The sequence below is a fragment of the Melozone crissalis genome, unplaced genomic scaffold (assembly GCF_028551555.1).
Source record: "Melozone crissalis strain CALT ecotype California unplaced genomic scaffold, PUWL_Pcris_2 ptg000023l_1, whole genome shotgun sequence".
NCBI lineage: Eukaryota > Metazoa > Chordata > Aves > Passeriformes > Passerellidae > Melozone > Melozone crissalis.
Genome location: NW_026535801.1, coordinates 25,612,205 through 25,673,152, shown reverse-complemented (window position 1 = coordinate 25,673,152; position 60,948 = coordinate 25,612,205). Strand labels below are relative to the sequence as shown.

Sequence of the window (60,948 nt, the reverse complement as noted above, 5' to 3'; positions counted from 1 at the left end):
GCTGAGGGAGGGACTGAGCAGCCAGGATTGCCTAACCTGCAGTGTGAATGTCACCCTGCCTTGGCCACTCCTCCCAGCAGGCTCTTGGCCATGGATGCACCACCATTGAGCAAACAGCCTCCCAAAAAGGCATCCCTGGCCAGAGACACCTCTGGAGCTGTGCAGGCTCTGGGGCACTGGCTTGAGCGAGGAGCAGGACGGCCCTTGGTGTGGCTTTGTCACTATGGTGGCACAGAGCTGTCTTTGTGGTGTGCTGTGGCAGTGCCAAGAGAGTGCCACATCCTGCCAGGTCTGCAGGGATCACGGAAGTTCCACTCAGAGCTCTGCCATCCTTGTATTGGGAAGGGACACCCCATCCTTGTTCCTGGGGCACTGAGCTAGGTCATCAGCCACTTCTAGGGCAAGAGGGATGTGTGCAGGGTCCCCAGGCAGGATAAAGTCTTTCTCTGGACTTGGCATCCCAGGCCCCTGTGTTTGGAAGTATTGGAATGCCCTTGCTCCATTGGCAAGATCAGCTTTTTCTCTGGACTTGGGGTCCTGGTTCTCTGTGTCTGGAGATGTTGTGGTGTCCTGGCTCCATCTGCCCCTCTCTGGTGGGCACAGAGCCCCTTTTCTCCCTGGTGCACTGCCAGGCTGAAGATCTCTGTGGGCCAGCACTGGCTCTCCCCAGGGTGTCTCAGGTCCCTGCTGGTGGCCTGGGGGGGCTCCATGCTGCCTGTCTCTGCACTCAACCTGGGGAGCTCCTCCTGCACCAGCTCAGCAGTCCCCCTCGCTCACACAAGCCCGATTTAGCTTCTCTAATCTCTTGCCCTGAATCTGTCGCTCCACCCCACCAATGATTTCTCCTGCTCTTCTCCCAGGTTCCCTGAGTGCGTCAGTGCTCACTGAGGGGAGTGGGGAGAGCGTGTGTGGGGCTGGCCAGGCTGGTGCAGGTGCTGCCAGGGGCACACATCCCCACTGTCCCACGCTGTCCCCCCCATGCCCCACTGCACTGTCCCTGTCCTGCTGCAGGCCTTCCCTAGTGCCACAGCCCCATAGGTGCAGGCAAAGTGCATTGACCCTTCTCACACCAGCACCAGGCCGCTCCAGGGGCTTCCCAGGTTCACCCAGGGAGCCTCCAGATCCTTCCAGACAGCCCTGGCCCCTGCCACAGCTCCATTGCTCCTGGACTTGCTAAAGCCTTTATCACCTCTCAGCTGCATCTCCTGAATTTTTTCCCTGCAAACTGGATTAAATCACCTCTAAAGAACCCGAGCTAATCTCCTTTTAGAGCCCAGCCCTCGTTCACTGTGCCAGCACTGTCTGATCCTCCCCACCCAGGCTGCCTCTCATTTCAAGGTTGGCTGTGTCCATCTTGGGTTCCCAGTGCAGCGCCTTGCTCCATTCGCCTCCACCTGCACTCAGCAATCAAACTGTCTTGGAGCCTTCCCTCTGTCCAGGAAACAGCCTGAACCTGCCTGGATTTGGGGCAGGAAAGGGGGCAGAGACTTCCTGTGTGTGGTGGCCCTGCACAAACCCTTGCTGTGTGAGAAGTTACAGTGGGGGGATGTTGGCATAATTTTTCAGCTGATAGTGCATGGCAGCGGCAATGGAGCCCACTGGGGATGGCTGTGCTGACAGTGTCCCTGGTGGCTCAGCATCTCTGGCCATTTATCTCAGTGCCTAATTTTAGTCCCACAGCTTGCAGCACTGTGCCTGTGTTTAATGCCAGCTGCCCCAGAGCGGCTCCCACCTCTGCCCCCATCCACCTGGGCAGGGGTCTGGTGTGGTGCCCACGCGTGCCAGACTGCCATGCAGGGTCTGTCAGAGCGGTGTCTGCCCCCGGTGGCGAGCGGGGTGCTGGGTGCAGCTGTCCAGTCAGTCACCTCCACCCCTGCCCTCTCGCCTGCTGCTGGAGGGTTATTTTTGCTGAGGAATGTGCCATCCCCTCGGATTCTGGCAGCCTGCAGGGCTTGTGTTACAGGCAAGAGGCCGAAACCCAGGCCTGCAGCTGGGTAAATATAGCACCAATATTTGGGACTGCAGAAGGGGACAACAGCCTCTTCCTCCTTCCAGGGCTGCCATCATTCCCATTGCCCTTCCTGCCTCCTGACACCAGGTTGCTGGAAGGGGCTGGTTGCCTCCACTGTGCTGCCTGCACTCTTGCCTGCTTTCCCCCGCAGCATGCAGCCCCTCTCCCAGCTGTGGGGTATGGCAGAGGCTGGCAGGCCAGGGATGGAATGCCTTGTGCCATCCCGCTCCATGCCCAGACACCCAAGGTCACATTGCTGCTTTGCATCCCTGCGCTCTCTGCCTGCAGTGAGCACCATGTGCTCAGGCATCCTTCTTGTGGCAGCAAAGGGAGGCAAAGCTGGAGAGAGCACTGGGGTGTCCCAGCCCCTGGGAGAGGGGGACAGCACTGCACTGCCCCTCCACAGGCTCACAGGGATTCTGTGGCGCTGCCCTGCCGGGTGACAAGGGACATCCCTCTGCTGTATTTATCTTCCCTGGGGACAGAGCTAGGGAAGGTGCCACCTACCCAGGCTCCCAGCACATCCCCAGCTCCCGCCGACCATCCCCAGCACTCCAGGAGGTGCAAACGCATGAAAGATTCATGGCCAGACCTCCTCCTACTCGCGACGCCGCATGCACACACCGCCATCAATTATTCAAGCACCGAGACAAGGGGCTGCTGCCTGGGACCAGGGCAGGGGGCTGGTGCCAGGCCAGAGCTGTGCCACTGGTCAGGACCTGTGCAGGGCAGTCGAGAGGCCAGCAAGGTGTGGAGGGCTGTGGTTCTTGGAAAGGTGGGATCAGTGCTGCAGTTCGAGCGACTGTTTGCTGTCTGCTTTGCTTGGGGCTGATGTGTGTCTAGCAAGCAGAGCTGGAGCTGGGTGGCAGTGGGGCCACCTGCTCCAGGTCTGCTTCTTGTCCATGCCACACTGCACTGGCTGCCATTCTCTGTCCTGGGTCCCTGACCTGCAGAGGAGCTGGGGCAGGGCAGAAGGGCAGCCCTAGCTGCAGGTGACCATCACCTCCCGTAGGACACCTTCTGCAGTGACTTTTGGTGCCTGCAATAGGCACAGCCTCTTGGAGGTGACCCAGCTATTCCCAGAGGTTCAGCATCTCTGGGACAGCCCAGAGTCGCTCGTGAAGCTTTTGCTGAGGGATGGCTACAGAGTCCCAGTCGCTGGGAAGAGCTGTGTGCCCAGCCAGTCAGCAGCTGTGACCAATGGGCAGCAGATGTAGGATAGGTGGAGGACGTACAAGTGATTGTGTTTTGGCTGGACAAAGGGGGTCCTCCCTGGGGCCAGACCTGAGGCTGTCCTTGTGGGTGCCTTGGTGACAGCACCCTTGCCCTGGTGCCACTGTGTGAAACGTCCGAGCCTTGGTGCTTCTTCCCAGCATCCCTGATGAATGTTTTAATCCCACTTGAGTGTGAAAAGAATGCACAGGCTGTGTGTCTGCAGCAGGACACAGATAGGGTGAGAGTACCTGTCAGGGAAGCCTTGGGTGCAGGTACCCTGGCACACACAAGCCCCACAGTTCAGCTCTTTACCTAGCTCTGGCTCAAGGGTACCCATTTCTGTCCCCACCCCGGGCTGGTGGGGGGCAGCAGAGACCTTTGTCTCTGCCAGGAGATTCCCTTAATGCCAGCTGTAGCGTTTGTAGGACTTGTCTGACGTGCAGGGTCTCCACGGAAACCCCGCAGCATCACTCGGATTGTGGGACTGACAGAACTGTTGTATAAACAGCTCCTTTTGTGCTGGGTAATTTGCAACTTATTATGGAGCCATGAAAAGCCTCACGTTTGGAGTCATGAGCTGGGAGGGGAAGCAGAGAAAAGCTACCAGAGCTGCCAGGCACCATGGGGAGCGTGATGCCTGTGAGCAGCTCCTTGTGGAGCAGCTGGCTCCCCAGGGGACAGGTGAGCAGCGTGGGGACAAGCGCCGGGTGGGGAGGCCTCCAGCAGTGTCCCAAGGATGCTCTGCAGTGGGAAGGGGCAGCTCAAACAGAGGTGAGGCCAGGAGCTTGGCAGCCTGTCCAAGGGCCTGGGAAGGGGGCTGGTGAATGCTGCAGGGCTTGGTGAGTCGGTGAGGGAAGGTATCAAGCTATGGGGCACCAAGAGCTGTGAGGGGCATGGCATGCAAGACAGGATCTGCTGGGGCTGTGAGGCTGGGACTGCCCCTCTGCCTTATTTGTAGCACCATCCAGAAAACTGGGACAGGCAGCAGGGCTCAGGATGGTCAGCTGGGGAAGGTGTGCCAGGGTTGTGCCAGCCCCAGGAGCACTTATAGGTCCTAATGTCCCTGGCCAGCCTCAGTGGGGACTGCCACCCACAGCTTCTGCCCACATCCCAGGAGCCCCATCACAGCTGGGGCCTGGCACAGAGTCCTGCTCTGGGCTGTGCTGTGGGTCCTCACCCCTGCAGGAAGGGAGGTCTCATGTGTGTCATGCCACAGGGACATGGACAGCAGCCTACCTTCCCAGCTCCAGCTTGTCTCAGCCACAAAGCAGTGATGCTGTGACAGGGCTGAGCAGCCCAGCCCTGCACACCCATGTGGGTCCTGAGGCACCCGGGGTGCAGGGTACAAGGTTTCTTTTGGCAGCAGCACTGGCACTGGAGGCTGTGTGGCTTGCCAACAGGGGAATTGATGTGAAGCACTGTGCCCATATTAGCTCCTGTCCATGTACATTTGGGCTGTGACCCACACCTGTGTCTTGGCAAGGGGATCCTTCTGCATTCCCGATGCCTGGGGGATGTGGGGCACTGAGCAGAGGCTGGCAGAGTGATGGTGAGCCTGTATCCTGGCTGGGCAGTGCCATGGCACACTGCAAACCTGCGCTGGGTGCTGGCTTGTGCCTGCTGTGGCACTGGGTCTGCCCTGTTTGAGAGCACTTTGGGGACAGCACTCAGGGTGCTGCTGTGCTGTGTTGATTCCATCCCAGCTGGTGTGCAGTGGGGGCTGTAGTGGGGGGGCTGTGTCCTGAGAGAGGAGTGCAACCCCTGTCCTGGGCAGTGGGGCACGATGGACAGGTGACAGGGGACAGTGGTACAGCTGCACCGCCTGGCAGGGGGCTCGGACCCCTGCCTGCCGTGCAGACAAAGCCAGAGGTGGAGAAACCACGTACCCGCCTCAGACACGCCCCATCCCTCCCTCCCCTCTACGACGGTGGCCCTCGCCCCCCACCACCTGTGCCCTGCCTGTCCCCCACCGCTGTCACTGTGTGCCAGGGCTGGCGGGGAGGCGGAGGCGGAGGCAGGCGGGGGAAGGATGGAGGGAGGAGCACGCCAGTGATGCTTCATGCTCACAGCTCCAGCCCTCCCGAGAGCCCAACCTGGCGAGCCCCTTCCTCTCCCTCCGCCGCTCCCGGCTGCCGGCGGTGAAGGATGCTCGGAGCATCGCTGGCTGCCGCGGCGTGCTGACAGCGGGGACCCCGCCGGGAGCGGGCTGCCGTCCTGCCGGGCCTGAGTCCGTGTCACCGGCCCGGCAGGGCTCTGCGGAAGCATGAAGAAGATCTGGGTGAAGAAGCGATTCCAGGTAAGGGCTCCAGGCTGCCGTGCCGGCGGGTGCCGGGAGAAGGGGGCAGCGCCGAGAGCGGCTGGGGATGGGAATGGATGCTGATGGAGACGGGAATTGGGATGCGAATAAGGATGGGGATGGGAGTGTCCCTCCAGCCCTTCCGCTGCCCCCCGGGGCTCCCCAGGGCTTTGCACAGCGCCAGCTTCAGCCCCGCTTGCAGAGCCGCCGGCTGCTCGCCTGGCCTCGCCGGCCCGGGCAGGAGGGGCAGAGGGCAGGGGCTCGGCGCCTCCCGTGCCAACACCGGGCCGGGACCCCCTCGGGGCTCTCCGCACCGCCCTCCGTTCCCTGTGTGCCCTCTGGAGCAAATGGAGGCTGCTGCATGGCTCCCAGCCCCGGCGGCGGTGGTCACGGAGCCCGAGAGGAGGCTTTGCATGCGTCATCCCCTCCGCGTCAGGAGCATGCCTGGCACAGGCACGGCTCCTTCCTTCGCGGGCCCGCCGAGCTCCGCTGCCGAGCGAGCAACAAGGACGTCACTTGGCCTCCGCGGGGCGGCGAGGATGGGGAGCCCACTTCCAGGAACCTCCCGCCCCCCATCCCCCGGGCACACCGGCCCGATGCGGACGCACAGCATCCCCGCTGTCACTGTGCCTGGTGGCCCAGAGGGGACCGGGAAGGGGCCGACACGCACAGCACCTTCCCGGGGTGGGAGATGCACGATAGGACACAGGTCCCCAGGGAGAGCAGGTGCTGAGGGTCCCTGTGGGGCAGGCTGGTTCGCACAGCCTGGCTGCCCCATCTGCATTTGGGGGCAGCAAGGCCAGGGGCTTGCCCGTGTGGCAGGGCAGGGTCCTGCAGCGCTGGCTGAGCACGGGAGGGGTATCACATCAGCCACAGCGCTGTCCCTCTGCACCAGGCAAGTTACTCACTCCCTGCCCACCTCATTCCATCCCTGCTCCCTGTCTGCCTGTCTCACACAATAGGCAGCAGTGCCATGTGGGCTCCACGTGCTAGGTGGTGACAAGCTCCACGGTCCCAGGAGATCCTTCTCTCCCTGCAGGCCCCATGGCCATGGTGAGGGATGCCCCATGCCTGGGCCAGCACAGGACCCCAGCCTGGCCAGGTGTATCCATGCTTGGCACAGGGGAAGGAAACACCTCCAGGTCTCACCCAGCTGCCTTGTAGTGCAGGGCCGAAGCTGGGTGTGGATCCCAGCCAGCTCCTCTCTCTGCTCCAGGCTGGGTGGCACAGAGTGTGCTCCTGGGGCTCCTCCACCCCTTTTCCCAACATGCAAATGAAATCCCACACAGGAGGATTACCCCCACCCTCTGTCTGTCCCCTTTGTGCAGACTCTGATCCCACACCAAGCCCTGAGCTGTTTCTGCCCCCTTTCCATCTCCTGGCCTGGGGCTGGCCCTGCATCACCCAGCACTTACTTGCTCCCTACTGGGCTGCAGGTGGGTGCTGTGCTTGAGGTGGGTCCAGTCTGTGGGGTGCCCTGATCCTGCAGGGTGCCCTGATCCCTCAGGGTGCCCTGATCCTGCAGGGACCTGTTGAGAGGTGAATGGGAAGGGGCTCAGCCCCTCTGCAGCTCTGGGCAATGCAGCCCAGCTCTCTGGGTACACTCACCATATCTGATGGGGAGCCGATGGCGCCTGTCCCTGGGGAAGCCACGAGAGTACCCGATAATGGCACTCAATTGCATTTTCATTTTTTAATGGGGGAATTATCCGCCGATGGTGCAGTTAATCACTCATCTTTCCCTGGCCTGGAAGATGGGCTGCCAGCCAGAACCAGCAGAGTCAGCCGAGAAGGGGAGGTGAAGCCTGGCTCAGCCTGAATACAAATGTGTCTCGTGCAGCCGCTGCCCTCTGGCCAGTACTGCACGCAGGCAGTGGGGTTGGTGAGAACCTGAGTGCTGCCCATGTGCAGGGGCTGCCACAGCAGTGGCAGCAGCTTTGGGCATTGTGAAATGAGCCTGTTGCCCTTCAAGGGCAACTAGCTGCTTGCCATGCTTGGCTGTCCATCCCTGGTGGGTGGCTGTCCCTGGGGTCTGGCTGTCTGTGACCTGCTTTGGAGCTGGAGGGATGGTGGGGCAGGAGGGGCTGGTGGAGCAAAGTGCTTTGAGACAGCGGAGTGTCCAACCCTGGGCTCCCCACTGCCAAGGAAACAGGGCATGGGCCATCAGTGTCCTGGGGAGACCCTGTCACCCAGACTGGCTGGGAAGGATGCTCAGTCCTGGCAGCCCAACTCTGCCTGTCTGCACTCCACATTCCCACTCCTGCCTGCCTTGGAGATCACCCCGTCCCTCTGCTTTCCTGGGATATGGCGTCAGTGCACACTGAGTCTGGCAGACAGGCTGCCCTCAGCTGGTCTCTTCCCAGGCACGCAGGTGCCCAGGCCTGGGCTGCAGCACAGAGGGCAGCCAAGTTGGCATGGAGCTCCTGGTGCTTCCAGCCCGCGCTCGGTTCCCACCTGCCTGTGCAGACGGTATGGGTGAGCACAGCCCCTGTGCCTCCAGCCCTGCACCGACAGGCCGGTGCCCTGCTGCCAGGCAGCCTCTCTCAATTGGCATGGCCTCGGCAGGGGAAGAAGGATGCTGTCCCCGTGCTGGGACAGTGGCCATGGTGGAGTCTGGGCCAGTGCCTGGAAGACATTTTGCTGGCCAAATCCCCATGCTGCCTGGGTGGCTTTGAAGGGGCTGCAGAGCGCTTGGGCAGCAGCCCAGGCAAAGACTTCTCTGCAGGCTATGCCAGCTGCAGGCAGCAGTTCTGGGGCATCTGGGGTGCCCCACTCTCACTCTCGGGCTTGGGCTGGAGCACAGGGCTGGGGGGCACAGTGCCATCACCGAGGGGACGCCGTGCACGCGCGTGCGCTCAGGTGTGTGAGCGTGCGTGGCTGGGCATGCGCCGCACGTGCCCACCTACAGCCATCCATCTCTGCGTGTGCGTGGGGGCGTGTGCCGGTGGGGCCCGTGGGTGTGCAGCGGGGGTGCATGTCAGCGCTGCCAGGTGTGCCCTGCCTGTGGGAGGGCGTGAGTGGGGCGACATTTGTCGTGCCAGAGTGCGTGTGAGAGGTTGTGGGTGTGAGCGGAGCTGCGTGTGCTGGGATGGGGGGGGTGTGTGTGTGTGTGTGTGTGGTGTGGCAGCAGTGTGAGTGCAGGACAGGTATCTATCACCGTGCCACGGGTAATGCTCTGTTCTCTTTTCCTTTGCAGAAGACCGGCCACTCGCGGCGCTTCGGGCGCTTCACGCATGGTGCGTTGAGTTACCAGGACCCGACTCCCCCCGCTGCCCCGGTGTGCCGGGATGGGGCCCACCACCATGCAGCAAGCAGAGGCTGGGCAGGGCTGGATTGCATCTTGCCAGCCACAAAATAGGGTCCCAGTCAGCCAGGAGCTCACAGTGTCCCCCATGCAGCTGGTCTGCTCCTGGGCCTGCAGCTCTCCTTGCTCAGGGGCTGCCAGACTGTTGTGGCTAGGATTGGGAATCTGATGCACTAGCAGGGCATGAAGCAGTTGGTCGTGTGCTGGGCTGCAGAGGGGTGGCTTGGAGTGGGGGGAAGCAGTGTGGCTCCCCACACACCTTGAGAGTGCAATGGAGAGGAGCAGTGGTGGGGCTGGGAATGTGTTTCTCACTGCAGGGGTTGTTGCTGCAGCTTGTGAGGGCTTGGGCAGTGGCAAGGAGGAAAGTCAGTCCTTCCCTGGAAGCATGGCACTATTTTTCCTGGGATGGCACATTAGGTTGATACTGAAATGGCCTTGCCACATCCTGCCTGGTGGGGGGCAGCTCTTAGTGATGCCCTGCCCTGAGAATTTTGGCTTTATCAACCGCTGTTGTGCTGTGGAGCACAGCTGTGTTGTACAGCACTTGCACTGGTGGGGCAGAGGATGGACTTGTACATGCCAGGGGAGGCCGTGTGCACATGGACACGTGTCCGTGTGCTCCAGCACCCCCAGGAGTGCCCAGCTGGGCACAGACTGGGAGGGTCAGCCCCAGGCTGAGATGCCCTGCAGGCACAGAGGGATGTATGGATGCTGCAGCAGTGAGGGCACAGCTCCAGGGATAGGGGTGGCTGTCCTGCTGGGCGGGATGTGGCTGCGGCACAGGGAGGGAAGGGTGCTGTGCACTCACAGGTGGGACAGTGTGTGCAAGGAGAGGGTCTGTGTGCAGAGCTGGAGTGGTGTGCAGTGACTGTGGTGCAGAGTGGAGACGTGGTGGGGAAGGGCTGGGGACAAGGCCCCCCCGGCTGCCCCCGCGTCTCCGCAGGCCGGGCCGATAACCGGGTGTTGATGTCTCTCTCTCTCTTGCTGCCCCTATGGAAGCGAAGTTTTCCGCTCCTGCAGGAAACAAAGCTACGGTAGGAAGACGCCTTCCCAATGCCATCACTGTCCCTATAGTGGACCCTGTGCCCCAGCCTGCCATCCTGCTCTGTCACTTCCACTGTCCCCTTGCTCTGCTTTTTTGTCCCCGTGCCACCTCTGCCAGCTGTGTTCCCACTGCTGGCACTGCTTCCCTTCCTCCCGTCATCTAACACTGTTCCTGCCTGCCCTTGCCCTGCTGGACTTTCCCACTCCTAGTCCTGCCTTTCCCTCCTGGCAGCTTGTCCCTGCAGGTCACAGGCATTCCTCCTGCCCTGGAGCTGCCTGGGCACTGCTGTCGTGCTCCTGGAGCCAATGGGTCTGCAACAGGCAGTACCAGTGTGGTCTGCTGACTGTCTGTCTGTACCCTCACTCCCTACTCTCCCTTCCCACCCCAGACTCGGAGACAGGTGAGGATGAATCCGGCGACCCCCAGGTGACACAGCGCAGTGATCTCCAGGATGAGACAGCCTTCAGCACCCCCACGGGTGAGCTGGGACACCTGGCTGGCACTGAGCCCTGACACTGGCTGCTGGCCATGACTCCCCACAAGGCCTCTGCTGGCCAGAGGGAGAGGGAGCTGTGATCCACCCATACAAAGCAGGGAGGGCTTGAGGCAGGAGGGTGCTGCTCAGGACATGCTGGGACACCTCACAGTGGTTCAGCCCTCTCTGAGGAGGATGCTGAGCTCGTCCCACAGGCACCCAGTCTCGGCTCATCCCTCTTCTCTCAGGTGGGTCTGACACCCTCGTGGACGCCTCCATGAACACAACGCCAACCTCGGTGCTGGCCCTGTCACAGGCAGAGGAGCGCTCCAGCTGGTCAGGCAGCCAGCAGACCGTGGTGGAGAAGGAGACGGATGCCAGCCTCTCTGCACGGGGACCCTACCTCCGTCCCGCTGCCTGGCCGCAGCCGCAGGGAACCCCAAGGCAAGCAAACACGCCGGCCCCGCGTGGCGCCGAGGTGCGGCACCTGGGCGTGGAGCCGCTGGTGCGGGCATCACGGGCTAATCTGGTGGGCACGAGCTGGGGGTCAGAGGATAGCCTGTCGGTGGCCAGCGACCCGTACGGCAGCGCCTTCAGCCTGTACCGAGGACGGGCGCTCTCGCTCCACGTGTAAGTAGCCAGCGGGAGCGCACGGAGGGGACATCGCGCTGGGGCCATCTCCTTCCAACCCCTGCAGCCATCTCCTTCCCTCCACCCGGCCTTTCTTTGCCTTCACCTTCCTTGATGAGGAGTGGGGACTCTGAGCAGTAGGCAGCCTGTTCTCGGTGAGAAGGTGGGAGCAATGCGGCCTGGGGGTGATGTAGAGTGGGGTCCCTTTCTGCTGTGGCCAGGTTGAGGCTGGGTGTATCCCCTGTGCCACTGCTTGAGGTGCAGTACCCCACCTGCAGACTACATCATAGGCATTTTCCTCTTCAACCCCACCATGGTGGGGTGCAGCCCACAGTGTGGGGAACTGGAGGTGCACAGTAGCCTGGGACACACATAGGCGTCTGCTCATGGTGCAGGGGTGCTGCGTCCCCAGATCCTGCTGATGTGCTCAGAGCCCCCGTCCCTCCCTGCTGCCTTTGGTTCCCATACCTGCAGGCCTGCTCCTTTGACCTCCATCTTGCTCTTTTTTTTGTTTAAGGCTGCTTCTTCCACCAGAACCTCATCTCCACCTTATGATTTCCACTCTGCGTTTGCTGAGCCCCTATGGGGGCAGTGGGATAGGAAGATGTGCCCACAGCAGCATGTGCACAGGCAGAGCTTGCAGCCTTGGGGACCCCTTCTGGCCAGGCTGCACTGCCTCAGCACACCAGGACATCCCAGCAAACTGGGGCACCCCCCAGCCCCTGGTCCTGTCTGCATGGTGGCCCTGGGGAGGGATTCACTGGGTAACCCAGCATCACCCTGCTGCTCCACATGAGTACCCGGGCAAGGGGTCCCAGCAACCCAGGACTCTCACCTAACCCAGCCAGCTCCCAGTGGTCTGAGGGTGACCAGACGCCGTTGCTGGGACCCCTTGGGTCTCCCCAGGCTGCCCTGACTGTTTGACCCCTTTGCCATGCCCCATTGGGCACTGTGGTGCAGGCTGGAAGCTGGGATGCAGCCAAGCAGGTACAAGGGTGGTCTCTAAGCCATGCTCCTCTGTCTCTGCCCTTGCAGCAGCATCCCCCAGGGAGGCTACCGGAGAGATGACCTCCACAGAGGCCCTGTCTCTCCAAAGCCTGGTGCAGAGGCCCCAAGGTCCCCCGCTGCTCTGCCACTGACTGCCAAGCCACCCATCGTCCGCTCGCCATCTCCTCGCGCTGGCACAGGTCTGCAGCCGCCCGCTGGCGCCGCATCCCAGCCCGCTGCCCGTGGCCCTGGCGTCCCCTCCTTCACACCCGTGACCCCCCGCAAGAAGTCCTCGGTGCCGGTAGAGTACCAGGACGTCGTTCCTGAGGAGTACGAGGAGAAGATCAAGAAGCCCAAGTCCTCTGGGTACTCACAGGGAAGCACACAGGACTCCCGCCCGCAGACACCCATGAGCGACACCTCCGGCCGCATCTCCGTGCGGGCATCGCCCAAGCTGGTGCGTGCCGGCTCCAGGATCTTCGAGCGGCTGCAGTACTTCGAGGAGCGGCAGAGGAGCCTGGAGCAGGACAGTCCCTTTCCCGCTCGGCCCCGCCTGCCGCTGCGCAAGACGCGCTCCCTGGAGCAGCCCGGCAGCGGGCCCCGCCGCGCCAGCACTCCGGGCGGCTCGCGGGAGGAGCTGCGGGACGGCGGCCGCTGGGAGCCGGGCAGCACGGCAGCGTGCCGGCGCCTGGCCTTCCGGCAGAAAGCCGCCTCCTTCGACGAGCGGGGCAAGTTCGCCAACCGCGTCTACGCCATCGAGCACAAGTTTGCGGAGGAGCTGAGCCGCATCAAGCGGACGGTCTCCAAGCAGCAGCTGCGGCGCTCCCAGGAGCTCTGCAAAGCCGGGTCGCCCCCGGCACCCTCACCCCCAGCGGCCAGCGAGCCCCCCGCACCCCGCGCCCCCCGCACCCCCCGCGCCCCCTCCTCTCAGGGCGCCGGCGGACGCAAGGCACTGCCCCCCAAGAGCTGCCCGCCGGCAGAGAGCACACACGTCATCCAGCACCTGGCGCTTTCCAGCGTGGCCTTGGTGGGACCCGACGGGGAGCCGCTGCCGGGGGGGCAGCGCGGGAAGAGAGCCCCGGTGGGGGTGGGTGGGGCAGCTGGACAGCCCAGCTCAACGGAGGATGCCAGGAAGGGCCTGCGCCAAGAAGGCGTTGGGGAAGTGAAGAAGAAGGAGCAGTGGCCATTGAAACAAGCCAGCCCGCAGGGAAGGGTGGCCCTCTCGCAGGCGGGGCCCGCCGAAGGCAGTCTGTACCCCGATGGAGGCCCCGCCCGTGGCCCCGGGGCACTGAACGAGGCTCTGGCTGCCCGGCTGGCCGTGCCCCACGGACTGTACCGGCGGCCTGAGACGCCCACAGAAGTGCGGTTCCTGCCCTGGGCAAAGCCAGGCATGGAGCAGGAAGCTCGTCTGGAACGAAGCTGGGCAGGACAGCACGGTGTGGGCAGGGAGGTGGAGAGAAGGCAGATGAAAGTGTCAGAGAAGAAAGAGAGTGGTCGGATGGCTCAAGAAAGCAGGAGCACACGGAGCAAGGGGAAGGGACGCCGAGCCAGGCCCACCTCTCCAGAGCTAGGTATGGGCATGGCCTTCTGCCCTCCTGCAGGCACAGAGCTGGCCTGGCCAGCCCCTGGGTGGGTTGGGGAACCTTCATCCTGCCCCTGGGAGGTGTGGTGAGCCCAGGGGTGGAGGGACAAGACTCTGGGGTAGTTGGCACCAAGCAGTGCCATAAGACAGACCAGCCTGGCTGCCAGTTTGCTGGGCCTTGAGGTTACAACACTTGCTATCTTCTCCATACCTCTTGTCTGGCACAGGAAAGATACAGCACACTGAATTGTGGTCTGGGACACAGAGGACCCACTGCAACTTGTCCTGTCTGGGCCATGCTCGGTGGTCCAGGCAGGGCATGCAGCCCAAGCTTTCCCAGGAGAAGGTGGCTTGGCTGGGCAAGAGGTGTCCTGCCCATCCCAGCATGCAGCAGTTAGACCAGACTATACCTGGGTTGGCAGCTTTTAGGCTCTGCTCTAGCCAGAGAAGTGTCAGGCCCACGTGTCTGAGGCTCCTGGCACAGCCCCAGGACTTTTGTCCGTGCGCTGGGGCCATGAGAGGGGAGGGAGCTGGGAGGTGCTTGCTGATGTATTGGGGTGCAGCAGGCACCATCCCATGAGGGACCGGGGGAAGTTCAGGGTGGGGGATGCAGCAAGCTATATGACACTCCTTCTTCCACACCCCACTGTCACCTCATTTCTTATGCCGTATGGGGATGTACAACGAGCTGTATGCTTCCTGCCCCTTCCTGCTCCCCTGTCTTGTCCCCAGTGCCTGCTCTGAGCCATGGTGGATCCTGATGTGTCCATTCCATCCACTGCATGGCCCGAGTACCTGCTCACGCCCCAGAGAGGGTTGAGCAGTGGGTTGGGAGACCCGTGCTCTGCCTGCATGCAGCCCTGCATGGCACAGCACCCACCCAGTTCACCCTGCTGACAGCCACGGGGCCCCTCTCTCCCTGCGCAGAGTCCTCAGATGACTCCTATGTCTCAGCGGGTGAAGACCCCCTGGAAGCCCCCATCTTTGAGATCCCCATCCAGGACATGGCCGTTGTCGTGGGGGCAGAGGTGCTGCTCAAGTGCATTGTCACGGCCAACCCCCAGCCAGAAGGTGAGCTGCCCTGGAGCGGGGTGTCAAGGTCACGGTGTGGCAGAGGCACTCCCTGCATGTCCATGTCCCACCTGCACGGTGTGAGTGGGACACCCAGGCTGAGCTGGGTGTCTCAGGGGAGGTGATGTGCCCGCCCTGGGAGCACCCCTTCTCAGACAGGAGTGAAGTGCTTGAGCGCTGCCTGCCAGGACAGGGGGCAGAGGACAGGGTGCCTGCTGTCCCCCAGTGCTGGGCAGGGCTGTTGGGAAAGTGGGAGAAGGGCTACTGAGGGCTGCGCGGGCAGGGACGGTGATGCAACCTGATCTAGTGGGTGGCGTCCCTGCCCATGGTGGGGGTGGGGGGGTTCGTGTTGGAACCAGAAGATCATCAGGGTGTCTTCCAACCCTGATGGTTTCTTCGTCATGTCTTGAAGACACCAGGGTGTCTTCAAACCCTGTGGTTTCCCGGGGCCAGGAGCTTAGGGCTGATGGCCTCCGGGCACGCTGTATCCAGGAAGTGCGCGGGGGCAGCTGGGCATCCAGGACCGGTGCCAGTCGCCAAAGCCAGGCAGAAGCCAAGCCGCTCTAATTCCCTCTTCCAGTCTCCGCTGGAGGGCAGGAGGATGTCAGGAAGCAGATAGGGACCAGCCACGGTCTCTCCGTCGGAGGGCCGTGGGATCCCGGGGCTGCTCCCCATAGCAAATGGGTTCTCAGGCCAGGCAAAGGAGCGCCTGGCCTCCCCTGGCCCCTGCGCGGGCCCCGGGAAAGCTCGGGCTGTGCTGCCCACGCGTGACCCGCGCCTCTGCCGGCAGTGTCCTGGAGGAAGGACGGGGTCCCGCTGCGGAGCAGCACGACGCGCCCCATCAAGGCGGAGGGCGAGCGCCACACGCTGCTGGTGCGTAGCGCCCGGGTGGCGGACGCCGGGCTCTACACGGTCACCGCGGCCAACGAGGTGGGCGCCACCTGCTGCAGCGCCATCCTCAGCGTGCGGCCCGGTGAGTAGCGCGGCCGGAGGGACCCCGGGAGGCAAGGAGGGTGGCAAGGAGGGAGGAAAGGAGGGAGGCAGACAGGGAGGGAGCGAGGGCTGGCGCCGCGGCAGGCTGGCTGCCAGCTCTGCCGCTGCTGTCACTGTGAAGAAACCGGCTTCCTTACCCTACAAGGCTCGGTCTGAACCAAAGCAGCTGACGTGCTCCCGGCAGCCATGGCAGGATCCTGCCGTGGGGGGAGCGGGGTCAGGCTGTGAGCAACCCCTGGCGCCCAGCAAGCAGCCCGGTGACCGGCCCTCACACCTGCCCCGTGTCCCGCTACACATGGGGGTACCTCAGCCTGCTCAACAACCCGCAGACCATGTGGGTACCCCGGTCCCCAGCCTGCAAACCCTGTGGGTACTCCTGCCTCCAGCGCGTGCACCGTGGGGATATCCCAGCCGGCTCCCCGCCCCGCAAATTGTGGATATATCCCTGTGCTGCACTCCGCTAGCAGCGGGGAGACCCCCGCCCCACAAACCTGTGGGGACAGACACCCTGCCCGCCCACCGAGCTGCTAGCGGGGAGAACCCACCGGCGCTGGCCACGGGGATGCCAGCCCTCTGCGGCCCCAAAGCCCTCCCCATTCCAAGAGAGTGTTTCTGGGCGGCCGGCAGAGGCTCAGAGCCGCCCGACGGCTGGAAGGACCCAAAACTCTCCCGCTCCGTGGTTAGGCGGGACAGGGCACCCAGGGGCAGCCGCGGCCGGGCACGGCATAGCGGGGCACAGCGGTGGGGGCCGGGAGGGGCCCGCAGACCCCGGCCCGCCGCGGGCCCTCCCCCAGCTGCTGGCCCAGCCCCGGGGGCCGGCCGGCGCTGGGGCGGGGAGGGCTCAGCGGGCCGACGGCGCTGCGGGCGGGAGCGCCCAGCACCGGCAGCGCCGCGGGCACCGAGCGAGGGCGGTTCGGCGGCGTGGCGCGGCGGGGCCGCGTGGCCCCGGTGAGTGCGGGGTGCTTCGGGGGCGAGGGGAGGGTGCGGACAGGGGGAAGTCGGGCTCAGGCTCGCAGCCCTCCGCTGGAAGCTGCCCGCGGGTATCACGGAGGCGCGGGGACACAGCCCTTGCCCCGTACCGGGAAGGCCGCCCGCCACTCCCGGCGCAGGGCAGGGAGTTTGAGAGCGCTCCGGCGGGCGGCCGGACGGGGCCGGCACCCCCATGGTGCCGACTGGGCTCTGTCAGTCCCCTGTACCGGTCGCCGCTCCCCATCCCGTCCCCGCCGGCCCCCGTGTCCCGCACCCCGCGAGTCCCCCAGTGCGGCCCCCGATGGCGGGCGGGCTGCAGGGGGGAGCGCAGCTGCCAATGTCACCTTCAGCCGTGCCGGCCCGGGCAGGGACAGCCATCCCGGGAATCCGGGTGGCTTAAGGATGGGAGCGCGGGCTGCTGCGTAAGAGCCACTTGAGCCCTGCTGTCGCCTTGCGGAATATCGCGTCCCCTTATCATCCCGCGGCGTGCTTGCAGCTCACCCCCTCCCCCGGCGCGGCCACGCACCCCTTCGCTGCCGGCCCCTGCAGAACCGGGATGGGCCGCGGGGTGCGTGTCCACCCCTGTAATGCAGGGTAGGGGAAAGGGGTGCCCTAACCCGCCTGTCCGGCCCCGGTTTCTGCCAGCTCCTTATCCAGCCTCTCCTGTGCTAGCACCCGTTGTGGAGCGGCATGGGAGCTTGCCCCCAGCCGTCGGCCAGGTCAGCCCCATCACATCGGACGAGGAGTACCTGAGCCCACTGGAGGAGTTCCCAGAGTCCGGCACCCCCCAGCACCAACCGGCCATGAAGCTGCAGCCAAGAGCCGAGCATGGGGCTGCCCGCGGCTCCCCTGAGACCACCTTCAAGGCTTCACCCACCTTCGAGGTGAGATAGCAAATCCCCCAGGACTGGTAGAGGGGTGCAGTGCCCTGTGACTCCGGTACCATGGTTCTCGGTGCCTGGAGGCGCTGGGTCAGATCTTCCTAGCCCTTGGTCTGATGTGGGGTCCTGCCAGCACCTGGGCAGGCTCCACCCCACCAGCTTCCCTGGTACTCCTGTTGTGACAGGGGACAGACAGACAGCCCTGGGTGCAGTGGTGGGGTGCAAATGGTGCTTGCTGCTCTCTGACCCCTCTTTCCCCAGGTATCCTTGTCGGACCAGTCGGTGCTGGAGGGGCAGGATGTTAGCATGAGCGTCCGCGTCCGTGGGGAGCCCAAGCCCATCATTTACTGGTGAGTCCTGCTGCTCTCTGGGATCACAGCTGGACAGGAAAGGAGGGGACAGGCACAGTGACCTCTCCATTTGGGGATGGTTGCATGGAGCTCTGATCCTGAGCAGGGAGTGTTGTAGAAGGTTTTTCTGGGGACAGGCAGGCTGTGTGTGCAGGGCCAGGTGTGACCACGATGCTCTGCCTCTGTCTGGAGCAGGCTGAGAAACAGGCAGCCAGTGAAGTATGGGCGCCGGCACCACGCGGAGGAGGCGGAGGGCGTGCGGGGGCTCTTCACGCTGCACATCCTGGCGGCAGAGCACACCGACACCGGCTTCTACACCTGCAAGGCCGTCAACGAGTATGGCACCAAGCAGTGCGAGGCCAAGCTGGAGGTCAGAGGTAAAACTCCCTGAGTATGTCACCCAAGAACGTGAGAAGCCTGCTGGCTCTAGTGCCCTGCATGAGCTGTGGGGAAGGCACCACTGCAGGCCCCCCACTTGGTGGTGTGACATAAGAAGGGGACCAGCCAGCTCCCCCTGAGGTGGCACAGGTGGGGAACAGGAAAGTGGAGCTGCGTGCCAGGGGCTGTCCGCAGAGGCTGGCCCTGCAGCAGAAGGCAGTCTGCCTTGCTGTCTCCTCCAGATGTGCAGCCCTGGGTCCCACCTGTTGCCTGCTGTTCCAGAGCCCCACTGATCTGACCCAGACCCAACTGCTTCTCACAGCCCAGCTTCACCCCACACACACACTTATGGGGCGAAGTGCTGCCCCTGGCTCACCAGGGAGGGCTTTTGGCCTTGGGGGCTCTGTAGGAAACATGTCCTCATGCCCTGCAGCTCGCTCCCTCCTTGCCCCAGGCTACCTGCAAGCTCTGTGCCAGGCACAGGGCAATTGCAGGGGGTCCCTCCCTGCCCATTTCCAGCAATGTCCCATACTCACGGGACTTCACTGTCCACTCCCCTTTCCTCGCTATCGCTCCCCAGCCCTGCTGTGGTCCTCCTAGGACCCCAAAGTATGTGTGCAGTTTTGAGGGGGTGAGGGGGGTGTTGGGACTGATAGCCAGGCTCTGCCTGGTATCCCCAAGGCCAGGGAAGGGGCCTGTGGGGATGAGTGATGTTGCCTCCCTCCTCTTGCCCTTTGCTGTGTGTGCCCTGCTCCCCCAGCCCTCCCCGCTGATGGCTGCCTGAGCCCCCTGAGCTGTGCCGATCCCAGCCCGGCCTTGGCTGCGCTGCTTGCACGCTGCCTGCCGGGACAGCGCTCCCAGCCTACAGCAAAGCGCGGCGGCACGGGGGCGGGAGCGGAAGCCGTCCCAGTGTCCCACGACGGGCAGGAGCCGGGCTGCAGGGGCGATGCCGAACCCCGGCCCTTCTTGGGGGGCTCAGCAGATGGCTCCGTGCCTTGCTGCCCACTCGCACCCCTCGTGCTGGCGCTGGTATGTGTGTCCGTGCCGCTCCCGTCGCTGCTGCACTAACCCTTCCGCTTGCTGACTGCGGTTTTTGTCTGTACGCAGGGGGAGTACGATAAGGGGGTGCATCTCTCAGAGCCGCGGCTGCGGGGCTCTTAGTTGGACACCTCTTAGGCAGTGGACCTCACCTTGTGTTATTACCTCCTTCTCCATCCGCCGCCTCGTCCTGGACGCACCGCGGGGACGCGCGGGCCTCGACTGCGGGCCGGGGCTCGCCAGATGGCCGGGGCAGGCGGCACTGAGGCGGGCGGGGGGAGCAGCAGGGGAGCAGCAGGCGCCCCCTCAGCCGGGCCAGGGTGCCCATATGATGCTGTCTTGTCTCTTGCTCCATCCGTTTGTCCCTGTCTGTGTGTTCTGCTGCCTCTCTCTTGCTGCCCAGGGAAAGGGAGCAGGGAGCTGAGCCCGCGGTTGCCGCCGTGCCGGCCAGGGCTGTAGGGAAGGAGCTGCAGGGCGGTGGCAGCTCTGTGACAGTCACCTTGGAGCACGGGAGACAGGAGACCCCAGGGACCCCACAGGGGAACACCCTGCGTGAGGTGCAGGCGGGAGGGAGATCATTGGCCCCTTTGGCTCACGGTGGCCACTCAGGTGCCAGCTTGGCCGCCAAGACACGTCCGTTGTAGCCCCAGGGCTTGGGTCCCTCAGGAGCATCCCCTGGCTGTGGGTCTCTTCTTCCCAGGGAGGGGGCTTGATGGGGGGGGGCGGGCTGCGAGGCCGTGACCCTTTTTTTTTTGTAGCTCTAATAAAATCTGTTTGGTAAAGCGCTGTGTGGTGTGTTCCTGGCACGGACACCTCCCCTCACCCCCAGCCCCCTCCCTGCTCAGCTCTGCTTTCCACATCTCGCCTCCCATCCCACCCTTCCCTGCTGCACTCCCTGCCCGCTGCACCAGGCCCCCTCCCTGCATGAACCACTGCCCTGCATGTACTCCCACTCCATCCCTGCTACCCTCTCATGGTTGCTTTTCAGTTGCTGAGATGCATCTCTCTCTTTCTTTCTCTCTCTCCCCCCTCCCCGGGCAGCTCGCCCCGAGTGCCAGTCCCTGGCCATCGTGGTTCCCCTGCAGGACTTGGTGGTCGGGGCGGGGGAGCTGGCGGTCTTTGAGTGCATGGTGGCCGGCCCGCCAGACATGGACGTGGACTGGCTGTCCCGGGGCCGGCTGCTCCAGCCTGCACTGCTCAAATGCAAGATGCATTTTGATGGGCGCAAGTGCAAGCTGCTGCTCACCTCTGTGCATGAAGATGACAGCGGAATCTACACCTGCAAGCTCAGCACTGCCAAAGGTAAGCGGTGGGCATGCAGCTCCCCAGGGGTTTCTCACTCAGGGCTTGACCCTAGCAGGGGGAAAGACCCCCCTACCTTGGGCTCAGGGCGCTTGTTCCCAGGGATGTAGCTGTGAGTGCTGGAGATGGGGTACAAGGAGACAGGGGGATAGGGAGTGGGTGGTGCCCCAGGTGCTGGGAAGATTTCTCAGGGAAACCTGGTGTGTGTCAGTTCTTGGACTCCGGTACCCTGAGCCCTGCAGCTCTGTCCCACCCCACTCCACTCAGCTCCTCTGCCAGCATGCATGTGGCTCCCTGAGACATGGGAAGATGCATTTGTTCCATGGGTGCACCCAGTGGATGCAGACCTGGAGTCCAGCTGTCCCTGTCCCCTGGCTTCAGAGCTTGTGGGCATCCTGCTCCAGTACTGAAGTGTCTCTGCTGGCTTGGGAGGTGGTGGGGAAATGGGCAAGGAGTCAGAGCTTCCCAGCCTCTCCCACCAAACCATCACTGATGACAGCTCAGCAAGAGTTGCACAGGCCTCTGTCCCATGGCTCTGTCCCACTTGTGCCTGTGCATGCTGCCCACAGCTCTGACCCACACGGAATCCACTCTCCTGCCCATCTAGGCAGCAGGGCTGGGGGGACATTGCAGGGAGAAGCAGCATTCTCTGCACCCTGCGGTTGGTGCCTGTGCAATCCTCCATGAAGGTGGCTGTATTCTCATGGGGCTTTGAAGGCAGCAGCAGTTTGGGGCTCAGGCAGGTGAGGGTGTGCCTGAGAATGGTGTTGCCCATCCTTACCCAGGGTGGGTGACAACACCATCATGGCAAAGTGGTCCCTGCTGGAAATCCCCTCACCTGGAGCATTGAGCCTGCTCGTGTCCCCATGCTGCTCCTTGGATGCTGCATGTGCTGGCACTACCTGCTCAAGCATTGCTGCCCCATTCCCAAGGGGGTAGGCCAGCTGTGATCTCCTGCCCTGCAAGGAGGACAGGGCATCCTCCCACCCACCTTGCTCTGGCACCTGTACTGCTGTGCAGAAGGGAAAGAGCAGCCTGCTGCCATCAGAGCCCCAGCTCTGGGCATGGGGACCTTGCACACATTTGTGCCCCTCTGCCCTGCACAGGGACAGAGCCTGGAACCCCACACAGCCGGGCTCAGCCCACACCATGTGTGGGGTATGCTCACCCACAGCCACACTGGGTGCTGGGCTGCAGCCAGGGGTGTCACAGGCTGCTCCTGCCCTGCACAGGCATGTGCTGTGGGGCTCACAGGGCCTGCTCTCCTCGCAGATGAGCTGACCTGCAGTGCCCGGCTGACGGTGCAGCCCTCTGTGCAGCCGCTCTTCACCCGCAAGCTGGAGGATGTGGACGTGGTGGAAGGGCGGACAGCGCGCTTTGTCTGCATGATCAGTGGGACTCCCCCTCCGACGGTTACCTGGACTCACTTTGGTAACCCCCAAGCTCAGAGAGCTTGCCAAGGGCCCTGCAGGGAGACCTCATCTCCCTGGGGGCTGCACCCAAAGGCTGCAGCTGGCTGGGGCTGGAGGGGATGCTGCTGCTGATGGTGGTGTGTGTTTCTGCACAGGCCTGCCAGTGCAGGAGGGGGAGAACGTGCGGATTCAGCAGGACGGAGGGCTGCACTCACTGGTCATTGTGCACGTGGGCAGTGAAGATGAAGGGCAGTACAAGGCAACCGCCAGGAACATCCATGGCCATGTGGAGTGCACTGCTGAGCTCTATGTGGAGGAGCCACGGCCATCTGCAGCCTCCCAGATGTAAGAGCTGGATGGTCACTGGAACCTGCTTCCCCCTGCTCACTCCCCTCTGGGAGTTGGTATCCAACAGGCTTTTGCAAAGCCTAGGGCTGGGCTGAGCTGGGGGCACTGCACCCTGCTCCCATTCTGAGCATCTGTGGGCTCTTGCAGCTCTAAGCTGGAGAAGATGCCATCCATCCCAGAGGAGCCAGAGCAGGTGGAGACGGAGACAGAGTGCTTCACCATGCCTGATTTCCTGAAGCCACTGCACAACCTGGACGTGGTGGAGTCGAAGGAGGCCGTGCTGGAGTGCCAGGTGGCCGGGATGCCCTACCCCTCCATCACCTGGTACCACAATGGCTCCCGAATTGACAGCACTGATGACCGCAAGATGATGCAATGTAGGATTCCTCGTTGCCTTCCCCACCCCCTGGGGTCCCTCTACATGGGGTGGGAGAAAGGGGAACACCCTTGAAGGAGGCATCACCCCCCAGACCTTTTCACCCCATGAGGCAGGAAGGGGAGCTCTGTGCTGCTTATTAGCTGGTAGGGTCTTACCTGTGTCCCCCTGTTCTCCACCAGATAAAGACATCCATCGTCTGGTATTCACGGCTGTGAGCCACGCACATGCTGGTGTCTACAAAAGTGTCATTGCCAACAAAGTGGGGAAGGCCACGTGCTATGCACACCTCTATGTCACCGGTAAGCAGCAGCAGACACCACCTGGGATGTGTGGCCACTTGAAGCCACCCTGCCAGGCTGTGACCCAAGATCGTCATGAGGTCCTAGGGGAATAGGATCACAGGCCAGCTTAGGTTGGAGGGGACCTCAGGAGGTCTCTAATCCAACATAAAAGTGGGGCCAGCAGTGCAGTTCTCATCTTGTGTGGTCAGGAGCCATCCCTGGACCACTAGGTGCTGCATGAAGCTTGCTGGCAGTGCCAGTCCCACAGGGGCTGGCAGGCTGAGCCCCCACCAGGAAGCCATAAAGAATTACTGGTCTCATCCATCCCCGCAGCCAGTATCTCCCAGTGCAGGAGGCAGATGCCCTGATAAGCTGGGGCAGTGGCTATGCTTACATCCCTGCCCACCTCCCCCTGCAGATGTGGTGCCAACCCCCCCAGACGGGCCCCCCACTGTGGCCTCAGTGACTGGCAGAGCCATCACGCTGACCTGGAACAAGCCCAAGTGGCTGGACGCTGCCATAGGTAAGGGGGCAGGCTATGGGCAGGAAGCTGGCAGGGGGTGGGCAGTGCCATGATGGGGTGCATGAGGTAGCTCCATGCCAGGGAGCTCCATGCACTGACCCTCTCCCCTTTCAGACCCTAACTCGGTGACCTACGTGGTGCAAATGCAAGTGCTGGGCACGATGCAGTGGGTGGTGCTGGTGACCGGCGTGCAGGACACCACCTACACAGTGCACAGGCTGACCAAGGGTGCCCAGTACCTCTTCCGTGTCATCACTGCCACTCCCAAGAGCAACAGCAAGCCCTCCCCACCTGTGGGGCCTGTGCAGCTCCTGGACCGGGGTGAGAAGGGCAGTGGGGAGGGAGTGGGTAGCTGGGCTAGAGGTCTCTGTCCCTTGTTGGGTGACAAGCTGCCCAGAGCTGGGTGGCATGGAGTGGGCAGGGGTTGGTGAAAATGCATTTGGCAGGTCCCTACCTGGAGGAGGCCCCAGTCATCCTGGACAAACCAGATGTGGTGTATGTGGTAGAAGGCCAGCCAGCCTCCATCACCATCACCCTCAACCATGTGGAAGCCACTGTCACCTGGAAGAGGTAGGACATGGCACTGTGCCTTGTTGCCTGCCCTGTGCCTAGCATCGCCCCACAGGATGCATATAGAGGGATTTCCACCTCTCCATGCAGCCCACTGTGTGTGGGTGGGGGGCTCCTTCCCTGGGGCTGGTCTGGGTGTGCATACAAGGATGATGTCCAGGGCTCTGAGGAGTTGTGGGGGTGGGTTGTGGGGTGCTATCTGTAGGGTATTAAGGGGCAAGAGCCATTGAGGAGGCAGAGCTAGCAACAGAATGTGAGCCCTTGTGGAGGCTGTGGGGTGGGAACTGGGGCTGACTGTGGGTAAGGAGGTGGTCCTGGGCTGTGGGGTGGGATCTGTCAACGGGGCAGTGGTTCTGCCTGTGGAGCTGTGATGTGACAGCCGCTGTGCTTGCAGGGCTGGGCAGGTGCTGGGGGAACTGGAGGGCACGTGTGAGATGATGATGCCAGACGACGACCAGCACTGCCTGCGGCTGCTGCGCGTGGGCCGGGGGGCTGGGGGGCTGCTGGCCTGTGAGGTGAGCAACCGCCACGGCACTGCCCACTGCACCCTGCGCCTCCGCCTCGCAGGTACGTGACCCGGCACGGGGAGGGTGTCCCTCTGCTGGGGGGTGCCACTCTATGGTGCTCCAAGCCCATATGCTGGGGGGGCATTGCCCCATGGTGCCCCATGCCTGTATGCCATGGGGGCACTGCCCCATAGCGTGACACTGCTCCTCACTCCTTCGCATTCGTATCTCGTAGTCATGCTGATCTGTAGGGTGGCAATCATGGGGATGATAAACCATGAACCATGCATTGGCACTGCTGCCCGGTGTCCCATACCCATGTCTGACCTGGGCAGAGGTGTCCTGTAACTGTGTACATGGGGAGGCAGTGCCTCGTGGTGTCCCTTAGCCATGGATGCCATGGGTGGCACTGCTGCAGGGTGTCCCATTCCTGAGTGTAATTGGGAGGCACTGCTCCCAGCGACCTATAGGCAAGAACCATAAGGGACACCTCCACAGTGCCCCACAGTGCCCCACATCCATATGTAACGAGAGATGCATTACCACAGTGCCCCATGCCTGTGTGCTGAGAGTGGCACTGCCCCACAGTGCCCCACTCCAAAAGGGAACTGCCGAATGCTGCTGCAGACATATGCCATTAGTGTTTGCCCTCTCACTTCCACGTGCATTGGAGTGGCACCGCCCCATGTCACTCCATGCCCCTACCCTGCTTGCCGCACCTCACAGCTGTACGCTCTGTGCCACTGGCAGGGGACTGGCACTGCCCCATGGTGCCCCATGCCCCATCTCTTGGCAGAGGCACCGCGCTTTGAGTCCATCATGGAGGACATCGATGCCCAGGAAGGGGAGACACCACGATTCTCTGTGGTGGTGGAGGGGAAACCGCTGCCAGACATCATGTGGTACAAGGTGGGCTGGGAGCCCCCAACCCCTTCCTGAACCATATTCCCACACATTTCACAGCATCACTGGGGTTGCTGCACTGGTGATAAAGGATGTGTCCCATGCCCTACCCATGGGGAAAGGGTGGTGGGAGTTGGTCAGGGATGGGACAGGACGCCCCCAATACCCCTGCTTCCCCCAGGATGGGGAGCTGCTGGAGGAGAGCAGCCACCTGAGCTTCGTGTATGAGGACAATGAGTGCTCGCTGGTGGTGCTGGGTGCTGCCGAGCCTGACAGCGGCGTCTACACCTGCACAGCCAAGAATCTGGCTGGGGAGGTCTCCTGCAAAGCAGAGCTGGTGGTGCGGGCAGGTATGGCTGACTGGCTCCCCAGCCCCTGAGGGTAGAGCCTGGATGTCTGGCTTGCCCCTTGCCAGCGCCTTTCCTTCTCCCAGCCCAGCCGACTGCGGATGCCACCATGGAGGAGGATGCGCTGCACAAGGCACGACGCCTGACCGACTACTATGATGTGCACGAGGAGATCGGGAGGTAGGTGGGCCTGGCATGATGGGGCATCCTGGGCACTGCAGGGACGGGGGCACTGGAGCCAGGCTGCACCCTAGGGCGCCAACATAGGGCACTAAGCTCCCTTATATGCCCGATCCTTGTGTGCTGGGGCTCCTCTCAGCTGTCAGGGGATGCTCCTGTGCCAGCTTAGGCTGGGGACCTGGCATGGTCAGAGAAAAGCCAGGCTTGGGCTCTCTGTAACAGAGGCAGCTGAGGCTGCAAGCAGCTCCCTGCAGAGTGGGTGCCTGTGCCAGCTGCTCAGGGAAGGGGGAGGTCTCCTGCTCACGCACGTTCTTATCCTCCCTTACCCCTGCTGCTGAATTGCAGGGGGGCTTTCTCCTATCTGCGGAGGGTGACAGAGAAGAGCACCCGGCTGGACTTCGCGGCCAAGTTCATCCCTGGGAGGACCAAGGCCAAGCAGTCGGCGCGGCGGGAGCTGCACATTCTCTCTCAGCTGGACCACGAGCGCATCGTCTTCTTCCACGATGCCTTTGAGAAGAAGAATGCCGTCATCATGGTCATGGAGCTGTATCCTCTGGGCACTGCTCCATGGGTGCACAGCACAGGGGAGGAGGGGAGGCTCTTGCAGGGGACAGGTGGGCAGAGTGGGTGCAGAGGAGCTGGGTGTGGGGCATAACGGAGCATGGAATTTTTATGCTCCTTGACTGGGGCCCAGCTGCTCTGAAGAAGAGTTGCTGGACAGGATGGTGAGGAAGCCTTCAGTATGTGAGTCGGAGGTGAGTGAATACTGTGGGAGAAAAGTGATGTGGAAGAGAGGGATCCTGGGGACAGTAGTGTCTGTCCCAGCCTAGATATGTGTAGTGCTCATTGTATCAGGCCACTAAGGGGGCCACAGCCCACATTCTCCTCTGCACAGGGTCAGTGTGTGGCTGACTCCTGTTCAGGCTGCCCACTCTCCTCACCCCATCTCTTGCAGGTCCGCTCCTACATGCGGCAGGTCCTGGAAGGGATCTGCTACCTGCACCAGCACAGTGTCCTGCACCTGGACATCAAAGTGAGTGAGAGTCTTTACAGACTCCTCCTGCCCGGTGCCTCCAGTGAAGGGCTCCTGGTGCACTGGGTGGGAGTGATCCTCTGAGAGGGAACATTCATGCCCTGGGGAAAGCCCCTGCGTCCTGCCAAGCTCCCCTTTGCTCTGCACTGTCCTGTAGCCAGAAAACCTCCTGATGGCAGATTTGAGCAGCGAGCAGATCCGGATCTGTGACTTCGGCAATGCACAGGAGCTGACATCTGAGGAGCCACAGTACTGCAAGTATGGCACCCCTGAGTTCGTGGGCCCTGAGATTGTCAACCAGACCCCTGTCTCCAGCGTCACCGACATCTGGTAAGGGTGGCCCTTGGGTGGTCAGTGGGCTCCCTGCTATGCCAGGAGAGACTGGGCACCCTGGAGGGCTTGTGATGTGCAGTAACTGTGCTCTCCTCTCTGCAGGCCTGTGGGGGTTATCGCATACCTCTGGTAAGTGCCCTGGTGTATCTTCACAGAAGGGACACCCTTTCCACCCCTTCACCAGTTCCAGAGCGGAGGCTGTGACCATGCACATGACTCCTTACAGACTCAGCCTCCTTTCCAGCTGCTCCTACCTCTGCCCTCCCCATGGCACCAGGGCTGAGGTCTGAGGTCCTGTCCTCAGTCTCCCATACTTGCCATGCTGTTTCCCATGCTGTCCCCATGACCCCAGAGATGGGGTCTGGGGTCATGTCCTCAGTTCTCTGTATTTTCCATGCTGTTTTTCATGGCCACATGGCCCAGTGACAGTGTCTCCTCCATGGCAGCTTGACAGGGATCTCCCCCTTCGTGGGGGAGAATGACAAGACAACGCTGATGAACATCCGCAACTACAATGTGGCCTTTGAGGAGAGGATGTTCCAGGGGCTCACCCGGGAAGCCAAGGGCTTTGTCATCAAAGTGCTGGTCAATGACAAGCTGTGAGTACTGCAGGGTCCCCTTCCCCCTCCCCTGCCCCTTCAGCATGAGCTTTGTGCTCAAGGGAGGGTGGGGACCCCCATGCATCAGGGTACCCAAGGGCAAGGCTAGCTGCACAGCTCTGCTGGGATGCACCATGGGCAGCCAGACTCTCCTGCCCTTTTTCCCCTGGCCAAAGCCTGTGATCCTGGGTGTTCTCACCCAATGGTGTCGGTTCACAGGAGACCCAATGCAGAACAGACCCTGGAGCATCCCTGGTTTAAGGTGAGCCTGGGCTAGGAACTAAGAGGCCACGGGATTACCTGAGCCTGCTGCAGGCTCCAAGGGACACTGTTCTTCCCTCACCCCACAGACACTGGCGAAGGGAAAGGTCATCAGCACCGACCACCTCAAGCTCTTCATCTCCCGTCGGAAATGGCAGGTGAAGGCAGGGGCTGGGGAGGCAGGGAGGGGGCAGGTGGGACTGTGTCTTGGGCAGGATGGGGGGATGTGTAATGGCAGGATGATGCCATGCCACGCACCTGAGCCTGACCCAGCCCTCTCTGCTGGCTGCAGCGCTCACAGATCAGCTACAAGTGCAACATGGTGCTGCGGCCGATCCCAGAGCTGCTGGAGGACACGTCCAACCACCTCTCCATTGCCGTGCCCCGGCATCTCAAAGAGTCACCAGCGCTGTCATCCTCCTCAGACTCAGACGACCTGGATGAGCTGCCCTTCATCCCCATGCCACACCAGGTGGAGTTCTCTGGCTCCCGCATGTCCCTCAATGAGATCCCCACAGACGATGAGACCATTGGGACATCCGAGGGGCTGCTGCCGGAGGGGGATGCCTCTGCCATGGAGTGGCAGAGCCAGGGCACAGGGAAGCCTGGGGTGGCCCTAGGGAAGAGGCCAAGGAGTGCTGGGCCACGACGACCATGTGCAGAGGTGGAGGCGCCTGGTTCCTCTGATGAGGAAGCCCCCGAAGCCCAGAAGCGGCCGGAGTATCCTCGCAAAGCCATGAGGAAGGGTTCCAGCCTGGAGTCGCCAGGGAGTGCCCGTCGGGGAGAGCTGAAGAGGGGCAGCTCTGCTGACAGCGCCTTGCTGCTTCAGCAGCTCCCAGGGACTGAGGAGGGGGCTGTGGCAGCCCGGGACCCCCGTGGGGCCCTAGCCAAGGCAGCCTCCATGGAGTTGCCAAGGAGAAAGATGGTCTGGGGGGAGGATGATCATGCCCAGCGCCTGGAGCTGATGCGCCAGCGGCTGCTGCGGGGAAGCTCTGGGGACAGCAAGGTCAGTGGCCTGCGGGGTCCCCTCCTGGAGACCCTGGGGGTCAGCCCTGACAAGAAAGTCTCACGGTCAGCCCGCCTGGAGCCTCCAGCAGTGCCACGGCTGGTGCGGGCAGCCTCCAGCGAAGCCACCTCGCCGCGCCTCCTCCCGGCTGAGTGCCGGCTGCAGAAGAGCAGCTCCTTCAGCCACGGGGATGCCGAGCCTGTCGTCCGGCACCGACGCTCCGGTGCGCCCCTGGAGATCCCAGTGGCCTGCCTGGAGGCACAACGGCTCAAGGAGTCCCCCTCTCTCTCTGCCCTCTCTGATGCTCGGCCCACAGCGCCACCAGACACCCCAAGCACACCAACACCCCCTCCAGCAGAGATCGCTGTTCCCCAGGCCGGCCCTGCAAAGGCCGCCTCAGGGAGGAGGCGCATCCCTGAGGAACATGGCCCACCTGGGGCCAGCAAGGCTGCCACCACCACAGGGAAGAAGCCCACGGACAGGGGACAGGAGGACAAGACACCCACCAAGGCTGTTGGAGCCAGTGGGGAGGGGGCTGCCAGGACAGGAGCTCCCACCCCACCAAAGTCCACAACCCCTGTTCCCCAAACCCACATAAAGTCTTCCTATGCCAAGATGATGCAAGTCATGGGAGGTATTCAAGGCGGGGAGACAGCCACCGAGGAGCCCCCACCAACCACCAACGAGGCCCCACCAACCATCAAGGAGACCCCACCAGCCAGCCCTGCAAAGCCCCCTACACCAGCACCAGCAGCAAGGAGGGAGGTGAAACCCACCGGCTCCTCCAGCTCCTTGGTCATCCAGGACATCGATTCGGAGGAGGTCTTTGAGGCCAAGTTCAAGCGGAGCCGCGAATCATCCCTCACCCGGGGGCTGAAGCGCCTCACCCGCTCCCGCTCCGAGGACCGGCACCTGGCCGGCCCCCCAGCCTCTGACGAGGGCATCTACCGTCCTACACCGGCCGGCGTGCCCCTGGAGCTGCGCAGGGAGCGGCCCACCGGGCTGGCAGCCAAGTCCAAGTCGGTGCAGGACCTGCATGAGGTGGAGAAGGACGGGGGCTTCTTTCGGAGGATGTCCATACTCCTCAAGCGGACCCCGCCGGCTGAGAGGAAGAAGAGCATGGGGGAGGAGGGAGGCACCGAGACCCCCCCACCTGGTGGGCGCCGCTTCTCCTGGAGCATGGCTCTGGCCAGCTCCAGGGAGCGGAGGGACTCAGAGAGCCTCAAGTCAGAGCCGGGGGGTGGTGGGGAGAGCGAGTCACCGGCGGTGGCCGTGCGGAGGAAGATCAGTGCCACCATGGAGCGGGTCTCGGCGCGGCTCCGCAGCGTGTCGGATGAACGGCCGGAGGGCGAGGGCTCCCGGCAGCTCCGTCGCGCCAGCTCCGAGGGTGAGAGCTTGCGGCCGGGGCCTGCCCCTGCCCCCGCGCCTTCCTCCGAGTCCCTGCGCTCCGAGGCCAGCACCGGCTCCGCTGCCTCTGCCAAAGGTGAGCGATGAGGGCGATCCCGCTGGGCTCTCCTGCGGGCAGCCCACGGCCCAGCCGCTGTGGGTACGGCAGGTGTGGCCGCCCTGGCCTGGCCCCGCTCTCACCTGCCCTGGGTGCCCACAGGTGGGGGTGACAGTCAGAAGAGGTCCCGCTGGGAGCGCTGGGGGCTTTCCCGGGGCAAGAAGGAGAAGATGGCCTCACAGCCCAGCATCCCCTCCAGCCTTCTGCGGGAGGAGGGACTCGCCGCCGGCCGGCCACACACACCCAGTGAATCGGGTAGGTGCAGGCCCAGGACGTGATGGCGGGTGTGTATCCCCACCCCAGCCTAACCCCCCACCTCTGCTTTCCAGATTTCCCCCCTATTTTCCACATCAAGCTGAAGGACCAGGTGCTGCTGGAGGGCGAGGCGCTGACCCTCTGCTGCCTTCCTGCTGGCAGCCCAACCCCACGGATCCTCTGGATGAAAGGTGGGGCACTGCCCGCACTGCCTCGGTGGGTGGGCTCTGACAGACACCGTATCATCCCACTCTTCTCCCCCTACAGACAAGAGGTCCCTGCAGCCCGACAGTGGACTGAACGTCATCTCCTGCAAGGACGGACGTCAGATGCTCACCATTGCCAAGGTCTCCAGGAAGGATGCAGGGCTGTACGAGTGTGCAGCTGCCAACATCCTGGGCACAGCCATCAGCTCCTGCACGCTGGCTGTGGCACGTAAGGAGGCTGGGGGTCCTCGGGAGACAGGAAGGGCACAAGTCGGGCACACGGCTGGGGATCAGTTGGTGCAGGCCACTAGAGTACTGCTGTCTTGGGGCGTGCAAGAGACTGGGGCTTTTGAAAGAGGACAGGCTGGTTTTACATGAGTGTTTCCAACATCTCCGAACCCATGTGTTGTTATGCCCTCTCACTGCAGCAGCTCTGCTCTGCCCCTGGCTGGACAGCCAGCCCACCCTGTCTGTACCCTTGCAGGGCTCCCTGGGCGGCCAGGCACCCCGGAGATCCCCCAGAAGTACAAGAACACGGTGCTGGTGCTGTGGAAGCCTGCTGAGAGCAAAGCCCCCTGCACCTACACACTGGAGCGCAGACTGGAAGGTATGTGGGGCTGCCTCCCATCCCCTGGGAGCCACAGCCAGGAATATGGGCTCATGGAGGGAAGGGCACCTAGGACAAAAGTTCCCAATGTCCTCGCTGTCCCCTGTGGCTTGGCCAAATCAAGGGCAGGGGACAGTGGGCTGCCCCTGTCCCTGTTCTGCCCTCCCCTTACCTTAACTTCTGCTTTGGCAGGGGAGCACGAGTGGAAGATTGTCAGCACTGGTATCACTGACTGCTACTTCAATGTGACTGAGCTGCCTCCAGGGAGCACTGCCAAGTTTCGTGTGGCCTGTGTCAACAAGGCTGGGCAGGGACCCTACAGCAACCCCTCAGTAAAGGTGCATCTTGAGGCAGCAGGTGAGCAAGCCCTGTCCCATGGGCGTGGGGTGGCCATGGGGCCGCCTGTGGCCTCTGGGGTGCTTTGGGGATCCTTGAGTCCCATGGCACCTTCCCCCCAGGGCTTTGGGAAATGAGGTGCCACTTACAGCCCACTCCTAGCTTGCCCCCACCTGGCTCACACTTCCCTTTGCCCCCTGTAGATGCCGGAGCTGCCCCAGCCAAGGATGTTGCTGTCCCCATTCCTGAGAAGGTGGCTTCCAGCCGGTCAACCCAGACACCTGAGAAGCACGTGGAGCCTGTGGCTGCAGGGGCCCCTCCCACCACACCGCCACGCAAGCACAAGGGAGTGGTACAGAAGGCAGCCGCAGCAGAACAGGAGGGTGCCCCCACAGGGGTCCTTCCACCTCCTGCCCCCCATGAAGAGGGAGTGCCACCAGATCTTGAGCTTCCACCCAACATCACTGTCTATGTGCCTCCTGAGCTGATGTTCACCCCTCCTCGGATTGCTGCCTCTCCTCATACAGACACCCCCACTCCGGGCTCCCCTGCACCCCCCACGGACACTTCCCCCCCACCCCAGGCTCCGTCTCCTTCCAAGACCCCTGCTGTTTCCCCAGTGTCAACCACGCCCAGCTCAGCCCCCACACCATCTCCCACCCCCAACACCACGCCTTCACGGAAGATGCCTCCCTACATGGTAACCTCCTTCATCTCCATGCCCCCCACGTCACCCCCTGCGCAGGAGCCCACCACCACTCCCCCACCCTCCAAGGAGCCCCCAGCTGCTAGTGGGGTCCCAGGGGCAAAAGACAGCACATCACTGCGGCAGGGTGTCCCCCAGAAGCCATACACCTTCTTGGATGAGAAAGCAAGGTGAGTAGCGGTAGGACAAGATGCTCTGCCAGGGGTGTTCTTGCAGCACCCCACACCAGGGATGCTGAATCCTGCCCTATGCCGCAGAGGCCGTTTCGGGGTGATCCGGCTCTGCAAGGAGAATGCCACAGGGAAGCACTTCATAGCCAAGATTGTGCCCTACGAGGCGGAGCGGAAGCAGAGCGTGCTGCAGGAGTACGAGATCCTCAAGGCGCTGCACCATGAGCGCATCATGGCCCTGCACGAGGCGTACATCACCCCCCGCTACCTGGTGCTCATCTGCGAGAACTGTGCTGGCAAGGAGATCCTCTACAGCATCGTGGACAGGTACAGGGGGGCACAGGGCCACCGGGGACAGTGGCTGGTATGGGGCTACCTGCTGATGGCACCTGCCCCCAGGTTCCGCTACTCGGAGGATGACGTGGTGAGCTACGTACTGCAGCTGCTGCAGGGCCTCGAGTACCTGCACGGCCGCCGCATTGTGCACCTCGACATCAAGCCGGACAACATCATCGTCTCAGGCACAAACGCCCTCAAGATCATCGATTTTGGCAGTGCCCAGACCTACAACCCACTTGTGCTGCGGCAGCTGGGGCGGCGTGCTGGCACCCTGGAGTACATGTGTGAGTGGGTCACCACGGGTGTAGTGGCCTGGGGGACAGGGACAGAACTGGGGCATGCTTATTGCCAAAGGTGTGCATGTATGCCTATGCTCTGGGAGACTTGGGAATGGGGAGGAACCGTGTCCTTGGGGAAGGTGGGAGGCCTTTGGGGTGCTGGGTGTGTCTGTGAATTTCTTTAGCATCGCTGGGGTCAGTGGGAGAGTCTGGGTGCTGTGGGGTGGTTGGGGTATCCTTGGAGGCTGGCTGGGCTCTGTCAGGGTGCTGCAGTGTCGGGAGGGTGTTGGAGGGTGCAGTAGTGGAGTGCTGTGGCTGCTGGGGGTGCTTGGCTGCTATGGGTGTTGGGAATGATGTGGGTGTTGGGGATCCTGGGGATCTGGGACTTCTGTAAGTGCTGGGGATACTGTGGATGCTATGTGTGCTGGGATGCTTGGGCTGGTGTCTCTGCGTATATGACAGACCTGCTCCCCTGCCCACAGCGCCAGAGGTGGTGAAGGGAGACCCGGTGGGCTCTGCAGCAGATGTCTGGGGTGTTGGCGTCCTCACCTACATCATGTAAGACAAAGGGTCAGGGGGATGAGAACCTTGAAGTGTAGTCAGCCCCACCCAGGGCTCGGTGCCACAGAGGACACCAAGCTAACGGAGGGCTGAGAGATGCTGTAATCCAGCAGACCCTTCCCAGCGGGACATGGGGAGATGAAGACACCCTGGGTAGCTGTGGCTTTTCAAGCCAGGGATGGGGGGGAAGTGGGACAGCAAGTACCCTCCCATCGCTGTCCCCCCAGCCCATCACCCCCTCCATCACCACAGGCTCAGCGGACGGTCCCCATTCTTTGAACTGGACCCCATCGAGACGGAGAACCGCATCCTGGCAGGGCGCTTTGATGCCTTCAAGCTGTACCCCAACGTCTCGCAGACTGCTGCCCTCTTCATCCGCAAGGTCCTCACTGTCCACCCCTGGTGAGTCCCCAGCCCAGCCAGGGAGGACTCATGGCACAGGACTGTGCCTGTGACTGAGCCAGCTCCCTGCCACATGGGACTCCTCCAGATGTCCTCAGTGGGAGCCTGGAGTCCATCACTGCTCTTGGAGAGGGCTGGGACCCCCGGGTTTTGCACGGCAAGGGTGGTGGCTGGCTTTGGGGGGGAGCAGCAGAGGGCACCCCTGGCAGTCTCTGATGCAGAGCTGGCTCTGCCCCAGGAGCCGCCCCACGGTGAAGGACTGCTTCGCCAATGCCTGGCTCCAGGACGCCTACCTGATGAAGCTGCGCCGCCAGACCCTGACTTTCACCACCAACCGCCTCAAGGAATTCCTGGTGGATCACCAGAGGCGCCGCGGCGAGGCCGTCACAAAGCACAAGGTCTTACTGCGCTCCTACCAGGGCGGCCAGCCACCAGGGCCACAGTAACTGCTGCCTTGGCCGCGGCCACCAGGGGCCGGGGAGCCAGAGGAACATTCCATGGGCCGCAGTAAGGGGCGGCTGAGGAGGAGCCGGGACGCGCCAGGATGAGTCCATGGACCTCACGTGCTGCTGTCAGGGGTGATGGTGGCCAGCAGCGTCATTTTGGCAGTGCTGATGAAGAGGAGGCGCTGCCGCAGCCAGACCAGCAGTGGGGTCCGGCAGTGGGAGGGTGGTGGGAAGCCTTGCTGCAAGGAACAGAGAATGTGGCAGAGGGTCGGGGGAAGAATGGGATGCAGAGAGAGGGGCAAGGGAAGCCCCGGGTGGGAGGGGAAGAGCTGCCAGTTTGCTGGCCAGCCCTGGCCACATGGGTCCCATCAGCCGTGTGCCTTACACTGCAGCCCGCAGCTGCCCCTGGCCACGGTGTGCCAGTCCTCGTGCTCCCCCTGGTTTGCACACCAGCACCAGAAGACTGAGGTTGCTCCAGCGGTTCCTGCAGAGAGGGGCTTGCTTACAATCCCCTGCCAGCCAGCACAGCCCCAGTCCTTACAGCTGGGAGGGGGGGCTGCCAGCCCCCCACTTTCCGCTCCTCCCAGCCCTGGTCCTGGCAAGTGGGTTTGTGGCTCCAGGACCGATGCCGGTGCCTTCCCTGGGGCTGTCGGCTGCGCCCCATGCCAGGGTGGGGGACTGGCAGGCCCCCCCTCTTTGCAGGGGGGCACCCAGGTGCCATGCACATCACCTGTGTCTGCTCAGGCCCACGCTGCTCGTGCTCTGCCCACCCAGCTCCAGACCTTGCCCTGTACCCCAGTACCAGCCCGCCCGCCTGTCCCAGACCCCTCACCTGACCCCAAGGTGCTTTGCCCTGCCCTGTGCCCCCTCCTCAGCCCTCCCTGGCCGGTGGCATGATGTGGGGTGCCCTGAGCAGGGGCACAGGAACAGCGGCTGGGCACTCACCTTCCTCATGCTGCTGTAGTGATAGGGCTTTATTTATTGATTTTGGGGAGAAGGCGTCTGCTCATTCCAGTCCCCATTCCTGTCCCCTCCTCTCTGCCGGGCTCTGGAGTTGCCAATGTCCCCATGGTTTGGAGCAAGCAACATGCCAGAGCAGCAATAAAGACTCTGAGCAGCCCCTCCAGTTTCAGTGCCTTCCTGGGAGGGAATGAGTGTGAAGTGCAGGCCCTGGTATCTCGGGAGGGTCTGTGCCCCAAAACCTAAGGACCTGAGTCCAGAAAGGATTCCATTGAGGCTGGGCTTCCATGTTGGAAACCTGGTGAAAAAGAGAAGCTGTGAAGCACTGGGGCGAGCGCAACGGGGCTGATTCACATGGCCCTCACGTCATGGAGTGAAAATACGGAGTGCCAAAGGGCCCGATGGTGGCTGGGACAGCGGGACAGCAGGGCAGGGCTGCTGCTGCGAGCACGGCAGGTGCCGCTGAGGGACCTGATGCCTGGCTATAAATATCCGCTACCCATAAGAGGCCGTGCCGTGCCGTGCCGGCAGGGACCGCTCCGGTTACAGCCCGCTGCCCCCCCAGCCCCTCGGTGCCGTGCCGGCCGCGGCGGGCAGGGGCACACGCGTACCGCCCGGTGCCTGCGGGCAGTCACACGCTCCCGACTCACACACACGTGGCTGCAGACCTGTGTCTGCCGCACGCCTGTGTCCAAGGGCGTGTCAGAGCCCGTGGTGTCCCCGGAGGGCGGGCCGAAGCGCCGGGGCACACACAGAGCCACAGCACCTGCCCTGCACGCTCACGCTGCCCTGCACAGCCGCACACGGCCACAGCTGCTGCCCGCACACCCGAATGGACCATGGCCCCCCGGCACTGACCATGGCCCCCCACACTGACCATGGCACCCCCGCACTGACCATGGCCCCTCACACTGACCACCGCCCCCACACTGACCATGGCCCCGCACTGACCATGGCCCCCCACACTGACCATGGCACCCCCGCACTGACCATGGCCCCTCACACTGACCACCGCCCCCACACTGACCATGGCCCCCGCACTGACCATGGCCCCCCACACTGACCATGGCACCCCCGCACTGACCATGGCCGCCCCCGCTCGGCACAGCCGCCCCGCAGGCCCCGGTGCCTCACAGCGAGCGCGGCCGCCCCCTGGCGGCGGGCGGGCGGCGGCGCAGGGCCCGGCGCGGCGCTGACGTGTCCCAGCCACGTGCGCGGAAGTGGCGGCGGGGCCGAGCCGGGCCGGGTTGCGGGGCTCGGTGGCGGAGCTGGGGCTCGGTGCGGAACCGCCGGAGCGGAGCCGAGCTGCGATGCCGCTCAAGGCCGTCATCCTCATCGGGGGCCCGCAGAAGGGTAAGTGCGCCGGGCCCGCGGCGTGTCCCGCCGGCACAGTGCCCGGCCGACCCCGCTGTGCTCCGCAGGGACCCGGTTCCGGCCGCTGTCCTTCGAGGTGCCCAAGCCGCTGTTCCCCGTGGCCGGAGTGCCCATGGTGCAGCACCACATCGAGGCCTGCGCCAAGGTACGGAACCCGGGGGCTGGGACTGTAGAGCCAAGGGAGAAGTGCCATTCCTTTCCTTTCTGATCCCTTCCTCCGTCCTTTCCCAGGTGCCCGGCATGAAGGAGATCCTGCTGATGGGCTTCTACCAGCCCAACGAGGCCCTCAGCCGCTTTCTCGTATCGGCGCAGCAGGAGTTCAAGGTTCCCATCAGGTGGGCAGGAGCTCTCTCACCCCTGGGGCACCCACGGCGGCACAGCCTGGCTCAGCCCTCACCTGCCTGCCCCAGCCTGGCAGCCCCCAGTCAGCGCTCTGGCATTGGCCAGGTGGGCTCTGTCCCACCGTGGATGGGCACAGCCTGACTCCCCCATTAGTTCCACCACCTTTGCCTTGGCCCCTGCCCTGGATGGTTCCTGCTCCAGAGATGCCTCTCTAGCACAGCTCTAAGCTGCCACAGCCTCCTTATGTGCAACGCCTGCATGAAACCCATCACTGGATGGCAGGATTATGTCTCTCCAATCCTTCCTTCCCAGCCCTGCTGCTGGTTGGTGCCACTAGACGCCTGCTTCCCTAAGCCCTCCCTTTTTCCTGCTTGGCTTGTAGGTATCTGCAGGAGTACGCAGCCCTGGGCACGGGTGGTGGCATCTATCACTTCAGAGACCAGATCCTGTCAGGTGGTGCTGAGGCCTTCTTTGTCCTCAACGCAGACGTGTGCTCAGAGTTCCCCTTACAGGAGATGCTGGAGTTTCGGCAGCAGCATGGGGACATGCACAGCTTTGTCATTCTGGGTACCACAGTGAGTGGCAGTGCTGGGGAGCAGAAGAGCTGCAGTGCTCTGCCGTGGGCTTAGAAGCCAGCAGCTCCTGTGGTGGGTGGGTCCCAGAGGTCTGGGTTTCATCTGCTCTGCCTCCCTGTGCCTCCTGCTCCATCCACCACTGCTAACACTGTCCTTGTTTCCTAGGCCAACAGGACACAGGCACTGAATTATGGCTGTATTGTGGCAAATGCAAGCACACAGGAGGTACTGGAGGGCCTTGGGGAGTGGAGCTCAGTGTGGGTGGCAGGTGCTGTGTCACCTGCGTGGGTCTGTGGTGCCTCAGAGGGTGTGGTGCCGGATGGAGGGGCTGCACCCTGGGATTTATGTCTCTTCCCTCACCTCCAGGTTCAGCACTATGTGGAGAAGCCCAGCACGTTTGTCAGTGAGATTATTAACTGTGGCATCTACCTCTTCACACCTGCAATCTTCCAGCACATTGGTGAAGTCTTCCAGAGGAACCAACAGGAGCTAGCACTGTGAGTGCCTCGGCCTGCTCTGTGTCCCTCCCACCCCCCTGCTTCCTGGGGCTGCAGCAGCACGCTCATCCTCCATACTTTCTCTATCTTTTCTCCTCCTCTGCCATCACTCACTTGTTTCCTGGTCCTGCACCAGCTGTCCTTACCTTGGGTAAGTCTCCCTCTGTGTCTGCACTCGCTGCTCTCTGGGCTGGATTGATCGTAGTGGTAATGCACGCTTTCCCTCCCTTCTCCAGGCTGCTGTTTCCTCTGCTCTGCTCCTGGTCAGCTTGAGACTTTCCCTCTCCCTTCGTCTCTTCCCACCCCATTCTCATTCAGCTCTAGACTAGAGGCTGCGCAAGCCTTTCACCTGGGAATGCTCTCCTCCCCTCTCCAGCTCTTTGCACCAGCCAGCCTGTCACCTCACCCCTCTGCCACCACCCAAGTTAAAATCCAGCTGTGCAGGCTCTGGACTGGGGACAGGATCATACACCCACCTGGACTAGGTGGGGCTCTTGCACCATCAGCTTCTGGCTCAGAGCTTATTTTGGCTGTCCCTCTGCTGCTCTGGGGCTCAGTGGGGCTGTCCCAACCCAGCCTGGCAGCCGGCCCTCTCCCCACTTTCAGGAAGAAGCACATGGCTAGGTGGGAATCTGGGATTGTCAGAGTCCCTGAATTTGGGAAGGGTAGGTCTGCTGGGGTCCTTGGGTGAGGCCATGGCTGGGGTGAGTGTCTAACAGGGCTCTTGCTTCCAGAGAGGAAAATTCCAATGGCTGGCAGCGTGCAGAAGTGATCCGACTAGAGCAGGACGTTTTCACCGCCCTGGCTGGGAGTGGCAAACTCTATGTCTACAAAACTGATGGCTTCTGGAGCCAGATCAAGTCAGCTGGGTAAGTGCTGGAGCTGCTGTAGCAGGAGCATTGAGTGATCTGTACCAGGGCTGGGAGTGCAGGGTGCTCAGGCAGAGCCGTGGGGGCGGGTGGGTGGCGCTGATTTTGGATCCTCCTCTGCCCTGGTAGCACCAGAGTGACAATAACAATCTTCTGCTTTTCCTCCTCCAGCTCTGCTATCTATGCCAGCCGCCTTTACCTGAACCAGTACAGCAAAAGCCACCCAGAGAGACTGGCCCAGAACAAACCTGGAGGCCCTGTCATCCGAGGTACCATTCTGACACACTAATGCTTTTGGGGCTGCCTGGGGAGGCAGTGGGACCCACCAGTTGGACCTCTCTTTATCTGAGAGGCAGGGGCTCCTGTGGGCTGCCTCCCCTGAATCCACTGCCTTGTGTTGCAGGGAACGTGTACATCCACCCGACAGCCTCCATTGACAGCACTGCAGTGGTGAGTGCTGGCTGGGGGGACCCTGGGGCTGGGACAGGCTCAGGGGTGCCAAGGGCATCACTGTGCTTGTCCTCATCACCTGCCTCTGTCCTCACAGCTGGGCCCCAACGTCTCCATAGGGGAGGGTGTGACGGTGGGCGCCGGCGTGCGCGTGCGAGAGTCCATCGTCCTGCACGGCGCCTCGCTCCACGTAAGTGGGTTTGCCTGAGGGAGTCGGTGCTGACCCCCACCCCGTGCAGGGAGCCAGCAGCACCCTGCATTCCTCTCTCCTTCACCCCAGGACCACACCTGTGTCCTGAATACCATTGTGGGCTGGGACAGCACGATTGGGCGCTGGGCGCGGGTGGAGGGGACGCCCAGCGACCCCAACCCCAACGATCCCTATGCCAAGATCGACAGCGAGACCCTGTTCCGGGACGGGCGCCTCACGCCGTCCATCACAATCCTGGGTATGTTGCTGCTGTGTGGAATCACCCTGGGCCTGCTCACCGAGGCAGCTGCTCCCCTCCAGCTAAAGCCTTTGCCTTCCCCTCCCAGGCTGCAGTGTCACCATCCCGGCTGAGGTCGTTATTCTCAACTCCATTGTCCTTCCTCACAAGGAGCTGAGCCGAAGCTACAAAAACCAGATTATCCTGTGAGTCATGGGCAGCACCAGCCCCCTGCTCCCTGCTGTGCCCCACAACAAGAGCCTGCACTGAGGCCTCACATCCTGGGAGGTTCTCAGCACCCCAAGAGGGGTAGGTGCAGGCCAGGAGCCCTGCAAGTGCCTGACTGCTCCAGACAGACATTAAAGCTGATGAGCATCAGCCTTGCATGCTGCTTCTCTTGCAGCCCAGGGACCAGTCCTGGGCCAGGGTGAAGGCTTTGGGGACAGTACATTGCCCTGGTACAAGCCTGCGTGTGTATGCAGGGAGCACTTGCTGCCTGCAGTGTCTTGGGTCCAACTTTGTGTGTTTCTCCACCAAAGGGCACTACCAGCACCACCTTGCCACTCCTCACCAGGCTATCCCTGCACTATTTGCTGTCTGCAACTCCCTGGAAGGTCTTGGCCCATCTCTAAGACCTGGGAGCTTTGAATGTGCCTGTCATGTGTAGGCAGCTCACCCCACAGGAACAGATTGAGGCTCACGATTTCAGCACGATTGCAACAGCCTGAGCTGGGCTCCTGCCTGTTGCTGGGAAAACAGCAGTGCCAGGCTGTCCTAAGGGCACTGGCACACACACATGAGGGCTGGGTTGGACTGGGGGCCTGCTGGCCCTGGGGGGAGCTGCAAGAACACCCCTTCCCCCAGTACCACCTCTGCCCCCTGGGCTCAGTGCGTGCCAGGAGAGCTGCCAGCCCTACCAAGCCTGCTCTTGTCAGGCTGAGACCTGTGCCTGCTGCCTAGGCAGGGCTCAGAGTGAGGGCAGCAAGCCCCTGCTACCCTGGTGGGCCAACAGCCTCCTTCACACCAGCATGGCTGGAGCTTGGGGGGCCTCACTGCATATCTCCCCTTGTTACCAGCCACATCTTCTGGGCACCAGAGCAATCAACTTACATCTGTGCAAGTGGCACAGATTTAGCACTCACCTTGCCTCAAAAACCTGATTTTATGGAAGGCAGTTTCCTCCTGAGCCTGGCATAGATTGTCTACAGTAACCAATGCTGCCCTTTGTCCTTTTACCTGCCTGGTTTTGAACTCTGTGCTAAAGGCCTGCACTCCACCAAGGGCCCCATCATCATGCCTCTCATTTTCTGCAAGGCACTGTATTAGGTATTCTCCATCCATCCAGTACCATCCCAGTTTGATGGATTTGGAGTAAATCCTTGCTCCTAGCCCTGTGCCTTCCTGTGCCAGTGCTCCTGTGGTCCTGGGCAGGGATTAGCTGTTCCCTTTGCTTTAAGCACATTAAACTCCTTCAGTTTTGCCTCTGCCTTGGATGTGTTAATTTCCTTGCCCTCTGGTGTACACTGCTGCACTGGAGAAAACTGAGCCAAAGTACTTGCTTTCAGGATTGCATATGAATTTTCTCTCATGTGCCCCATCTGGTCTGGCTTCTAGTAGGGACAAAGGTTTATTGGCTGCTTGATGTGGCACAGGGGCATTTCTTATCCCTGTTGTGTAATGCCTCTTTTCCCTAAACTCCCTCTGCCTGATTGCCCCTTCTGCAGAGTTATCTGGGGGACAAGCCCTGCCTGGGACATCGCTCTGTTCCAGCATGATCCTGCTTCCCCCTCTTGGAGGGAAGGAGCTGTGCAGCCCAGCCCTGCTTGGGCTTTGTGCAGCTCTAGCACTGCCTGAGCTGGAGGGGAGGAAGGAGTTAAAGAGGCCTCCACCGAGGTGCCAGGAAGTCTGGAAACACTTTAAGGTTGTCCTGCCCTGAGCGGCAACAGCTCCAATTACTTGAGGCCAACATCTGGGCTCAAAGAGGGGCCTCCCACATCCAGGGCTCCAGAGCAGGAGAATAAGGCTTCAGCAGGGTGGGAGGGGGCTCTGCCTGCCCTCCCAAAGCACGGGTTCTGTGGAGCATTGCTCAGCTCTTGTCTGCTGCACAGCCAGGCTCCAGTGAGCCCAACCCTGCAGCAGCAGGGCCGGACAGACAGCAGCCACAGTCAGGTGTGTTTTGCTGCAAACATTTAATACAAACCTGATTCAAAGTACAAGCACTAGTGTAGTGTCCCTGCCACCACAGCTGGACAGAGCCAGCTCTGCTCCCCAGTCCCCAGGGAAGCAGAGCATTGAGCCGGCACTGTCACCCCACAGGCAGCTGCCTGGTCCTGCAGCGTTTGCTCCTCCTGCAGTGCCAGCTCCGTGGCCCGAGGGAGCCACTGCTGCAGGCTACACAAGAGAAGGGAAGAACCGGCCCACCTTCCTCGGGGTCGGCCCCTGCCTGCGTGGGGAGAGATGAGTCAGGGGTACAAAGCGAGCTCCCCGGGGCCCCACCCACGCCCGACAGCACTCACGGGGGCCGGCTGGCCTTGCCCACGCAGCTCCTCAGGGTGCTGGGGAGGCAGCAGGTGCCAGCTGGGCTCAGCTGGTCCGACTTGCGCTCCGGAGAGCCAACGGGCTGGAAGAAGGGTCCTGCAGGACAGATTGGGGACAGCTATCTCACCCCAGCCAGACAACCAAGACCTTTCAAGGAAGCCGAAGGCCACGATGGGTGGGGGCTGGGGCTCCTGTGCTCACCACGTTCACCTCCCAGGACTGCCACTGGCACCAGGTTCTCCTGCTCTGTCTCCACAAAGCCTCTCCAGAAGCTGGGTGGCAGTGAAAGGAGTCGAGCCACCACCTGGGCAGAGAGAGGTGTAGGATGGGGACACTGGCAGTGCCCAGGGTGCACCCCACACCTCAGGGGCCCCTCACCTTGCACTGCCGAGGTGTGTCCTCCATGATGGCGAGTGGTGTGGGGTTGGCTGAGCTGTATCCCACCAGTGTAGGGCCAAACACACGGGACAGGTTGAGCACATCCATCTTGCAGTCAGGGCTGTGTGACACCCTACAAGGGGGAACAGAGGGTGTGTGCATGCTGCCCAGCCCAGGGGCTCCTCATCCGCAGCTTCCCTGCTCTAAGGCACAAAGTCTGGGTGAGGGGCAGAGAGATGGGGAGATGGGGACAGACCTGTGCCGGGATGAGCCACTCACCTGAGCAGGTGCAGCATGAGGAAGGCCAGGGTATCCCTGTTGGGTGGGGGCAGCTTGCTCACCACATGGCGCAGGGCTGTGTCACTGGCAGCATCATCGGGGATGTCTGTGGTGGTGCCAGGGAGCGGGGTCAGGGGAGAAGCAGTCTCTTCCCCCTCCCTCACCTTGGGACCCCTGCTCACCAGCAGCCTTCAGGAAGGCAGGGCGGAGGCTGAAGGTGACCAGCGGTTCCTTGAGTCCCCGCAGAAAGTCCTTGAGCACCCCGCACACCACGTGGATGTCAGTCACAGTGCTGAGGGCAGGCAGCGCTCCCCCGGCCCGCAGCAGCTTCTGCTTCCACTCCCGCACCAGCTGCTCGGCGCCTGGCACCCGGTACAGCCCTGTCTGGGGCACAGGGAGAAGGGCTCAGCCCCTGGGAACCACAGCACTGCCACCTTCACCATCCTGGCCCCTACCTCTGTCAAGCCTCGTTTCTCCACCTCGGTCACACACTGCACCACCAGCGTGGGCACCAGGGGCAGCGTGGAGGGCGCGAAGTCAGCCAGCACACCCTGGGGAGAACAATGCCAACCTGCGCTGTGCCCACCAGCCAGCCCTGCAGCCACGGTGGGCAGAGGCTCAGCTTCCTAGGGCCAGTAGCCCTGAAGCCTCATGAGGATGTGGAGAGGCCCCCAAGCACCGGTGTGCCCCCTCACCTCCTGGGGCCAGGTGTGGTGCTGAGGCCTGGGCGTGCAGAGGCTGGGGCACTGCTCCCGACACTTGGTGTGCAGCAGCAGCTGGCACTGGCAGCACTTGATGGCAGTCTTCCCAAAGCGGATGCGGGAACCACAGACACCACACGGCTCAGGGCGGATCACCTGGAGAGGGGGAACAGGATCACGGGCTCCCCTTCTTGCAGATACCCAGTAACACTCCTTTAACTTCCCCCAGCCAGGTCCCGCTGTCTCCATCCATTCCCCTGGCAGGTGGAGCTAAGGGGTTGGGGAATGTAGGACAGCTTTGCCCTCCCATCCCATAACTGTCCCCCCTGCCCACCTCCCCAGAGGAGAGAGAGGCTGAGTCACGCACCGTTTTGGAGGTGAACTTGTGCTGGACTGCTGGGAGACTCCGTGGGGGTGAGGGGAAGGGGGCTGGTGCTGGCTGTCCCACTGAGCTGCCCTCAGTGTGGCTTTCCTGCCCCGCAGCACGGGAACCCGGATCTTCACTGGTGCCCCAAACTGTGGTCAGCTCTGCAGAGGGAGGAGGCTGTGGGGGGACACCTGAAAGGCAAGCCACTCCATCTACCAGCTAGGATGTGAGGAGGCTTCCCACCTCCCAGGGAGTCTCTGCATGAGACAGTGGCATCTGGCATGTCCAGAGGGCCCCAGTACCTCCGCGGTGGGGACAAGCATCCCCAACAGATCCCCTCCCTCCTCTGTGACAGCAGCACCTTGAGGCTGGTCCCATACCACCCATCAAACCCCTCCTCAGCCCTTCCTGTGACCTGCATGTGCAGAGACACGATGTCCCTGGCGAGAGCGGCGTTGAGGCACCAGAACAGCAGGCAGGAGGTTGTCAGCAGGGCCTGGGACCTCAGCAGGAGGGGGCATAGAGGGGACACTCATCTGCCAAAATGAGACACCAATAAGACATGTGACTGCAGCCCCACAGTTCTCCAACATCTCCCACATGATCACTGGTCCACCTGATCCCCATCCCTGTGCTCCTGCACAGCCAGGGATGCTGCCACCATGGGAACAGGGGGATGCAGGCTTTGGGGCAGTGGTCCAGCACAGCCAGGGATGCTGTCCCCACTGGGACCAAGGTGATACAGGCTGAAGGACACAGGCACCCAGAGGAGACAGATGAGCACTGTCCCCACAGCATCCACAGGGCTGAGGGCTGCAGCATTGCCTTCTAGCACAGGGCCCTGCCCTGCACCCCATCCCTGCCCAGGGCACGCTGGGGTCTCTACTCACGGCATTATGGGGTACCACAGAAGAACGGTGCCGCTTTGCCATCACCACAGGGCCAACCTGAGGGGCCAGGGACACACGCTGGAAACAGAAGACAGTGTGAAGAGCAGGCAGAGATGCTCCCCTCCCTGACATACTCCCCAGAGTACCCAAGCCAAGTGGCCTCAGCCCAGCAAGAAGTCCCAGTCTCAGCTACTCCCCAAGCACTGCCTGCCCCACACCAGGCATGGTGGGGACTGAGGCTTCCCCACCAGGTGAGAGCCAGCCCTGGGGCTGGGGGAAGCCAGGTCAGGCCTGCAATGCAGAGGTGTGAGCAGAGCGGGGTGCGGGATGCCCGCACATGGTGATGAATTATTGAGGAGCCCAGCTGGGCGACGGTGGAGCGTAATGGAGTTTCTATTGATCGTGGGAGGTTTGCCGAGAGACGATGCTCCCAGCACAGCATCAATAAATTAAATTCCCTGCCAGGCTCCTTGCAGCCTCCTGTACCGGGATGGAGAAGTATCTGGGTGTCCTCACCTTGCATGGCACAGGGCCAGCACCCCAGCCTGGGATGCACACTGAGGGACCCAAAGGGCACATTGAGGGAGCGTCATCAGAGCTGGGGGATCATCACTCACACAGAGGCACAGACACCACCTCAACACCAGCCCCCAAAGCTGCCACATTCCAGCATCTCTTCATACCTGCCTGTCCGGAGCTTTGCGCTTCAGGGTCCGCACCAGTGTCACATCAACATCCTGAAAGGCAGCAGGGAGTCTGGGGCTGCATCAGGCCAGGGGCATCCCCAGCATTCATCTCCAGCTCTGATAGCAGCCCACCCCCTAACCATGGATATACAAAGGAGCTGTGCCACTGCAGAAGTGGGGCAAAAGGACCCCCTCGCTATTGGGGTAAGCCCTGAGACTGACAGCCAAACACTTCTTACCACATCATCCTCAGTGCGGTCATAGCTGATATCTGAGTGGGACAGGAGGGACTGGCATGACTCGTCCACTGCTGATGACCTGCAGAGTGAGTTCAGCTGGAGCAATTCCCCACTCAGCCAATTCCCCCCTCACTCCTGAGAGCCCACAGCTGATGCCTCTGCCGAGCCCAGGCCCCTCCTTGCCCAGCCAGCCCCTCAAGCCCAGCAGGGATAGGGGGAGAAGGGCACAGCCGACCCCAGGGCTGCCCGAGGGCTTGGGGTGAGGACCTGCTCACCTCCTGCCGGGTGCCAAGGCTGCCCCAAGGCGCCGGCCAGCCAGGGCGCTGAGAACAGAGCACTGCTCCCTGCTCAGTGCCTCGCTGCCCCATGGCTCCCGCATCAGCAACTCGAGGACCAGCTGAAGTTTTCGCTCCTGCAAGTGAAACGGGGTTGAGCAGGCTGAGGGCCCCGCAGCCAGCCCCACAGGGTTCCCCTGCGGCCAGCCCCCGACCTGCTTCTCCAGCTCAGCCTCTGCCCGGTGCCGCTTCTTCATCTCCACCTCCACCTGGTTTCGGGCGTGCTTGAGCTTCACCTCCAGCGCTGCCCGCTCGGCCTCCACACGGGCCAGCTGCTCGCGGGCACGGCGCCCGTCCTGCTCCAGCCGGCAGCATCTCTGGCGCGTCGCCTCAAAGCACCGAGCGATCCGGATGCAGTCTGGGCACAACAGCGGCGGGCGGTCACTCGGGACGGGGGGCCAGCCCGCAACTCCCCCAGACCACGCCGGCGGCAGAGACGAGGGTGCCGGTGTGCTTCGGGCCGAAGGGTTACACACACCCACCTTCCTCCACGCTGCCGCCGAGCTCCAGGAGCTGCAGCCCGCGCTCCAGCCGGGCCAGGAGCCGCCCGCAACGCTGCCGCAGCATCCCGCCGCCCGGGCCGGGACGGGATGGGGGCCCCGCAGCCAGGCACCCCCTTTGCACGTCTCCAGCCGCAGCTCCTGCCCCACGCTTTCCGCCGGGATACCCCGTGGGGCCTCGGGACGGCGAGGGGCCCTCCCGGCCGGCCTATGTGGGCCGGGGGCCGGGGTGGAGCCCGTCCCGGCCCCGCCTCCGCCTCCCGCCGCCACCGGGCTCCCACCCTCCGGCCCGGCGGCTGCTGGCGCGGGGCAGCATTCCCGGGATCCCAGGGCGAGGGATGCCCCGGGGTGCGGGGGCAGCGCTGGCTGCAGGGCTGCGGGGCAGGGTGAGGGTTGCCTTTGGGGGCGGGGGATGCCCAGGCTCTGGGTGTACCTGATGAGAGCACTTAAGGGGTGCAGGGGCAATGGGTGCGGGGTGCTCGGGGCATGCAGGGGCATCGGGAGGACCAGCGGGCGTGGAAGGCGCTGGGGTTACAGCGATGCTGGAGGGAGCACCGCTTTGCCACGCCCGCATCCCGGGACCGGCGAGGGAATGCCGGAGGAGCCGATGTCCTTGTCCGCTGTCCCCCGCGCTGTGTCCCGCACACCGAGCGGCGGGCGGGGATCCCCCGCGCCGGCTCTCCCGGCCTGGCTCGTGTCCTGCAGATGGAGCCACCTCCCCGCAGCACAGCAGCCCCGTCGCTGCGCGCCTTGCCCGTGCTCTGCCCCGGGTCCCTTGCCCGGCGGTGCCAGGGCTGCCCCCGGCCCGTGCCCCTCCCTGCCGCAGCCCGGGGCCTGGCGGCGCTGCCTTCTCGCAGGAGGGTCGGGGCAGGCTGCGGGGGGCGCCGGTGACAGGCAGCTCCCCCTCCCCGGTGCCTGTCCCGACCTGCTAGGAATACCGGGAATAGCAGCGGGGCTGGCGGCAGGGCTGGGCGTGCAAGTCCCTGCACACACAGACACACACACACGCACACACACACACACATAGAAATACTCATGAACAGCTCGCAGAATCCCCGCGGGCCTTCACACCCCCCTCCAGCTGACACTGAGCTGGAGGAGAGGTTTTGCACCCTGTGGACACAGCACAGCACCAGGTCCATCCCAGCACCTCGGTGACTCTTGGGAGCGGCTGTGGGCTCAACACGCTCCTCTCTCTGTGCCAGTCCCTCAATGAGAGCCTAGATAGTGACAAGAAAGGGGTATGGGAGAGTACTATTGCATGCCAGGGATGTGTCTCAGGCACTTGGTGAGAAAATAGCTGGGATGTGTAAAATAACTATAAGGGCTCGTGTCACTCCAAGGGCTGAACCTAATCAGCATTTGTGACCAAGGTTATGTGGCACTGGGGACACTGGCCACGATGCTGCTGGATGGGTGCTGCTGCCTGGGCCCCAGACAGTGCCAAAGCATGGTCCCCCTTTGGAACAGAGACCACTGGGGGCTGCGACAGGCTGGGAGCACCCTGGCAAGGCTTTGCTCCATCCTGTGCCAGACCATGGGGAACAGAGGGTGCCTCTCTGCAAAGCTCCTTCCTCCCAAGGTTGAATATGAGTCAGGTTTTGGAGCGACTTTAATTACTACTGGATCGATAGGCTCAGCATGGCCGAGCAAAATCCAATTGCAGCCCCGGGGGCCTGCCTGCTCAGCCCTTCCTGCCCACTCAGCCCTCCCTGCCTGCCTCTGGGGAGGCACGTGCTCCCTCTCTGTGGATCCTCCTCAATCCCACTGGCCCAGCACCCAGCCATGGGGGGTAAGACCCCATCCTGCATATGCAGCCAGCACTGGGCCTGCTCAGCTCTAGCAGGGGACATGCATTCCTGGAGCAGGGCAGCAGTGGAGATGCCCCAGCCTTGCCAGTGCTGCCCATGGGAACACACACACACACCCCTGAATCCTTTTCCATACTGAATGCATGGAGCAGGTTTGTGGTCCTGGACCACCTTGACCCTGGGCACAAGAACCCTCAGAAGGGCAGAGTGGCCTTGGCAACAAGCAGACATCCCCTCCTATGCCCAGGGATGGGTGGGGGGCACTTGCCACCCATCCTGTGTCCCCATCACCGCCTGCTACCCCCTCCTAAGCCACCCTGGCTTGGCCAGGTACTGCATAAATAGCTGTTTGTGTCTCCACTCGGCCCCTGCGTGGGAAATAATATCGGCTGATGGAACATAATGCCCTGCTTCACATGTTCAATTTTATCATTTTCCGAGGCAGGCAATCTTCGTTTAAAGCTGAATGGGTTGGGGAATGTTAATGAAGCGCCGGCGCTGCTCTGCACCGCGCTTTATCTCTTGGAGAATAATTTGGGTGAGCTCGGAAATAGAGTTCCCAGTCCCAATTCAAGTGGCGGCAGCACCGCATGCCGATAAAAGTGTAATTCCTGGCCAGCGCGTGGCCCTGAATACATGACAATTTAACTCTTGGGGCCCCGCTGGGACGCGCTGCCTGCAGCTGCCTGCTGCTGCTTTGGGCCCCTGTGCCCTGCGTGCCCACACCAGCGTGGGTGCTCAGCCCTGGCAGGATGCCGTCTGTCACTCCCACTCAGCCCAGCCACAGAGCAAAGCGTGCACACCTGGGAGGAGAGATAAGAGGGCTGGAGCTGGGCTGGAAGAAATCAGTCTCCCTGGAGAGGCAGGACCCCACAGGCAGATCCACGGGGTGCTCTGGGGTTGGGGCTCTCTCTGCTGGGAGAGGGATGCCCAGGCACTGAGAGAGAGGGATGATGAGAGGGAAGGAGGGAGGGGCTGGGCTGGGGAATAGGCAGGAGGGAGAGAGGTCCAAGGGAGCATCACATTCAGACAGACTGGCAGAGCCAGGTGGGTGCTCATGGGCCAGGGGCACATGGCTGAGGGAAGGACTCCCCCAGGAGTCTCCCTAGGCCCTGGTGATCATTGAGGGGAGCGAAGATAATTTGCAGAAGGTGTTTGCTGGTCCTGGAAGGAGAAATTCAGGTTAGCAGGAGCAGCAGCCTTGGCTGCAAAGAGAAAGCCTTGTGTGGTCTGCCTGGCTCGCTCTAAGCCCAGCCATGGTCTGTCTCCAGCTCTCTCCAGCTGTGCTCTGGCAGCAGATTCCTGCACAAGGTGATCCTCGGGTCCTGCCTGAACTTCACTGTCCTGGACCCAGCTCCTGTGGCCTTCAGAGGTAGTGGGTGGGTGTTCCCAGGGCAGCACAGTACCCTCAGAGCAATGGTGCCTCACATCCTCAGCCACCTCACCCTGAAGACACTGGGAAGACGGTGTCTTGGCCAGTGAAGGGCCAGCAGGGCCTCTTGGGCACGACTCTGGGCCCTCTCTGGTGGGGCAGTGACAGACCCTTCCCCTGGGAATGAATGGGGCGGGCAGGTTTCCAGCACCGTTAATCAGGGCTGCAAGAGGCAGGATTAATGTGCACTCCAAGGCTCTCCAGTCCCAGCTGTGATCCAGCCCTCTGCTCTCAGCCAGAGCCGCCTCCACGCGCTGAATTATCAGCCTGAGTAATTAAGTGGAGAGCTTTGTTTTAATGCAGACATCTGATGCCTTCACACCGAGGAGCACAACAACTGTCGCGGGTGTTTATGCTCCGTGCAACACATCTGGCTCACGGGAAGAAAATCCATCTCCACCGCTGCGCGAGATTAAAGGCAACGCAGCTCAGGAACAGAGAAAGGGAAGCACAGCTCTGCAGCCAGCATGGTGGGCAGGTCCCATCCCCCTGTACCATCCCACGGGGTCCCTGCACCCCGCTGGCAGGAGGCTCTGGCTCAGGGCTGCCCGGCAGAGCAGGCGTCGCCTCCGCGCCTCGGCACGCAAGGCAGCACAACGCGCCGCCAGATGAGGGATAATTACGAGCTCGGAGATAAATGGAAATAGGGCAAAATAAAACATGGGTTTATCGGAAGTAGATGGTGCCTGGCTCACCTGATACCTGCTCCTGATAAGAGAACTGGCTGTTGGAGGAGGAGGGGTGCAGATCTAAAAGCAACCACTGTGCCATGCAGAAAATTATTGCTTTGCACAGATTAGGGGATTAGCACCAGTGCAAGGAGCTGGAAAGAGGCTGGTGTGGGAAGAAGCCAGGCTGTAGAGAGAGAGGAGATAGCATGCAAGGGAGCAGACCCTCCTGGGACCACTGTGGATTTGCCTCATTTAGTAGCTTCCTCTGCTGCCCCAAAAATGGGGGCTGTGAGGAAATCTGCTGATGCTGCACAAACACAGATCTCCTCTCTCTGCTTGGCCCCTGAATCACTGTGCTTTGTTCATCACACCCACTTGAGATGTCTGACTAGTTTAATGGATTTAGTGCTTTTCTTATGGGGCAGCCTGACACTGAGGTGAGCTGTGCTGTCATGAGCCCCTTCTCTGCAAGCTTACCCCAGCATCTCATGATCCCCAACACGTTGTGAGTGCTGCCAGTGGAAGGATTCCTTCACTCGCTGCCCGTGGCAGGGCTTTTTCCATCAGAGAGCTTGCCATCGCCTCCCATCGCCAGTGAGGGGAGAGGAGACTCCAGCTGGGAGTGTAACTGCTGCATGTGGCGCTCCCAGTGTGAGCATCAAAGGAACCCCATTGAGAAAAACTATCTTAAAGAAAAAAGCTCCAGGTGGTTTCCAGCAAAAAACACGCTCTGGGCTGCTCCCCCACTGAGAAAAACATGTCAAAATTTGGCAGGAGACCTCTGACCCTGATCCAGTCGAGAAGCAAATGCCGTTGTGGTTGAATGAAGCTGCCTTGCTGAGGCTCATCTTACTCCCTGTGGTGTTGAGCAGTCGGGGCTGGTGCAGCTCTGCTCCCCAGAGGAGCTGCCAGTTGGGATCGTGTGCTGGAATACGCTGTGCCTGGACATGCACATACTCCAGGGGCTTTGGCAGAATCTGGCAACAAAAACAGAGCAGGGGGTGCTTGAAGGAGAGGCACAAAATCATCCAACTCTCTGGCAGCCTGGGGTAATTTGAGGCTGGGAAATGTGAGCTGGAGCAGCAGGGGCCACACAGCCACCTCAGGGCAAGCAGGCTGATTTATTGCCTGCATGAGCCAAAATTGCAGCCCATGCTGGGGGGAGAGGCAGGACCAGAGCCCCTGCCTAGAGAGGCTCATTGCAGAGCAGCAGAAATGCCACGCTTAGCAGGCACATGGGAACAGCTTGAGACATCCCATCCAGTCATGCCTGGCTGGGCATGACTGCTACCCACGCTCGGTGCCTCCTCCCAGCCAGAGCTCTGCAAGCAGAGCCCATGGCAGGGGTGGACGAGCCCTGAAGCAGCCTCAGGCGTGGGGACATGGTGGCCCCAAACCAGTGCAATGGGGACACTGGGCTGGCTATGGGCACTGTTCCATAGGGATGCATCCGGATTATCCATGTGTAACACTGGTGCTCCTGTCACAGCCACCCCTGGAGGCAGAGCATGGAGCAGAAGCTGCAGCACATTCACCAGGATGGGAGAAGAGGGGCTGCCCCGCTGGCACTGCCATCTCTGGTGGCACAGGATGCACCAGGGCCACCCCACCTGCCTCACCTCCTCCGCTGCACCCAGCCCAAGTTGGGGATGGCTGTCCCTACCAACTGGAATTAGTTCCCTGAGATGCTATATCAAATACTTTAATAAAAGCCTGATATTTCATACCTCTTGTCTCTTCACTATCTATTTATTTAGCAATTTTACCCAAAAAAATGCTACGAAGATGGACTGGGTAGATTTATTCTGTGTGAGCTCCAAGCATATCTTTATTGCTCCCTGTTCCCTTGCCCTCGAGGTCCTCAGCAGCATTTTTCTCTTAATATTTGCTCTATTATGTTACCAGGGATGAAGCTCTGTTGATGGGCAGTAATTGCCTGAACTACCCTGCCTTCCTGTGATGAAGATTGGTACCTTACCAGCAGCTGCCTCCCTGCTCTCCTGTCCTTCATCACAACATTATTGACTAGGAAAGTTCATTAATGAGACTCCTAATGACTGCAGCCGTGCCAGCCCAGCCCACAATGCTAACCTCTCCCATGTTTTGCCTTGGTGGCTGCTTGTAGGAGGAGGCATTGCAGGATGTTTTCTAGATGTTTTCTGCATCTTTGGAGCCATGTGGGCGACTGAGCCATTTCTAAAACCCTGCTGATTCCCTTTGCCAGAGGATGCTGCTCCTGCCTGGGCTCTCACTCCCCTTGTTTTTGGGAACCAATCCCTCCATGCAGGCTGTGCTGGCCAGACAGTGAAGGGGAGGTCTGGGTCAGCAGTGGTTGAGAGGTTTTGGGGGGTCCTGGGAGCGTTCCTGAGGCCGCTCTGTCCTGGTGTTTGCTTTGCTGCCCACTGTCCCAGCACCAGCAGCCAAGAGCCAGGCTGGCATCCAGCCAGGCATGATGCCGGGATTAGGCACTGCCTCCTACAAATGAGCTGTTAATTATCATAATCTGGTAATTGAGAAAAATCTAATTATGCAAAGCTAATGGATTTAAAGCTGTGCTGGGGAGCACAGGCCAGGGGAGCACAGCTGGGCAGGGCCAGTGTCGCCAGCCCGTGGCTACAGACACCGCCAGCGTCCTGCAGTGCCTTTTGCTGCACTCTGAGGCTCTGTGGGTGCCCAGCCAGGGCCAAACATCTGCAGGAGAGAGCCCAGTCCTCCTGCTCCCCTCCAGCCCCACCGGGCCTGGGAAACTCCTCTTCCCTGAGTCTGAGCATCCTTACCTCTGACTTCCCCACCACCTCTCCTGGGAGGCTGGAGAGCACAGCCTGCTGTCCCAGCTGGTGTGCCCTCTCTGGCCTCACAGATCACATAGCTCTGCTCTGTGCCTCTGCTCTGCTCCTGACAGCAAACTGGGGCTGAGATCGTTCAGAAAGGGACACAAGCTTTTGGGTACACAAGGCTTCTCAGCACTCACAAGCAACTGTTTCTTTCAGCTTCAACACTGGCCTCATAAAAGATTTTGCATCTTCCTGTGCACTGTGAAGGTGAGGGATGCTGAGTGGTGCTGGGCCCTCCACCATGTCAGATGTCCTGGCCTTGAGGTAGCACCATACTAGAGAGCCTGGCATTGTCCCTGTGGTGGCATGCAGGTGGTGCCAGCACCCGGCATGCCCCTGAGGTCTGTGTCACTGTTCCCATGTGCTCTGCCACCCCTCACTCTTGCCTGTGCTCGTGGCAGCCTGGGCCCTTTCAGCTTTTGGGGGTCCCAGAGGAGGTGTTTGAGTCCAAGGGCACAGGAGCTGTGGCAAGAGTGACACCTGACATCTTGGCTCCTTGGCCAGCTTGATGAGCTGTGCTTCAGAGCTGTGCTTCAGAGCTGGTGCAGAGCTTGGGGTTCTCCCACATCTCCATGCCAAAGGCAGGGCTGACCCCCAACACAAGCCTGGCCAGGCATCTTTCCTGAGCCCAGGGCCATGCAGCCCTGCCCAGGTGGCATCTACATGTCCTGGCGGGGGAAAATGAGGAATTTGCCTGTCTTCCCCTTCCCTGGGGAACCCACACTAAGTGCACGGAGAGGGTGGAAGAGGAAGCAGGACTCCAAGTAATTGCCCACAACCCCGGGGGACAGGCAGTGAGAGTGCCCTGAGCTTTGCAGGATGTTTCAGGCGCTGGCTGCAGCTCCTGCAGGATGTGGTGATCGCTAAGTACATCTGCGATCTCGGCACTCAGCGAGCTTCCCGCTCGGGGCAGGGTGCGGGCGGCACCGGTCCCGCCCGGCTCTGCCGCACATCGCAGCCGCACCGCCCGGGGCCGGCACGGTCCCCCACGCCTGGAACCTGCTCCGGCACCTCGGGCTCGGCGCGGAGAGCAGAGCCGGCCGGCAGCATGTGGCTGGAGGAGGCTCAGCGGCCTCCCGCAGGCACCTGGGCTCACCCCTGGCCCTCTGCAGCCCTTCCCGCGGGGCACTGCCCGGACAGGCAGCCAGCTCGCAGTGCCCCAGCCCCACGGCAGCCCCCGTGCAGCCTGGAGGAGTTTGCCAGCCGTTCCACCCTCCACGGCATCCATCACATCTTCCGGCACCGGCGCTACACCGCCCGCAACTTGCTGTGGCTGCTGGCCTTCCTGGGCTCGCTGGCCCTCCTGATCCACGCCTATGCCAAGTGTGTGGGCTTGTACTTCCAGTACCCCCACAGCACCCAGCTGGAGGAGGAGACGGAGAACAACAAGATCTTCCCGGCCGTGACCATCTGCAACCTCAACCCTGCCCGCCTCTCGCAGCTCTCCAGCCACGACCTGTACTGGGCAGGGGAGATGCTGGGGCTCCTGGATAGCGCTGGCCGGCCCCTGGTGCCAGAGAGCCCTGAGAGGAGCAGGCTGGAGGCTCTGCTGGGGACACTGGCCGTGAGTGAGGAGGAGAAGAGCCGCCCCTTCCACCTGGAGGAGCTTTATGAGCGCGCGGGCCACCAGCTGGAGCTGGGCGAGATGCTCGTCCGCTGCACGTTCGCCAAGGGGGACTGCAACAGCAGCGACTTCCAGACAGTGAGTGACCAGGGGTGGGACATTCCAGGGACAGGGAGGGCTAGGCATGGCCCCTGGGCTGGCACCACAGCCTAGTGCACTGCTGTGGTGCTGATAAGGAGATCCCAGCCCCCAGTGACCAGGGATCAGGGAAGGGAAGGATGTCAGGCACCAGTTCTGGTGGGCTGTAAGGCCTTGGGTTTGCTGGGGCTGGGGCAGAGCCCATGCAGAGCTGGGGTGCACCAGGCTGGGCTGGGGAGCTCTGGCAGTGCTTGTGCTGTGCAGCCAGGCTGAGAGGCACTGAGAAAGGGTGGGCTGGGGGTCCAGCCTTGGGATTTGCACCAGGCTGGGCTGGGGGAGCTCTGGCAGTGCTTGTGCTGTGCAGCCAGGCTCAGAGGCACCGAGAAAGGGTGGGCTGGGGGCCCAGCTTTGGGATTGGCACAAACTGGATCAGCCCCAGCAGAGGCAGGCTGTGACCCGCAGCCTTCACCAGCCTGCCTGGCAAGCCTGGCTCCTTACCTCTGCCACGGGCTCTGGGGGAGAGCCAGGCTCCTGAGGGCTTGCAGAGGGAGGGGAGGTAAATCTGGGCCTGGAGGGTTTAAGTAGGGAACAAAGCATATTCCCTCCTGGCAGAGCAGGTACCAGGAGATGAGCCCAGGCAGTAGAGTAAGTGAGCAGAGGAAGGCACAATCCTGCCCTTCCAGTCAGCATGGATACATGCCTGGGATGTGGGCACAGGGAGGTGGCTGAGCCCCTGGTGTTATCAGAGCCAGAAGAGGTAAAAAGCTCATGGAAGTCCCACTGATGGACACCTCACACGTGCTCTTGGCACAGGTTTGTGGGATCTCGGTGGGGCCAAGGGTGAGGGACAGCTACAGCCCTGGCCCAGGGCTCCGAGCTCTCCTGGGCTGGGGACAGCTGACACACAGGGGAGTAGCGGGCAGGACTGTGCCAGGCCAGTGCCCACACCAATGATCCTGCCAGCCCTGCCATCCCACTGCCCGGCGGGCACCCTGGGGGCTGCAGCCTCTCCCGGCCGTGCAGGAGTGCCCACTGCCACTGGCTCTCCCAGCTGGCAGCTGCTCCAGCTTGGCACATGCAGGGCTGTGAGCTGGGAGGGTCTCTAATCTAGCATGACGCCTGTGCTCATCGCCCTGAGGAGAACAAAGCGGGACTGTCACACTGGGCCCTTCCAGCAGGTGTCAGGCAGCTAGCGGGGACACAGCCGTGTGCAGGGGGGCAGGGCTGGGCAGGGGGGACCTGTGTGAGCCATGGGACCGTGGCTGCTCCCACAGGACTCCTGGCACTGTGCCACCCTCCACAGCCTTCCCACGGCCCGAGAGACTCCGGTGCCCAGCGGGTGCGGCTGGGTGAGCCCAGGGCATCAGGCAGGCTTGGGTGGGACACGGGCAGGGCAGGGGCAATGCCCCAGTGGGAGCCATCCCTTCCCTTCCCTTCTTTCCTCTTTGCTCCTGAGTCAACATCGGAGGATTACTGGGCTGTAAACAAGGGGATCAATGGTGCTGATGGGAACATTTCCTGGTAATAGCTCCGGCCTGTAAAACACAGCGCAGGGGGAGGAAGGGGAGGCTCTGCTCTCACGGCATTAACCCTTCCCACCCCTGCACTGGCTTCTTGGTGCCTCGGCTGGGATCACTGTGGCTGGGCTGGACGGTGCCTTGGCTTGGGCAGGCACTCAAGGTAAACCCTGTTAGAGGTGTGATGCCAAGCTGGCAGTACTGGAGGAGGCAGCCTGACCTCTGTGACTGTGGCTGGGGTGGCTGGGCCCTGCTGCTTGGAGATGGCTGTGAAGAAGCAAGTGTCATCCCAAGGAAATGCTTCCAGCACTGCTGGGAAATGTTAAAGCCTCTGTAGAAGGATGCCCAGCTCTGATCTGTGCATGGGAAAGCAGAGCTGCTACAGGCAAGTGTGGAGGTGCTCAGAGCTGCTGTAGCATCCCCTGGGTGCTTAGGAGAGCAGAGATTGCCATCAGCCCTTCTTGGCAGCCCAGACTGCAGGGTTTTGGACAGGTGAAAAGGTTTCCTCGTGCTGCTTGCAGGGAAGGATGCCCAGGTAAAAGGTTTCTTTCGACATCCTCGAACATCTGCCTGAGCACCTCTACTGTGGATCTCAGCTCTGCCTGCCCTTCTCACCACCACCCCTCCAGGAGCAATGGCACCCAGCTGGCTCCAGGCTCAGGACCCAGCCCAGTCTGAGCTCACTGCCCTTCCCACGCCACAGCTCACTGCCAGCTGCCCTGCTGCCCACCTCCACACACAGGCAGCCCTGAACACACCAAATCCCCTTCACACAACCTGTGTGCCATTGCCCAGCATCCGTGCTTGTGTGTGCCCAGAGGCACTCCTGCCTTGGCAGGACTCTCCATCACTGGTGCTGCCCTGTGACACTGTCCTGCTGTCACACAGCCACACTGCTGAATGCCCCAGGCTGTCTCTGCAGTGTGGTGTTTGCAGGGGTCCCAGAACGAGGGAAGAGACGAGAATCTGACTCCATGTTTCCGAAGGCTGATTTATTATCTTATGATATATACTATATTAAAACTATACTAAAAGAATAGAAGAAAGGATTTCATGAGAAGGCTTGAAAGGAAGGAAGTGGAATGGCAAAAGCTTGTGACTCTCAGAGAGTCTGAGCCAGCTGACTGTGATTGGCCATTAATTAGAAACAACCACATGAGACCAATCACAGATGCACCTGTTGCACTCCACAGCAGCAGATAATCATTGTTTACATTTTGTTCTTGAGGCCTCTCAGCTTCTCAGGAGAAAAAATCCTAACAAAAGGATTTTTCGTAAAATGTGTCTGTGACACTGCAGCCTGAGCAGGACAGAGGGTGACGAGTGCCTGGCACTCCAGCGGATGCCTGCATCCTCTGTGGACACCGGCTGGTCGTGGTGCCCTCTGCCTGCCCTGCTTGGGGCTGGCAGGTAAATGTCAGCCTATTTTTATCTGCTCCCCCAAAGGGCAGCTGTTCCTTCCATCCAGATGAGCAGATGTGCCTCCATTTTCCATCCCACTGGGGAACAAGGTTAATCTCCCTGATTTCCCTTCCACGCTTCCTGGAGCTGCCCTCCCTGGCTCCGGGCAGCGGGGGATCAGGGGCTAATCCTCCCGGAATGAGTCAGGCTGCGCTGGGCTCTCGGCAGCGCAGCACGGCGGCTCCCAAGGGCAGCACCTGCTTGGTGGCAGCCAGCTCCCCCTCCAGGATGGCAGGGCTGCCTCCTCTCGTGGCTCAGCCAGGCTGTGTGGGGCCAACCTGCTTGCAAAAAGTGGAGAGGGCACTGGGGTGGGGCAGATATGTGCCATGGGATTTGCACAGTGCTGGTGGGGCTGGGGCACACAACACCTAGAGGAAAACTCAGGCAGCACTGAACGACACCAATGCATCGTGTAGCCAGCAGCACAGGTAGTGGAGCTGCATCTGGAACACTCCTGGTGTAATTATAGCTGCTTCCAGTGGTTTTCCCGGCCAGCAGGGTGCAAGGCACGCCGAGGGGCGGGCGTGGTGGCCGAGTCCTGCTCTGAGTGATGGTGTGTGTAATAGCAGGGCTGGCAGGTAATAGCAGCCTGGGAGTCCATCAATAATGCACTCTCTGATGGATGCCGCCCTCCCCTCTCCTGGCACAGCCCACAATTAGCTACAGCAGTGCTTGCCACTCTCCCCTCTGCGCTGGAAAGGGCCTGGTGGGGGTTTTGGCTGGAGCAGGAGGTAGCTGTGCAGGTCATCCAGGTAGCCTCAGCTACCCTCCCACCTTCATGCATCACACAAGAGCAGATAGTTTAATATTCTATTAATAGTTTTACCCCCTTAAATTATTGATCAAAATTTACAGCCAGAGCTGCCAACTTCAGGGATCAATGTGGCACCCTGCATAGTGGATTGGGGGCAGAAGGGAGGCAGGAGGGACAGCTGGGCAAGCCGGGGGAATGGCATGGGGCTGGGCATGGGGCAGCACGGTGTGGGGCCCTGGGAGCCTTGCTCACCTCCTGACTCTGCTCAACTCTCTCAGAATGACGTGCTCAGGGCTTCTCCTCCGCGAACAGCCCAAGCCCTTCCCTCCCAGCTGGCAGTGCCAGCGGGCCCTGGGCAGCCAGCGGGGACAGCAGCGCTATCCCTGCCACCCAGCCGTGCCTGCGGGAGCACCTGTGCCCCAGCTCACCTCCCTGAATTATTTACAGCTTCCCCGGGTGCTGCAGGAAGATGATAACATCGGAACTGGGGAAGAATGGGAAGCTGGAGGCATTGGGCAGCTGGTGGGGAGCAGCTCCTGCCCATGCTTGGGGTCTGTGCCAGCGTCCCTCTGCAGCCAGGCTGGCCTTGGGGACAGGAGTCACCCCTCACGAGCAGCTGGCATAGGACTGTGACCCTGGAGCTGGAGAGGAGATATGACAGCACAGGAGAGGCGTGTGTTACCCCTGCCACAGCAGCCAGGACTGTCCCCGAGGGCGCAGGCAGGGGCCCGAGGCGGGCAGAGGCGTCGGGGCAGCCAAGGTGCCCCAGCGTGGGGGCGGTGAGGCGGAGGGCGCAGGTGGGTGGCCCCCGGCCCTCTCGAGGCTGATTGCAGATCCGCCTGGCAGGGGATGCGGAACCTGCCGAAATAGCGGATTTAATTATCTCCGCGGAGCAGCGGGAAACCAGCGAGCAGGGAGGGGGTGCGGGGACACGGCGCTGGGGCGGCGCAGCAGGGGAGCACTGAGGGCTTGATCTGGCACGGCTGCGTGTGCCCCACGCCGCCTGCAGCCCCACAGCGGCTCCTCAGCAGCCCCGTGCCAGGAGCCCCCTGCCCGCTCCTCCTGTAGGAAGGACGCAGCCCCGTGCTGCAGAGCAGCCCCCTCTGTCTGTCCCCACAGGGCTGGGGACCCCCTCAGCCGTGCGCCCCCTGCAGCCCCCTCCCCAGCCCCGGCCCTGCTCAGTATGCTGCACGCTCCCTCTGGGCACTGGGCAGGAACTCTTCATTTCACACATCATTTCCTGCTGCTGCTGCAGAGCCACCTGCAGCCCCATCCCCGTCCCCCCCCCCCGGCTGCCCCATCCCCATCCCCTTGGCATCAGCCCCCGGCTGGCCCCGGGA

The 60,948-nt window shown here is 62.1% G+C and overlaps 3 protein-coding genes across 8 annotated transcripts; 2 read left to right on the top strand and 1 right to left on the bottom strand.

Moving 5' to 3' along the window:
- Positions 1 to 3,846: 3,846 nt before the first annotated feature.
- Positions 3,847 to 36,270, top strand: SPEG (striated muscle enriched protein kinase). Of its 5 annotated transcripts, XM_054278103.1 has the most exons (44): positions 3,847 to 3,907; positions 5,296 to 5,522; positions 8,719 to 8,758; positions 9,831 to 9,860; positions 10,260 to 10,349; positions 10,595 to 10,976; positions 12,012 to 13,534; positions 14,473 to 14,616; positions 15,407 to 15,589; positions 17,251 to 17,462; positions 17,721 to 17,809; positions 18,005 to 18,186; positions 20,267 to 20,527; positions 21,800 to 21,958; positions 22,095 to 22,284; positions 22,435 to 22,664; positions 22,846 to 22,965; positions 23,366 to 23,470; positions 23,585 to 23,791; positions 23,917 to 24,040; positions 24,435 to 24,607; positions 25,343 to 25,455; positions 25,631 to 25,799; positions 25,883 to 25,976; positions 26,322 to 26,522; positions 26,671 to 26,731; positions 26,932 to 27,009; positions 27,167 to 27,339; positions 27,445 to 27,471; positions 27,789 to 27,941; positions 28,161 to 28,203; positions 28,292 to 28,360; positions 28,495 to 30,691; positions 30,815 to 30,967; positions 31,042 to 31,158; positions 31,235 to 31,402; positions 31,658 to 31,780; positions 31,973 to 32,137; positions 32,320 to 32,992; positions 33,080 to 33,319; positions 33,392 to 33,615; positions 34,092 to 34,167; positions 34,423 to 34,572; positions 34,811 to 36,270. In XM_054278103.1, exons 2-44 carry the CDS (start codon positions 5,490 to 5,492, stop codon positions 35,016 to 35,018), a joined length of 10,152 nt encoding a protein of 3,383 aa, XP_054134078.1. In that variant the 5' UTR covers positions 3,847 to 3,907; positions 5,296 to 5,489; the 3' UTR covers positions 35,019 to 36,270. The 5 variants fall into 5 exon arrangements, with proteins under 5 accessions (XP_054134078.1, XP_054134077.1, XP_054134079.1 ...); XM_054278102.1 differs by lacking the exon at positions 3,847 to 3,907 and having other exon boundaries at positions 5,204 to 5,522; XM_054278104.1 differs by lacking the exons at positions 3,847 to 3,907; positions 5,296 to 5,522 and having other exon boundaries at positions 8,030 to 8,758; positions 10,595 to 10,790.
- A 950-nt stretch (positions 36,271 to 37,220) lies between these two features.
- Positions 37,221 to 42,000, top strand: GMPPA (GDP-mannose pyrophosphorylase A). 2 transcript variants are annotated; one of them, XM_054277913.1, is made up of 13 exons: positions 37,221 to 37,331; positions 37,400 to 37,497; positions 37,584 to 37,687; positions 38,077 to 38,269; positions 38,435 to 38,494; positions 38,636 to 38,766; positions 38,903 to 38,917; positions 39,501 to 39,635; positions 39,807 to 39,904; positions 40,039 to 40,085; positions 40,183 to 40,275; positions 40,366 to 40,534; positions 40,623 to 42,000. In XM_054277913.1, exons 1-13 carry the CDS (start codon positions 37,289 to 37,291, stop codon positions 40,721 to 40,723), a joined length of 1,287 nt encoding a protein of 428 aa, XP_054133888.1. In that variant the 5' UTR covers positions 37,221 to 37,288; the 3' UTR covers positions 40,724 to 42,000. The 2 variants fall into 2 exon arrangements, with proteins under 2 accessions (XP_054133888.1, XP_054133889.1); XM_054277914.1 differs by lacking the exon at positions 38,903 to 38,917.
- A 1,025-nt stretch (positions 42,001 to 43,025) lies between these two features.
- On the bottom strand, positions 43,026 to 47,493 carry LOC128938249 (rac GTPase-activating protein 1-like). The gene is made up of 15 exons (XM_054278394.1): positions 47,409 to 47,493; positions 47,082 to 47,284; positions 46,867 to 47,003; positions 46,592 to 46,670; positions 46,350 to 46,403; positions 45,667 to 45,744; positions 45,192 to 45,312; positions 44,777 to 44,937; positions 44,404 to 44,565; positions 44,164 to 44,259; positions 43,891 to 44,092; positions 43,709 to 43,814; positions 43,430 to 43,562; positions 43,253 to 43,355; positions 43,026 to 43,147 (listed from the first exon to the last, which is right to left on the bottom strand). The coding sequence occupies exons 1-15, from the start codon at positions 47,491 to 47,493 to the stop codon at positions 43,026 to 43,028; spliced, it is 1,842 nt and encodes a 613-aa protein (XP_054134369.1).
- Between the last annotated feature and the right edge of the window lie 13,455 nt (positions 47,494 to 60,948).

What these genes read in the sequence shown, in the direction of transcription:
- SPEG (XM_054278099.1), top strand. Translation starts at nt 8,611, where the DNA reads ATGGGGGGGGTGTGTGTGTGTGTGTGTGTGGTGTGGCAGCAGTGTGAG. An exon ending in CATCCTCAGCGTGCGGCCCG is followed by an intron (nt 15,590 to 17,250) that starts GTGAGTAGCGCG and finishes CTCCTGTGCTAG; the next exon opens with CACCCGTTGTGGAGCGGCAT. An exon ending in CCCAAGCCCATCATTTACTG is followed by an intron (nt 17,810 to 18,004) that starts GTGAGTCCTGCT and finishes TGTCTGGAGCAG; the next exon opens with GCTGAGAAACAGGCAGCCAG.
- GMPPA (XM_054277913.1), top strand. Translation starts at nt 37,289, where the DNA reads ATGCCGCTCAAGGCCGTCATCCTCATCGGGGGCCCGCAGAAGG. An exon ending in AGCCAGATCAAGTCAGCTGG is followed by an intron (nt 39,636 to 39,806) that starts GTAAGTGCTGGA and finishes TTCCTCCTCCAG; the next exon opens with CTCTGCTATCTATGCCAGCC. An exon ending in CCATTGACAGCACTGCAGTG is followed by an intron (nt 40,086 to 40,182) that starts GTGAGTGCTGGC and finishes CTGTCCTCACAG; the next exon opens with CTGGGCCCCAACGTCTCCAT.
- LOC128938249 (XM_054278394.1), bottom strand. Translation starts at nt 47,493, where the DNA reads ATGCTGCGGCAGCGTTGCGGGCGGCTCCTGGCCCGGCTGGAGCGCGGG. An exon ending in AGGCTGAGCTGGAGAAGCAG is followed by an intron (nt 47,004 to 47,081) that starts GTCGGGGGCTGG and finishes TTTCACTTGCAG; the next exon opens with GAGCGAAAACTTCAGCTGGT. An exon ending in TCGTGTCTCTGCACATGCAG is followed by an intron (nt 44,938 to 45,191) that starts GTCACAGGAAGG and finishes CTCCCTCTGCAG; the next exon opens with AGCTGACCACAGTTTGGGGC.